The 72,089-nt window shown below is 40.9% G+C and overlaps 1 protein-coding gene and 2 long non-coding RNA genes across 4 annotated transcripts in view; 1 reads left to right on the top strand and 2 right to left on the bottom strand.

Annotated features, from left to right (window-relative positions):
- Positions 1 to 23,249, bottom strand: part of LOC144588539 (uncharacterized) — a 24,447-nt gene extending 1,198 nt beyond the window's left edge. The window contains exons 1-2 of the long non-coding RNA XR_013544146.1: positions 7,708 to 23,249; positions 1 to 2,525 (exon numbers count right to left, since the gene is read on the bottom strand). The exon at positions 1 to 2,525 is cut by the window's left edge and continues 1,198 nt beyond it. This is a non-coding gene — a long non-coding RNA (uncharacterized LOC144588539). The remainder of the gene's footprint in view (positions 2,526 to 7,707) is intronic.
- A 2,614-nt stretch (positions 23,250 to 25,863) lies between these two features.
- On the bottom strand, positions 25,864 to 36,485 carry DSEL (dermatan sulfate epimerase like). 2 transcript variants are annotated; one of them, XM_020813346.3, is made up of 2 exons: positions 35,471 to 36,485; positions 25,864 to 34,689 (listed from the first exon to the last, which is right to left on the bottom strand). In XM_020813346.3, exon 2 carries the CDS (start codon positions 33,814 to 33,816, stop codon positions 30,154 to 30,156), a length of 3,663 nt encoding a protein of 1,220 aa, XP_020669005.3. In that variant the 5' UTR covers positions 33,817 to 34,689; positions 35,471 to 36,485; the 3' UTR covers positions 25,864 to 30,153. The 2 variants fall into 2 exon arrangements, with proteins under 2 accessions (XP_020669005.3, XP_020669004.3); XM_020813345.3 differs by having other exon boundaries at positions 35,485 to 36,485.
- Positions 36,486 to 36,538: 53 nt separating this feature from the next.
- LOC144588540 (uncharacterized) lies at positions 36,539 to 50,776 on the top strand. The gene is made up of 2 exons (XR_013544147.1): positions 36,539 to 38,259; positions 39,251 to 50,776. It is a non-coding gene; the product is annotated as an uncharacterized LOC144588540 (long non-coding RNA).
- The last annotated feature ends 21,313 nt before the right edge of the window (positions 50,777 to 72,089 follow it).

Raw genomic sequence — 72,089 nt, 5'->3', positions numbered from 1 at the left:
CCAGTGTAAATGACCCCCCCCCCAAAAAAATGGAAAAGGCCCAGTGGCAGAGGGAAAATGTATGGATTGGGAAGAAAACTCCAGGATGATTCACATGTAGTCAACAGAAAATAATATGATCTTGACTGTTCCAGCTAGATATTTCTCTGATCGTTTGCTAGTGTAGTTGCCCCATCACTCCACCTAATGATAGGACCAGCCCTGAGTATTACTGGCTTTTGAAGAAGCTTGGAAATTCCATTTTATTTTCATATATTCTGCCCATTTTTTTCAAAATGTGAAATAATGTCATTAAAATCATGAACATTTACAGATGCAGTTACTTTCAGTGATTTTTCTAATGGTTTACTCTCATTTCTCTTCTGAATTTTGTTTAAACGTTCTTAGCAGGTTTTATTTTCTCTGTGCCACAATTTTATTATAATACTGCTATGATTCCTTTTCCACAGTAACCATGTTTTAATGTAATACACTCAATTAAGACTTGCATATACAGGCCTTCCTTTGCAGCCAACATTATGCTAAAACTTGCAAATATTCCATTTAAAGCTGTCATAATTATTTCATACCACTTATTTATTCATTATTCAGGCCCAGCTGGGCTGATACCATTAAAGCGCTACTACTTTTCTAATGGGAAGTTTAGTACTTAATGACCCTGATTCACTGCAAGAACACTTGTGTAAGAGCATGGAGATCCAAGAAAGCATGATTTTTTTTTACTTAATTCAAGATTAGAAGCAGCTTTGCATGCAGAATAAAGATTCACTGGACACTGCCATGCATGTGAATCCATTTACCTTCACTGAAGCTGGGTGAATATAAGGATGATGTTTGTTTCTGAAGCCAATCAATCAGTTTTGTCCTGCAGTTTCTTTCTCTCATTGACAAACAGTTGAGTGTGTATTAAACAATGGTGTGTCAAAGATTCATTTAATCTCAAAATTAAATAAGCATAACAAAGTTAAAACATGGACCATGATAAGCTAATATATGTCATATTAGACCTTTGGTCTAAATGTTGCAATCCATTGGCTATGCTGGCTAGGTTGGATGGGAGTTGTAGTCTCAAAACAGCTGGAGTTAAATGTTGTCCATATGATCTACCTAGAATAACAGAAGCTTCTCAGGTCAGGAGTTGACACAGAGGGACCTAGACGTCTTCATGTGCTGCACTGCAAAGTTATAACTCCGTGATATATTTCAATCTAAGCTCTCTCTGGCAGGATTACTATTGGTAATTTCGTGTGCAGTATTTTTCATGTCTGAGAAGATTTAGCACAGGATAGATACACAGGTTTCCTAGTTACAGTATGCAACTAATCACACACACTGTATAAGCGCGCCCTCTTCAACCCTACCATAAGAACTGGAATGGTTTGCACTACATAACTATAAGGACTTCCTCACCTTTCTTGAAGATTTCTTTCAAATTGCTCCCAAAAGCAAGTCAGGTTGTCTTCACATTCAAAGGATACCAATGAAAAGACTATGGCTGCAATCCTGTTGCCATAACTACATCAACATAGATGGCAATGACATCATCAGCCTGCAAAGTTACTGTCTAATTTAATTTAAATGTTTTTAAAGTGCCCCATTCAATTTACCAGGCTCTTTTGCCCTGGGGAAGGCTTTGGGAACATTTTCCTACCACCACCACCATCCTGAGGTTTCCAAAGGCTTCCCCAGGACAAAAGAAATCCCTAGGGAGCCTCAGAACTTGAAGGACATGGAAAATAGGAAGGTTTAAGTTAATTTAAATTGGTGGTTGTCCTGTGCTTTCCACCATAATGGGTTTGGTTCCTGTGAGAAAACAAAACAGGGATGATGCAAGCTGTTTGCAGCTTTTGCTGCAAAAACCCTCTTATAAATTAGGACAGAGTTTTTTTGGAATGAAATAGGAATGAAAGTAATTTCATCGGCAGCATGGCCATCATCATTCCTCCCAATTTTTCCAGCTCTTAATTTTATTTATTTATTTATTTATTTATTTATTTATTTATTTATTTATTTATTTATTTATTTATTTATTTATTTATTTATTTAATGATATTAACAAATGAGATTTGTTCATTCATTCATTTACATCAATTTCCACTCTATTGTTTTAAAGAATTGTATAAATATTTGATGCAGCTTTTCAGCTGGTATACTCCAAAATGCTGCCCATATCAAGTTTTGAAAAGAAAAAAAAATCCCTCCAGGGCATACATAATGCCTTTTCACTAAGAACTGTGCAGCTTTAGTCTGATCCCATCAAATGAAGAGACAGAAAGAAGAAAGGTACACTGCCCTTTCCCACTATACCTGCCTGCTGCCAACAGGATGCATGTCTCCATTACTCCTGCAAAGGATTGGCTTCAGGGAGAGTGTTCAAGAGCAGAACTGTCACAGGACATTTTGCTGGATGAAATGGAGCCTCCAGATCTTCTAACACTTCAAGTCAAGGTGTATTTAATCCTGAACACTGCATAAGTTGTTTGGGCACCCGAGGAAGGAAATTTCCAGACGTGCTTCTCTTTTTCCTTAGAGGAAACAAAAAATAATACTCAATTAAATAAGCACCAATTTGCGGCCCTTTAGCAACACCCAGAATGAGTTGCACAAAGAGAAAAAGCAGCCCCCGCTGTTTACAGCTCTCCAGCCACCCCAGAAGTCGCTATGCACTCGTGTGCCATTTTTTTTATCTTAGCGAAGCATGATTTCCCTAATGCAACAAATGCAGCCCCTGCTTTCTGTTTACTTGGGACCTTCCCAAAATAAAATCAAACAAATAAAAAAATCAGCACCATCTGTATAGACTTTTCTGCCCCTCCTTTTCTTTCTTTTCTGTTCTTAGAATCATAGAATAATTGAGTTGGAAGGGGCCTGTAAGGCTATCGAGTTGTTGTCATTGTCATCACCTTGCTGTTTTCAGCCCTTATGCTGCCAAAAGCAGGTGCTTGGAATATACATTTTTCTCCCAGGCCCACAAAGTTGTCCAAGCCTTTCCACAGAACCAAACTAAATACTACAGAAAACCTACCTTCAGATGCCGACATCCATTAATCCCACAGATTTCCTGCAGACCTGTGTGACTGTGCAAACAGGCCGGCAAACACTAGGAATGGGAATTCTTAGTTGCATAGTTCAGTGGGAACTCCCCAGGCCAAATTATGGGACTGGCAAACTAGCAGGAGATGAATCAGCTCCCTCACCTCCATAACATTCCTGCACTACTTGTTTGAATCACTAGGAAAATACCTCTCTGCACCATGGGAGTCACAAGGATTCCCTGGGACTCACAAAGGTGCATGAAAGAATGAGTTCTGACACTGTCTGCTTCTGTATGCTGTTTATGGAGGCAGCATCTGTTGGAACTGATTCCCCCATGCATCTTTTGGGTCAGAGGGAATCCTCATGACTCCCATAGTGAGAGGGATTTTTAAAAGACCACAAACAATGATGGAATGGCATGGAGTTAGGAGGGCTGCTCAACAACCTTCTACTTTGACGGCTCCCAGTCCCATAATTTGGTCTAGGCAATTCCCATCAAATGATAGGATGGGAAGTGTGTTAATTCTGACAAACTCTTGGGTTAGGGTTAGGGTTTGTTAAATCCTTTCCCCAGTACACACCCTTGAGTTCCATTCACCAATCCTATGCCAGAGCAGGAGTTTCTTGTAGGAAATAAAAAATGAAGTAGTACAAATGTCTCTTAAAATGGGCCAGAAATAAGCTCTCAAATAGCTTTACTTCCAAGGCAGAAGATCCACAGCACAAAGAAGATCCACAGCTCCAGGTATTTAATCTTTAAGGGCCTAAAATAAATTGCACATTGAGATACAAAAACATAGTATCACTACACAGATGCATCATTTCAGTGCCCCACTGCACAAACATATCGAGGTTCTTCAAATGAAGGTGGTAAGAGCTCATATCACTTTCAGGCAAGTAGCAATCCTCTCCAGCTCTCCTTGTCTTTTTCCAAACCAGAATTTAGAATTACTGCTCCTTCCTGAGATTTCCCCATCTACTGGGATGAATCAAATAGTCCATAGGGGTTACATTTCAATGTCACATCCTGGCTTTTAGTAGGTCTGCCTGAGAGGGACCTTTTCTGGGCTGGGCTGACTGTCAATTTGTTCATTCCCTGCCTCTGATTTCAAAGAGAGCCCCTACAAATTCCTTTTTCTAATGACACATTATCTTTGATATATATCTTGGCCATCAGGTAGATGCTTCCCATAATGGTAGTAGGACCGGAAAGAATGCAGTTTCCTGCCTTCTCCCATATGCCTTGAACCATCCATATCATAGACCTTTGTTAGGCAGCAAAACTCTGCTTTTTAGGGTATGTATATTAATTGTATTTTAATTGTTTTATCTTTTTTACTGTAGTTTAATTCTTCTAAGCCACCCAGAGACTTTTGGGTAGTGTGGGCTGCATATAAGTTAAATAAATAAGCATAATAATTTTAGTAAAGATTAAATGTGGTGGGGGGCTACACATGTGGGTGCATTCTATTTACATTAAAATATATGTGTGTAGTGTTAAGAAAAGAAAGTCACACAATTCTCTCTAAAATTGACTAGGCAACTAGAAATAAACAGACATGCCAGTCATAATTGTATATACAGTGGTGCCTCCCATCACAACGTTAATTCATTCCAGCGAAATCGATGTAGAACGAAAACGTTGTGATGCGATTTTAAAAAGCCCATATAAATGCATTAAAACCAGATTAATGCATTCCTAGGGGCTTCAAACTCACTGTCCAGCGAAGATCCTCAATAGTGCGGCCATTTTCACTGCCTGTGCAGCGAGGAATCCGTGCGAAAACACAGCAGGCACCCATTTTGTTTACCCGGTGGCCATTTTGAAACCACCGATCAGCTGTTAAAAAATCATCGCTTCGTGATGATCGGTTCCCGAAGCAGGGAACCGATCATCGCAAAGCGAAATTCCCCCATAGGGAACATCGTTTTGTGATCGCTTTTGAGATCACAAAAAGTTCGTCATGATGCGATTTTGTTGTCAAACGGAACGCCCGTCTTGCGGGGCACCACTGTATATGGGCATATAGAGTATCATATAAATAGTACAAGAAATAAGCTAATAAAAACCCCAGAGAAGAATAATATTTTAATTTTTTGCTTTATGTGCAAAATGCCTAAGCTTGAGATCTTCATGAAGACATGCCCTAAGAGAAAAGATGTCCTTCAGAGGACATCCTTATGTTTTGCATTTCTGTGCTGGACTGCATAGAAACAGATAAATCAAATCACTGTGGAAAGTTCAGAATTTCCCTATTCAAACAAAGAAGGTCAGAACAAAATATTTGTAAAGAATGTACATGAAATAGTTGTTGTGGGTTTTTTGGGTTCTTTGGCCATGTTCTGAACATGGCCAAAGAACCAGAAAAACCCACAACAACCATTAGATCCTGGCCGTGAAAGCCTTCGAGAATACAATGTACATGAAACATCATAGACCTTTGTTAGGCAGCAAAACTCTGCAAGTGTTCCATCAATATTCCAGCTCCTACAGAGCATGCCAACCTGTCATCAGTTTGAAGGCACTGCCCATGCTGACATTTCTTCTCCAAACTCTGTGCTTCTTGCTCATCCGCTATAATTTAGCATGACAGCTTTTGTCTCCAACCTAACTGAAAATTTAGGACAGTTTTAGCAGTCTTTCCCAGAAAACTGTCCTGTCTCTACAAATGATTGGCTGTCCAATAATATGTAAAGCAGTCAAAAACAGCTGTGACTATTTAACAGCAATGTGGATAATTTCAGGAAAAAAGGCAGGGAGGCACTTTGACCTGCCCCTATTTCGGAAATTATTCACATTTTAAGAACACAGAACTATGAAATGAGAAACATGTTTCAGATTATATATGTGATTTTATACCTGCTTATTCCACTATGGAATATTGTATTTCTCAAAGCTCAGCATGTCTTCATTGTTTAAAAATGATGAGTTTTTTAAAAAAATCTGTCTGCAAGACAGTATGGTTGTTAAAGTATCTCCAGCATCCTTAAGACACTCCATGTGCTTATGCTACATTCTGTGTTTTGGGGGCTTTGTACCAAATCATGCCAACTTCCCAACTAAACAAGAGCCCAAAACATCTTCATTTAATTTTCTTCTGTCTCATGGGGGGGGGGGCTCACGAGAATGGACTTTTGTAATAAGGTAGTCTAAGGGCCACACACATCCATGGATTGACTCTGAAAGGCCATACAACCTCCTATGACCTTTGACCCTATACTTTTCCTCACAAAAATCACGTTTGTTATATCTTCCAAATCATAAATAATGTTCCCCCTCCTTTTTTTTTTAATTTGAGAGGGAACTAAAAATATGGCAAAACTGCCTTCCCTACCCCTTAGAAGATACAAAAGGAGTTTTTCAGGCAGATATTCTTTTTTTAAAAATGCGGATGCTAGGAAGCCCTCATAGATACTGGAAGACTACATTTGGGACCCTGGATGCTGTATGTTGCTCAATCTAATAAGGAATCGTTTCTAGAACAGAGATAGCCAGAATGTTGAGATGAAGTTCAGCCTTTGCTGGCAATGTCATAATAATCCTTTCATTGGGAACCATTACAAAAAAAGAGGTCTACCAGTTGGGAGACTCAACCACCCTCACAAGTCACCATGACACTTTTAAATAACATTACACAGTGAATGGGCCAGTACTCTGTTTCTTTAAAATGGAGCAAAAGGGAAAGTACTTAACTATCAATCTTTCGATATGGTAAGCTCTCCTCACATAATCAATTGCATAACCAATCTCACAAACAGTGGGAAAATAAGGGTAATATTTGGTGATAAAATCTGAGCATCGGGCTGTAGTTCTAAATTCTAGTTTGGGAAGAGTTAGGAGAAATGGGAAAGGACACAATCTGCTATTCCTCTGATGCAGACCTTTATCAGCTTGGTCTATTGCCTTAGAGATTATATACCTGGAGGTGTTTTCTTTATGCTATGGATCTTCTGCCTTGAGTGATTAAGATATTGGAAACTTTGTTCCTGGTGCATTTTGCCTTAAAGAGACATTTGCACTCTCTTTGCTACAACTAATTTGCTTTTTTTAACTGTTTGAGCTGTGCTTCTATCACTGTTGCTGCTGCTGCTTGTTATTTTGAAAACATACATATTCAAATATTTGTAAACTTCACTGTGTTTGCAATACTCAAAGGAAATAGCCCCATAGAACCCAGTAAGTGGTGCACAACCAAATGAAAGGGGGCCTGCAGGAGTTGGGGGAACATTTAGGTGATTTTCCCCTAGTCCATATTTAGAGCAAGGGTACAGGTGGAGGAGGTTGGGAATGTTATTTTTTTTTAAAGCAGCAGCAGCAGCAGCAACAACAACAACAACAACAATAACAGGGAATTGAATCTAAAGCAGGTTCAGATGCATGCTTGTCAATATTAATTGCATTTCAACAGACTACACATAACCCCCCCTGGAAGAAATACAAAGGGTTTGAGGTGATCTGATTTGCAATTTTTAATTGACTAAATAATGCAAAGAGAATTGTGAATTACCTGGATTTCCCTCCTCACAATCTATAGTTTTTCCCTCCTCATTCAGGGTTTCTGTTTTTTGAAATCCCAATGTGACTTCACAGCAAATGAATGACAGTAAAATCACATCTCATTCGCTGCGTAGACACAGAGTTTCATTTGGGTTAAGAGGGAGGATTTCTACCTGCTGCCTCATGGATTCCCCCTCCATTTGCAACTTCACACACTGTCCCACATTGTTCCTATGGGTCTTCCACCTTTCAGGACACTGCAGAAAGAAAAAAGATCTCTTCTATAAAAATCAATTATCTTCCATTCACAGAAACCAACCTAAGAGATTTTGTACTTCATAGCTTTGGAAAAAAAAAATGTGCATTTTAATATACTTATGCTTTGTGATCTTTCAATTAGTACGTTTTTGTTTTATGGCCACTCAACTAGGACAGAACTACACACACAGTAGAAATTGGTTTGAATGATAAGCAACTTACTGGTCATTGGGCACCATTTTAAAATGCAGTAGGGCTTCGTTCGGGCAAATGAGCTGTTTCTTCTCCACACGGCTTGCTTCTCTCATGGGAAACAGGACAGTAGCAGGTGGGAGTGTGGTGTAAGTGGTGGGGACATATTTGAAAGCCCAGGAAACACACACACATCCAGCTGTCCACACATCCAGCTGTCCACTGGACAAGCAAACCCTGTGGAGAAGGATGGCTTGGTCTTAACTTGCTTTGCATGAAGCAAAAATGCAGCACCTGAAGTTGACCCCCCTGAAAAAGAAGAATGTTATCAGGTAGCCTGTGGTGAGAGACTTCTTTAGTAGAGGTGCCAGAGTATTGAAAATTTACAGGCCTGAACAGAACAGAGCAGAAGTAATAATGAGCTGCCATGTTATACAGGTGTGTAATTTGCTGAGTCACAGTGACTCTGGAGAGATGGTGCCTTGGATGAGGCAACACCTGCTGTGATTGGATAAGGGCAGAGGGTCAACTGTATATATATATGAACTGTATAGAGAACATGTACCACCACCTTTATTTGATGATGCCATGCTGTCATGCTGCCGCTTTCTACAATTGTATTTATGCTGTAAATACACATGTCGTGCTGGAGGAAGCTGAATGTGTCTGAGTGATTTATTTTGCCTTCTGGACCTGAAAAAACCTTAACTCTGCTAGATTTTCGCAGGTTCACGGTAACAATAGGTCAGTTAGCATTGTTCTTGCTGTGGGACGGGGGACGCCTAGTGGCTCCATTTTCACCATGCTAAAACAGGATGTGTGATTAGAGCAGTTTTGCTTTCTTCTGGTAATCTGCAAGTGTAGTTCCAGCCTGGGAGATGGTGTGGTTTTGTATATCTAATGGCAGGTAGCAATGAAAGATTTATCTGCCTGGAGGGATAACATTGCATATTGAAGAAATAAGGCTTTGCCTTAACATGCAGTCAACCACCAAGAAGTAATTGTCCCAGTATTTTTCAAAAACCCACACACCCGTTTGCTAAAACTAACTATTCCATGCATCTTTGAAACTTGCTTCTCTAATACATTTATCTTAAATTTGAAATACTATAAATATACATTTAAAATGAAGTACTTACAAGTGGAGGGGAAAATTGCTTTTCAGTATTTTCCCATTAATTTCTTATATCACCCAAAAATAAAAAAGTTAAAAGAAAAATAATGGGCACATTGCTGTGTGCTATACAGTGATGTAATCTGCTGTGCAGTGAGAAAGAAACAGGTAGAATTTTTCCCCCAGACAACACAAGCCTCCCTTGACTCATGACATGTAATCCTTGGCAAAGGATGATGGCCAAATGGTGAAAAATTGTAGAACTGTCCAGGTGGCCATTTTACCCTTTCAGTATCTCTGTGTTTGATCTTAGCATCCATGAATTTTACTTCTAGACATGGGCATTCCTGATATATTGCTAAGGGCAGTTGTGATTTATCTAATATGAAACTAATTGAGACATACTGGACTCTTGAAGACGTTCAATAAAATAGCAGAGTTGCAATGAAATAGTACTGATGTTCATTTATGACCTTAACTCTATCTACCCAGACATAAATCCAGTATTGATTCAAGTCATTTGAGTGGCAAAAGGATTCATTCTATACCTCATTCATCACTAACAGCTTCTAAACCACCAACCTCCTTTGTTAGAGATATTTATGAAAGAAAACCTTGGCATATCTAATATAGAAAAAAATCAGTTTGCTAACTCAGAAGCAAGGAATCTTTCCATCTTCCAGATACAGTGACCTTTCCATTGAAACAAAACAAAAATATAAACAGAAGCAAATCTGTTTTGCAAATCATCACTCAGACTGGAAAACTTCAGTGCTGTTTTAATATATAATATTTGTACTTTGTACATGTGAAAGGCCGGACTGGAGGAATCCCAAAATGGAATTAGGATTGCCGGAAGAAATATCAACAACCTCAGATATGCAGATGATACCACTCTGATGGCAGAAAGTGAGGAGGAATTAAGGAACCTTGCAATGAGGGTGAAAGAGGAGAGCGCAAAAAATGGTCTGAAGCTCAACATCAAAAAAACTAAGATCATGGCCACTGGTCCCATCACCTCCTGGCAAATAGAAGGGGAAGATATGGAGGCAGTGATAGATTTGAATTTCTTGGGCTCCATGATCACTGCAGATGGTGACAGCAGCCACAAAATTAAAAGATGCCTGCTTCTTGGGAGGAAAGCGATGACAAACCTCAAAAGCATCTTAAAAAGCAGAGACAGGAAAAAAATAAAACATCCCCTTTTAAATGAGCGAAAACGCACATTGGAAAGGGCTCTTTGATCTCCGTTTTTCTGCTTTTGAATTTTCTCTCATTGGAATGCATTGGACGGAAAGTTCAATACATTCCAATGAGAGAAAATTCAAAAACATCACAAAAAATTAAGGACGACTCAGAACAACACCAAATTAAGTTTGCATAGGGTTCAGGAGGTGGGCTAACGATTGCAAGCATTTAAAACCTGTTCCACACATTGTAAGACCCTTAAAAATGAGCGAAAACGGAAGAGCTTCAAAAGCACTGAAGCCGGCTTCAGTGCTTTTGAAGTCTTTTCCTATGTCCCTTTTCGCTCATTTTTAAGTGTCTTACAATGTTTGGAACAGGTTTTAAATGCTTGCAATCGTTAGCCCACCTCCTGAACCCTATGCAAACTTAATTTGGTGTTGTTCTGAGTCGTCCTTAATTTTTTGTGATTTTTTTGTTTTCCCTATTTAAATGCATTGAACTGTCCATTCAATTGATTTAAACGGGGAAAATAAAAAAATCACCAAAAATTAATGAAGACTCAGAACAAAACCAAATTAAGTTTGCACATGTTTCACAAGGTCCACTATGGAATCCAAGCATTTAAAACAGGTTTCAAACATTTTAAGACACTTTTAAATGAGCAAAAAGGGACATCGTTAAGTGAAATTCCCCCATAGAGAACATCGTTAAACGATGGGGGAAATTCCTCAAAAAAACCCATCGCTGTGTGAATTCATCGTTGTATGAAGCAATCGTTGTGTGAGGCACCACTGTATTTGCTCAGGACAGACTGAAAATATGATTTTAAGGTATGGATGTTATTATGCATGATTAAGACTATTTACTGAATTTAAAAATGATTGATCTCTTGATACATCTGGTTATTTATCCTACAAACAACTTGGACTATAATTTACTTAGGAAAAGCAGTGCACAAACAGATGACAACAGCAATCTTTGTGCACATTTACATGGGAGTAATAGGGGACACTTCTGAGTAAACATGTATACACTTACTCTGCAGAACTGATCACTGGCAATTAAATTGAAAATATCAAGCTGTGCAGCATAATGCCTAGTTATTAATAAAATAATAGATCCTCTGGCAAGTGTAATTCTGAGCTTCCTGAGAAAAAAGGAAGGAAAATATTTTACTGTACAGCATCACTGTGGCCTGGATAGTGATCTGGAGTTGTTTGTTTTTTGCTTCCTTGCTTGCTTACCTTTATAATGTTATTATGGTATTATATTTTGAAAAGAATTCCAAATTATTTTCCTAAGTGATCTGTTTTTGCTTGGCTCTTACAAAAGGGATAATAAAAACTAGCACTGCAGAGAGGGTCACACAAAAACAATATGGATTCAAAACCCCATGAAAGTAAATCCTTATAGCTGACAATAAAGTTTCTTCTTTCCTGAAGGAAAAGCTGCAGTATCTTTTTTGACAGTATGTTCCTCATTTTGGTAATTCCTTTAAGCAGCCATCACAGTGAGTCACATCAGAGAGTCTCCTCAGCTCTTTTTTAGCATGATGAGGTTAGCATAATACACACTATGTCCTACAGCTAGAAACTATGCTGACGTGATAAGAACATTATATTTTGGTATGCTTGATACATGAACAAAATTGTTCAGACAGCCATGTAAGAAAAAATTAATGAGTAGGAAAAGAGTCAACCTGTATATGTGTCCTTTAAAGCAATCATTCTCAGTGGGGCCCCCTATGGCCTCCTGGAGGATCCTGGCACATTTGAAGGGGGGCCCAATCAATGATGGGGACAAAATGAAAAATGATGGGGATTCATCTTTAGTGAAAGTAGACAAATGGACAAGTACCAGATTTTACCATTTCACATGCTAGCAAGGTTATGCTCAAAATCCTACAAGGTAGGTCTCAGCGGTATGTGGAACAAGAACTCCCAGAAGTACTAGCTGGATTTCGAAGGGGCATAGAAACTAGACACCAAATTGCTAACATGCGCTGGATTATGGAGAAAGCCAGAGAAGTTCCAGAAAAAAATCTGCTTCTGCTTCATTGACTACGCAAAAGCCTTTGACTGTGTGGACCACAACAAACTATGGCAAGTTCTTAAGAAATGCGAGTGCCTGACCACCGTATCTGAGAAATCTATATGTGGGACAGGGAGCAACAGTTAGAACTGGATATGGTTATTTAACTTATATGCAGAATGCATCATGCGAAAGGCAGGAATGGATGAATCCCAAGCCGGAATTAAGATTGCTGGAAGAAATATCAACAACCTCCGATATGCAGAGGAATTAAAGAACCTCTTAATGAGGGTGAAAGAGGAGAACGCAAAAAAATGGTCTGAAGCTCAACATCAAAAAAACTAAAATCATGGCCACTGGTCCCATCACCTCCTGACAAATAGAAGGGGAAGATATGGAGGCAGTGATAGATTTGAATTTCTTGGGCTCCATGATCACTGCAGATGGTGACAGCAGCCACAAAATTAAAAGATGCCTGCTTCTTGGGAGGAAAGCGATGACAAACCTCAAAAGCATCATAAAAAGCAGAGACATTACCTTGCCGACAAAGGTCCGCATAGTCAAAGCTATGGTTTTTCCAGTAGCGATATATGGAAGTCAGAGCTGGACCATAAAGAAGGCTGACTGGCGAAGAATTGATGCTTTTGAATTGTAGTGCTGGTTGAGACTTTTGAGAGTCCCCTGGACCACAAAAAGAACAAATCCATCCATTTTGAAGGAAATCAACCCTGAGTGCTCACTGGAAGGACAGATGCTGAAACTGAGGCTCCAATACTTTGGACATCTCATGAGAAGAGAGGACTTCCTGGAAAAGACCCTGATGTTGGGGAAATGTGAAGGCAAGAGAGGAGAAGGGGACGACAGAGGGCGAGATGGTTGGACAGTGTCACTGAAGCTACCAACATGAATTTGACCCAACTTCGGGAGGCAGTGGAAGACAGGAGGGCCTGGAATGCTCTGGTCCATGGGGTCATGAAGAGTTGGACATGACTTAATGACTGAACAACAACAATCACATTTTAACAAGGGAATCAATGAATATTTATTGTTAAAACACAACGTCCCACTGAACAGCTGATTGGTTGGACATTAACAAGCAGGGTGGCTTTGGGAAGGTAAACCCCAGGTTCGTTTCTTGCAGCCAGCCTGCTTATCAATGTCCTGACAATCAGTTAATTGGCAGATCATTGATAAGCAACCTGGCTACAAGAACTGAACACCAGGTTTGACTTGCTGCAGCCAGCTTGCTTATCAATATCCTGATGATAAGCTCATGGTCTGGTCATTGACAAGCAGGCTGGCTCCCTGAAGGTAAACCCTGGGTTCAATTCCTGCAGCCAATCTGCTTATTAATCTCCTGACCATCAGCTGATTGGCAGGGCATTGAAAAGCAGGTTGACTGCTGAATGGAACCCAGGTTCTGTTCCACAGCCAGTCAGCTTGTCAATGTCTCCACCAACAGCTGATTGATGGAACACTGACAAACAGGCTGACCACAGGAAGGCAAACCCTGTTTCCCTTCCTGTAGCCCAGCAGCCAACCTGTATAAAGAGACAAAAATGGGTAAATATCATCCCTTTGTATTTGTCGGAGTCTCTGACCTGGCAAACATGAAGGGATAAATATCCCACAAATCAGCAATATTTCACAAATATCGCAACTCATTTTTTATTTGTCCCTATGTCTACACACCATCTTATATGTGTGTAGACATACAGGTCCCGCTGTCTTTAAAAAGCACAAAATATTATAAAGGACACCTCCCATCCTGGACACTCTTTGCTTTAACTACTGCCATCAGGAAGATGATATAGAGCTATTAAAACAATGACAAATAGATTTAAAAACAGTTTTTATCCAAGGCGGCAACTTTTCTAAATTCAGTTAAGATTTAATTTGACTTTGTTGTAGAGTTGCATGTGAATGTATTTTGTTGCCATTGTATTATGTTGAAATTTTGTAAGGAGTTTACATGGAGTTTTAGCTGAATGAGTGTCTGGACAGCACTCTGGTGATTTTGTTGTACATGCAATGACAATAAAGTGTCATTCTATTCTATTATAGGATTTACTATACAGCCTATATTTCTTTCATATTGTGTTTATGGCTGTGGCTGAAAAAACACCTTGACAATAGCTGCTTTAAAGGGCAAAAATTTACACATATATTCTTCCCAGGCTTCCTTGGGCTCTGACTTTTTATGGACTATCACAGAATTCCATAATAACATACATCTGAAGAGGGTAAAAGTCTAAATATAAATAATAATAAAAATAAAAGTAGTCCCTAAAGGAAGCCAGCATATGATGGCATGACGAATAACTTTAAGGAAGCATTAGTGTCTGGAAAAGGGCTAGGAGTTGGTTTGAAATCACTGGGGCAAGTTAGTCATGGTAATGAAAGACATGAAGTTCTACATATTTGGGAAACAGAGGCCTGTTTTATGTCACATGACTCCCAGTGATATTAAAATAATGCTATGTGTTAAGTAGTTCTTAAGCACAGTGTTAACAATCTGCTAGTGTTTTCTAAAGTGTACTTTTGAATTTTGACCAAAGTGCACAGGACCTGTATCATCAATTTGATGGGATGAGAATTTGTAGGGATGAGTCAGAGTTATGGAAAATTAAGATCTGGTGTTGTATGATTAAGATCTCGTAGTTGCATTGTCTGTATTTCTTCTTCTTTTTCTTTCCTTCTAACTAGTCTTCCTTGGCTTCTCTGGTGTAAATGTTATTTAAAAAAAACAAATTTAGTAGTACGTACTTAGGCATAAGTTGATATGAAAAACATGATGATGATATGCTATTTATCTACTAGCAGAGCTATTATAGAATGCCGTCTGAGAAATTAATCTGGCTTTTTTTTTTTTTTTTTTTGCAAAATTGCCTATTATAGACTTTTTATTAAATTCCAAGAGACAAAATATGCGGCTGCACGAGCTAATCACAAGCAATCAGAAAAATAAAATCTACAGTGTCATCCATGAAAGAAGTTTGAATGAATTCTTTCAGATGAGGTGACCCAATGTCACTGTGCAAATGAAACAAATGTGTTGAAATGGTGTCTCCAGAAGACAGTTACACTTGCCGTAATCCTGGTGTTTGTCTTAAACAGATGAAAACAGAGTTTCTTTTATTTTCTTCTCTCAGTATTTATGCTCAGTGAAATGGGCAGAAGGGCTCCCATTCTATTCCAAGGTCTTGTGTAGGGTACCTGGTTGATTAGTTGATTGGCTGTACTTTTAGACTGCCTGATAATTCAAAATCTGGGCAAGATATGACATATTAGAAATATTAAAAACAAATAACAAAGCAGTAACTGAAGATGATAGCCATGATCCAGAGCTGTGCTTCCACTAGATTACGTGGCTTCTGCCTGAATGATCCTCTTTTGACCGCCCCCCCACAAACACTAAACCCTGCTCTGAAGAGTGGGGAAAGCCTCTGAAGTACTTAATTCTTGCTCTCTCTCTCTCTCTCTCTCTCTCTCTCTCTCTCTCTCTCTCTCTCTCTTGCTCTTTTCCTTTTCCTAATTTTAATTTCATTGCACCACAGAAGGCTTCAATTGGAGGGGCAGGGAAGAAAATTCTTCCAATATTGAATATGAATGTAACCTATGTACATTGGCCACTATCTTGCCTCCAGGTTGTGTCCAATGTGCAGTGGGTTAGTGATCACGGAATGCAGATCCTGTTTCCAGTACCAGATCTTAAGAAATATTCCACTACAGAATTCCATTGTATAAGCCTGCTTTTGCTGATATTGATCTCATTAGATTTCTGGTTCTTTTTCTTGTTTTAAAAAAGAAAAATCACAGTGGTACAGGGTATTGGCTATAAAACTGTCCCTGCGGTTCTGTGTTTTCCACTGGGTGCAGACAAGAGGCCACATCAGATTATTTCCACATGATCTCATTATTCCATTTGGAAGGTTGTTGTGATCTTCAAAACTATTCTGGATGTGGGTCACAGTAGCTGAGCTGCTTTACAGCAAAGGCACATGTGGATAATTTTGAAAACATTTAACTTTCCTGTTACAAAGTTCCATTCTCCCCTGGAGCAGACCTAATGTTTGTGTTCCCTTCCTGGTCTTCAAAATCACATCTCTCCCTCACCCTGTTTTTCCTTACACTCATAAAACTGCATTCAATGTTCTCTTGACTCCCTAGTGTTTTACTGGTGTAACCTAGTGAATCCCACTACACAAACAAGACTATGTGTTTTCCTGAAAGCCAATATACATTAGAGATTTCCTTACTTGAAGAAAATTCACACTTTGATGGGTTTGAGAGAGACATCTGACTTTCTAGGCATACAATTGTTATGTGATAAATTCTCACTTTAGACTGCTTTGCCCATTTTCTTTTTTCAACCTTTTTTCGCAGAGTTGTTTTTTTTTCCACTGTTGAAAGCTGTGTGATAAAAATATACTGTAAGGGTAGCCTATGTGCTGTAAATGGATAGGCAAATATTACAGATTTTTTAAAAAAATTCAAAATGCAACAGTATGTTGGAGAGTCACTTACATGGTTTGTTGCTTCACTGTCATATCAAAGTTTCAAGAGCTTCCAGTGTATCTTATTTTTCTTAATGATCTCACATTGCTCAGGTCAGGAATACCATGCCTCAAATCCTCAGAGGTTGCTAGAATATAATCCCCATCATTCACAGCTGAGAAAGGCAACTGTTAGGGTTAATGGTCATCTAAGGGTCTAAGGTTGGGAACCACTGGTCTACTCAAAGTTAAAAGAGGTAGATATCTGATTTAGAAAATTGGGACTATATATATTTTGGAAAAATAGACATTCTTGCATTCTCCCAATCCAATTAATACACATACATGTATTAAAACTGTCTGAAAAACAATGCTCAGTTTTACCATTTTTGAGTCCTGTTAAATCCATGGCGTGCTCTGGTCCATGGGGTCAGGAAGAGTCGGACACGACTAAATGACTAAACAACAACAAATCCATGGCGCAATGGGTGACATTTTGTTAGTGCAAAAACGCGGAAGAAAAGCAGGTTTAGCAGAGTATTAAACAGTCCAGGTAGTCCAGAATAACTCTCCCACACACCAGCAGCTTCTCCTCCACCAACGTGTATTTACAAGATATTTACAGCAGTTCAGTCTGGCAGCATAACAGGTAGCATTCATCACAAAGCAGGAAAACACGTCAACTGTTCAGTTTCACTTATATATACATATACAGATCTGATTGTGTCCAATCACATTATGTGTTGCATCATGCATGAGTCAGCACTGCTGAGTCATCATGACTCAGTTTCTATACATCTGTTCATCATGGCTGCTCATTAATATACTTTATTCTGCTCAGGCCTGTAAATTTGTCTTGACACATTTCATGTCCAAATCAATACCAAAACCCCTAGATTTGGTGATTTTTAAAAAAATGTTAAGGATTTTCTCTTCCTTTTAAAGATGTCTGTATTTTAAAAACTCACATAAGTATGTTTACGGTCCTATGACTTTTGTCTACATAACTGTTTAGAAAACTACCAACCAAAACAATGGCAATGGACAAATCTGAAACATCTGCTTGAAAAAGCAAACAAATTTGACAGTGGCAACAATGCTGAAACCAGTTGCATTCACAGATATTCACACTCAGATATCAAATGATCAGTAGTACAAGCCAAAGCAGAAAGTCCAGCCATCTTAGTGGTTCCATTTAAGACTGAGGAGAGAAAGATTATAGATCCACACAAATGTATAATAGGATTATACATTTTACATTCAACAATTAAAAAAACCAGACACATTTAAGCTCACCAACTTCAATGTATCTCCCACAGAAATAGAATTAGTTGTACCAACATCTTTCCACTAACCTCAAAAATTTCCAAAGCCATTTCAAGCTTAGCAGGATCATCAATATCCATATTGAATTGTGCTTTAGTCAAAATTACATAATTCTCAGCATAATCCCAGTAAGAAAGTATAAATAAAATACATACTTAGTTTTAACAAGCAAGCATCTCTGACAGAGAAACTAGTAATTAAGGAGAATGTTTTCTTCCCTGGGGTTATGTAGGTGATCACGGAACAAAGGAAGGCTAATTGCCTTAAAGAAAGAACAAAAGAGTTGACAATAGATGTCCGAGACAGTGGAGCCTACAGGCAATGCCCTGAGAGCTCCCTTTATTGACTTAGCATGAGTTACATAGTATGTTGTTAGAATTCAGATAGGATACTAGTTATCTAATCGTAACCAAGATTGGCTGAAATAACCCTTTGATCTTATGCTCTACCTCTAAGCGAAAGGGCAGAATAAGGGGTTACCATGCCTGCTGGCAGCTGCCACTTCCTGCCAGGAGTGTATGCATGTCACTGGAACAGAATGCAGCTATAACCTTTAAGCAGAAGTTTCCCACATTCCCCCTTTTCTTGTTTTTTTAAGCAAAGGCATATATTCTTTCATTCATTTGCGAACTGCATATAAATCTTTTTGGTGAAGGGCTGAGGGTGAAGCTTTGAAACAGGCAATTATTATGGAAAAGAAGGTTGGTGGTATACATTGAATAAAGCAGCAGCAATTTATAAGGAGTATGAGGAGTATAATTCCATGAATGAGAACACAACACAACAGCGTCACAGAGTTGGCATTCAGCTGCAAGATAATGGCTGCTAGAAAAGTTTCAGGAATTTCCGATCTGCTGCTGGTTTAGAGTTATTTTTGCATCAACACTCTGTGTCTTTATCATCCCCCAAGTAACTTTGGGCTGAGTGCCTTCAGGTCAGGCCAGGCGCTTCCAATGATGCGCAGTCATCTAGTCCCACTCCAGAGCCATTGCTGGGTTGAATTCTGGAATCGGGTTCTGCAGGTTGCAATGCCAACTCATTCTTCCCACAATATGGCCTCACACACCGAGTTGGGATCCACAAGGCACCTGTGGGAGTAAGTACAGCAGCATAGCCATGACCCCATGTTAGTTAAGGGGCTGGACCCTCCCACTGAGGGTTCGGAGTTTGCTTATAAGTCACCAATAGCCATTCCATGGGAATTTCTTTACGAAAAAATTTCTCTACTGGTGACAACTTATGCTGACCAGCAGACACAATTAAATGTTTTAATGTGAACAATGCTATTGATACTACATCTGGAACATCTTGGGTCTTGATCTTTCTGTTTTTTGTTTGTTTTGAAAGGAGAAATTTAAAAGAGCAGTGTGCTGATTCTACAATAGCCTGTTCTGTGCAATTATAAGGAATACCATGGGAAAGTCGAACGTCCCATTCATTGCAGAAAGTGGTAAAGATGTGAGAGGTATAGGCAGGGCCATTGTTTTTAAAGCTTGAGGGTGGCCCATTGCAAACGTATATAAACAATGTTATATGTCATGGTGAGAGGTCTTGCTACAAAGAGGGGTAGCCCAGATGTATCTTGAATAAATATCAATAGTTAGATGAACATAAGAAAGAGAAGCAAGGGTAGGAATCCATTTGCCAAAGCTGACTAGCATCCATTCCTTGTGGGTTAACAGCAGCAAAAGGAAAGGAAATGAGAGACATGGAACATGAAGAGCAGGAGGAGACAATGTCTCGACCTTGAGAAAGTGAAATAGATAATTGCTTATGGAGTTGTTTGGCACTCTGATGAAAAAACGAATGGCTGTCAATAGGATTGGAAAAGAGGGGACACAAGGAATGAAGAGCAGAGTCTGCAAAATGATTTCCCTCTGAGATAGCATCTTGAAATCCAGTATGATATCGGATGTGAGCTGCAAAAAAGGTTGTGATCTGGCAGCAAGGAGGTTTTTTTAAAGTCAAAAACAGGGCAAGTAAGGAGAAGTCAAGAGCAGGAGAAAGATAGGCATGTGAGAGGAGTGAGAAGGTTAAATACATATTGAGTGTCTACAATGAGATTTAAAGGCTGATCTTCAAACATATGAAAGGCAAGGATGACAGCTGCCAGTTCTGAATGTTGAGAACAGTTTTGAAAATAAGTTAAAAAAAGGTTTTCAAGGTTCCAGTTTGCTGAAAGGTAATCACACCTCTGGTAGGTGCACCATTGGTAAAAACAGTTAAAGCATCAGGGAGAGGAGCGGCAAAGAAAAGAAAAGCGAAAGGGTACTTGCTGAATGAATGTTAAGTGAGGGTCTTTAGGTGGATTAAAACATATATCACCAATATAGTCTGCAAAAGCAATTTGACAAGTCAGTGACGTAGACATTAAATTATCATGGTCAGCTTTGGAAATAGGTAACAACATAGAAGATCCCAACCTGTGAGTTGTTTGGCGTGATGGCATCCTTTGATTACAAGGTCTGTAATAGCATTAGAGTGGAGTAAACATTTCAGGGAGGAGTGTTAGGTAAACAAAGCCATTCTGCTACAGAAATGGCCTTATCAGACTTCAGGCTACACAACAACCCAGTAGGCAGTTGGGGAGTGATTAACATGACCAGCTGCAAGGGACCAAGAGAAGGAATGTGGTCAACCATGGTAAGTTGCAAGGTTGCATTAATTTGATGTATGGCACACTTCATTGCCTTGGCGATAGGTATGGATGCAGCAGGAGACTGATGTCCCTGGAGTGTGTTAAACAAAGGCTGCAATTCATGAGCAGGAAGGCATAAAAATGGACCAGCCCAATTTAAGTGCCCGAGGAACTGTTGCAACTGCTCTAATGTAAATTGAGATGGAGTTTTTAGTCCTGGTAAGAACGGAGAAGAAGTAGCTTGCAACAGTTTGTGCCCTAGGTAAAGAAACGGAGGTGTGGTTTGTATCTTTTCTGGAGCTATGGGAACGCCTTTTTTCTCTAAGCAGTTAGCTAGAGAATAACAGACAGTAGTGGGGAGGGATTGCCCAGCCACCAAAATGTCATCCATGTAATGATATACAAGCAGTTCAGGATGTTCCAAGCAAAATTGTTGTAGGGCTAGATCCACAAAATGTTGACATTAACTCATAGTTTTCGGGTATCAAATTTGGATTAGGTAAGCTGCATTGCAAAGGGTCCATAGATTGAATGTGCTTGTTATCTTCCCGAAGGTCATGTAGCAAACACCACTTCCCAGATTTCTTTTTGATGGTGAAAATGGGGGTATTCCATGGATTCATGAAATACCCCCATTTTCACCATCAAAAAGAACATATAGAGTATTCTATGGACTCATGGAATATTCTATAGGTCCTTGACCTAATTGCTCCTTAACTAAGGCCTCCACCGTGTGGAAATTTTCTTTAGACAATGGCCATTGATCAACACAGACAGGTGGTCCAGGGAGCCACATTAATGGCAAGGCTGTGTCAGATTGTGTAGAGGCTTGTATTATAGATTTGCCTGCAATTTTGCATAGACCTTTTTCATGAGATCCCGACTCCAGATGGAAAAGGGAATTGGCAGAATCTAAGAAGTGACTGTGATTTGTCTAGGAGAGTCACTCCTAGACAATCAACCTCTTTGGTTGTGATCAAATTAGGACCAACACTTTTAACAGTAGCAAGTCAGATTTCTTGAAATGGGGTAGTATTCACTGAGTTCCCCTCACTTGACCTGGGGCTGGAGTTTCCCCGTGTTGGATCAGATGGGCATTGACTGGCCCAGTGATAATCTTTCTGACACCGGGGGCATTTTTTAAAAAGGCTTTTATTATTTTGGAGGGTTGATCTACATTCCCATCTGAAATGCCCTTGCTTGCCACAGGAAAAACATTTACAATCTCCAGTGGGGTTCAAGGAGGTAGCCATGCCTGTGGCCAAAAGCTATGTCTTGTGAGTTTCTGTCCTAATATTCTGACATAATTTTAGCATGGCAGCAATGTCAGTCTCTGGTTTATTGTAAATAGCCTGAAGATCTGTCTTACAATTCATGTTAGCATTTACAAATGCCAGCTGTTTCATCAAAATATCAGCAATCTCAGTACTTTCCACCTGCAGTTCAATTGCTCTTTTCAATTTGTTAATGAAAGACATATAATCCTCTGTAGGACCCTGACACAAATTGGCAAAAGACCCTAAAGGGGTACCTTTGTCTGGGATTTTTAACCAGGCTGCTTTCACAATGTCACCCACTTGTGCCAATCCTGCTAGGGATGGCAATCTGCTGTGCCATGGTGACAAAGAGTCCCTCTCCATTTAACATATCTGCAGACACAGCAATATTGTTTTGTAAATTATCCATGTCCAAAATGGCAGCAGCATCTCTCCATTCCTGCATGAAAAGTACATATTGCACAGGACTGAGCATTGCTTTAACCAACACTTTCCAATCAGCTGGAATAAGCTTTCCATTTCCTCCTAACACATCAACCAACCTGAGAGTAAAACTGCTATGGAGACTGTTTTCAACTACACTTTTTTCGACTCTTTAAACATGGCAAGGGGAAGACTTTAATGAACATTGTGTCTCTGACTGTTATAAACCACAGGACAGAAAGACATAAGGGAGGGGTGGCAACAACATCCTCCGGGTTTCCTTGGACCATAACATCAGATAACATCTGCTGCATTGCTGAACGAGGAGGGGAAGGAGGGGGAGGAGAAAGAGAAGGGGCTGTTGGAAAAGCAGCAGGAACTGTGTAGGAAGGAGGATTGTTTCTATTTTCATGGAGATCTGGTGGCTTAGAGGGTGGCAAAATCTGAGGGGCTGTTGTTAGGTTAGCTAAAGACTGGGCTAACAAATGGTTCGCAATCTTTGAAATCGCATCCTGTCAAAGATGCCATGTGTGGAGGACTTTAACTGAAGCAACAGGGTCTTTGTGAAGTTTATTCCCAATTTTATCACAATCTGGAAGCTTAAAGCTGCCTCCTTCTGGATACCAGGGAGAAAAAGGACCTATTTCCTTCAGTAAATCCTCTACTGAATCAGATACATCATGGTGACCTTCTCTATGAAGCAAATAAATCAAGTCTTTCCTATGTTGTTTTTGAAGCAGTGTAAGAGTATTTCCCATTTTTAACTACTAATACTTACCAGGATACAAAAAGGATGTGAGGAAATATCTGGAGCCCTTGCTGGGCAAGGTGAGCTGCTTTGACTGCCTCAGATGATGTGCCTGTTCAAGTCCCTGTTGAGGTCCCTGTTCTGGCGCCAAATGTAGGTGATCATGGAACAAAGGAAGACTAATTGCCTTAGAGAAAGAACAAAGGTGTCGACAACGGATGTCCAAGCCAGCGGAGCCTACAGGCAATGCCCTGAGAGCTCCCTTTACTGACTTAGCATGAGTTACATAGTATGTTGTTAAAATTCAGATAGGATACTAGTTACTTAATCGTAACCAGGATTGGCTGAAATAACCCTTTGATCTTATGCTCTACCTCTAAGCGAAAGGGCAGAATAAGGGGTTACCCCGCCTGCTGGCAGCTGCCACTTCCTGCCAGGAATGTATGCACGTCACTGGAACAGAAGCAGTTACAACCTTTAAGCAGAAGTTTCCCACAGGGTTAGACAATAGCCTGTTGTTGTTGTTTTCTCTTTCTTCTACAGTACAACTTTCTCAAAAATATGCATCTGAGCAATCAGGCTTGTAAATTAAACAATCAGTGACCAATCAGGGAAGACAGCAAAAGAAAGGCAAAATACAGAAGTGATCCAAAGATGCAGGTGCATTTTTCACACTTGAAGAAGTAAAAAATAAAAGCTGAGCACCTTAATATATTTTACCCTAACTCATATTCAGGCACTTCTGGAAACATACCAAAATGTGTATTGATGGTATGTTAACTGACACTGGTGAAATTATTATGTCAAGAAGTCGATAAGCTATGTAGCTTCTTATTATGCTTATCAGGCAAAAATCAATGTCAGTTCTTATAAAGCATGATAGTGAGCTTCCTACATCAACTCAAGATTGTGGACCATCTAACTCTGCCTTATTTTCACAGGACGATAGAGACAATCTAGGTACAATCTAGAGAGAAGCACAATAGATTACAGCTTTGCTTTGACAAAGGATCACATTGTATTTCTCTTATGTACATGGAAAAATAAGGAAAAAAGACATAGGAAATCTTAGACATCTCTTATTCCAGCCATATCTCAGCTGAAAAACCACAAATGGATAGAGCTTAGAAAGTTACTTTTAAAAGTAGTTGCAGTTTGAGGGTTCCAAATGAATTTTGTAAATTATTTCTTCTTCCTCCTCCTCCTTCTCCAACATCACAACTGTTTTGATTGGATGTGGCAGCTGAAGAAGGATATTCTATCACACTTTAACCATTCTTCCCCCTTCCTCACCCAGTAAGCTATTTTCCTTCCCACACTTTCTCCTCATGCATTTTACTTTCAATGATGACCTGTAACATGTACTTCTTGTTTTTTATTATATGACCAGAGTATTCTAGGAGTACCTGATGTACCTCACTTGTTTAGTTCAACTTTTCTTCTGACCCAGACTGCAGTACTTTAGTGGCAGCTGTTAAGAGCCTTGTGGCACAGTGGTTAAACTGCAGTACTGCAGTGAAAACTCTGCTCACAACCTGAGTTAGATCCCAAGCTCAGGTAGCCAGCTAAAGGTTGACACAACTTTCCATCCTTTGAAACTGATAAATTGAGTACCCGGCTCACAGGGGGGAAAGGAGCAATTTTTAGCTTGCATAATTAAATTGTGAACCACCCAGAGAGAGTTTTCAATGCTCTGTGGTGGTATATAAGCAGCACAGTTTTCTTTGCTTTTAGTGGACAGTAGACTATACAGTACAAAACTATGCTAACAAAAGGATCACAATAAACCACAATACCATGCATGTGGCTGAGGAGTTGGACAATGGGATTAGACTAAACCTGCATGGCAAAGGAGTCACCAGCCCAAATGCAGCACCTAATATATGTAGTTTTCCAAATAGATGAGCACATGGCCAAAAGTACAAAGCACCTCTTAGAAAAACAAACATCTTTTTTTTTGCCCCTGGGACACTTCCATGACATTATCAGAAGCTAATCATGCCAGTTCCATGACTGCCTTGATCAGCTGAATGCATGACCAGGAAACCAGTAGCAGACCATGTGTGGATTACAAGACTCCAACTTTGCTACATAAGTATATTTGAGGAGGAGGAGGAGGAGAATCCTAAACCAGCAGTGGAATTTTTTTGGTCCTCCAGATGGTGATGAAGTCCTACTTCCATCATGACCTCTTTATTTGTCAGGTGCTTATGGCTGAAGGAGTGGACATCAGCCACATCTGGAGGGAGACAGCTTTCCCAGACCTGCCCTAAATGCAAGTTCACTCTCCACTATTGGAGTAATGTCAGATTGCTTCCAAGTTTTAGACCATCTAATTTCTCTCTGAAAACTATCAAACAAGGTGACTGTTTTGAAGATTAGATTTTGAGACAATCAGAGCCCTTTCTATTTGAAGAAAAGCACTAGCAAACAGCATCATTTTAGAATCTCCTTAGCTTCTCTAAACTCTCTGCTTTGGCAGATTTCAAACTTCGAAAGGAGGTCAGACGTTTTATTTCTTTCAGTTACCTTTGAGATTGTAAACCATCATAACCAAAACACAAATGTTTCAAATTAAAGCCTGATTCTCCAAAGACAGCCCCATCAAGCTAAAACAAGGCACTGTGTATCAGCAGAGGAATCTTTAGAGCAAAGTTTATTTTTGTCAAATGAAAAAAGAAATACGATCGGAGAAACAAAGAGAGAAAGATTGGCAGGAGCAAGAATTGCAATCCATGGTTTCACTAACATATCATTGCCTGGTAATATGCTTCACCATTTTCCTTACCATGTGATGCTCCATCTAGCCAGAGGAAGACCCTGGAGAGCATACAAAAAAGAGGGTTGCCAGTCCTCCTCCTAACCTGAGGTGTTTGATAGTCGAGTTATGGTTCGTGAAAGGGCATCAACAGCATTATCAGGCTAGAGGCACATTCTGACATAATAATGAATGGCTGAGAAAGAACTACTTTTATCTAGGTCAGAAGGAGAGATCACAGAAGGCAACAGCATGTTAGTGGAGTTTGAAACTGGTGGACAGAAGACACAATATTGAAGTATTCAGCCTAATGTCACCAAGAGAATATTAGTCTGCTGAGACAAATTCATTCTACTGTAACACTGGCTAATTGTTGTTATCCAAAGAAAATGGCAATTATTCAGCTGGCAATTATTCAACATTTAACAAACTGGCTGACATTGTGTTACTTTGTTACACAGAGGGTAGGCAAAAGGCATAGCATTCACCTGTTTCTAGCCGGCAATTAATGAGTCCCCACTAGGATTCTCGAGGGCATGCCAAGCCAGTGCATACATGTACCCTCCACCCCAAAATCACACTAGCCACTTACTAATTTTTATTTTTTAAAAGAGGAAATGTATTGTATAGCAATTTCACTATTTTGAAAAGGAAAAGCTAGAAGAAAAGAAATTGATGCCTCTAGAGGCATCATGAGCGCTTGATTTGCATGACAAATTTGACCATGAACAGTACACACACTTCTGTAGAGAAAGTTGAGCAAAACAGATCAGAATACATTTCATTTTTTAAGAAGGACAGAAGAGACAACAGGAAGGTGGGAGAGCAGTCTGCAAGTGGATGAACTGGCATCAAATTAATATTTTAGTTCCAGTTAAGGGAAAAGGGAACTAATTTTCTATTCATGAATTCACGCCAATAGATTTTGTAGAGAAAGTCTGTGTGAAATATCTTTCATGAGACACAACTGAGAAATGAAGATCTGAAGCAAGAAAAATGCAAAAGATCCTCAACTTTCTTTACAAATTTAATTTACTACACTAACGCTGGCCCCATCACATTTACTTACAAATAAGTCTTCATTCTATTATTCATTCATTCTTATTATTTATAAAACACTAAGCATGTTCATGTACAGAAAGAAAGAAAGAAAGAAAGAAAGAAAGAAAGAAAGAAAGAAAGAAAGAAAGAAAGAAAGAAAGAAAGAAAGGTCCCTGACCCCCTCAAGTTCAAAATGTATAGAACTCCAAATAAAAGAACTAGTGTTGTTGTTTAGCCATTAAGTCGTGTCCGACTCTTGGTGACCCCATGGACCAGAGCACGCCAGGCCCTCCTGTCTTCGACTGCCTCCCGGAGTTGGGTCAAATTCATGTTAGTAGCTTCAATAACACTGTCCAACCATCTTGTCCTCTGTCGCCCCCTTCTCCTCTTGCCTTCACACTTTCACAACATCAGGATCTTTTCCAGGGAGTCTAGATGTTATTTACGGGGGGCGGGGAATGCATCCCCAATGAAGTGCACTGATAAGGTTTTTTTCTAGCCTGACACTGCACTTTGATTCATTTTAAGGGTTTTATTTTAATTATGATTACAATTGAAAGCATGCCTGGTTATGTAAGCTTGTTTGCTCAGACATTTGTTTGGTTATGTAAGCTTGTTTGCCCCACAAGTTCAGTTCCCTAGAGATTTTAGGATCAAAACCAATGAGGCAGAAAGCTTTGGAATTAGAAGCAGAGCTGACTTAAGCAATAAACAGCATGTTATCCTCTAACATCCTTTATAGTTTTGCAAGCTATGAACTAGCATGCTTTTGTCTGATGGTGGATCATTAGGAGAACACAATGGGTTATGTTTTCATACTGAGTATGGAAACATAGCAGCTGCGAAAAATGTGTCTCGCAGGAATGAGACAAGCTGTGGTGAACATCACCTCATCAAAAAGAGAAACTTTTTTTAAAATTAACCCATATCCTAGGCCTTTTGCCAGTCTTGTCTTCTACTTGTCAGTTATATTTCTCTTTTGTACACATATATACACACACAAAAAAATGTAGTCTCCTTTTCTTGAGGAAAATGCCTGCCAAGAGGAGGTCTATCACTAAACTGTTGAATATGTCAGCTTCTACACTATCTTGGCTGATAACAGCATTCGAGCAGCTTTCCCTTTTTAATGTGCTAAGAGAGAGAGAGAGAGAGAGACTTAATTCAGGAGTGAGCAAAGAAGTGTGGCCTCACTCACCAACAATGCATGTAGGCATTCCATGTCTCCCAAGGGCTAGGGTGTTAAAAGTGTTTTATGACAACATGATGTGTAGTAAAATGTTAATTTCTAATGGAAATATAATTCTACCCCACGAGATTAATACTTTAACTTTCCATACAAAAGCAAACTTTTGGTAACCAGAAAATCACGTGTGGATTACACTATATGATAAAATGCAAAAACTAATCCTTCTATTAAAATTAAGAGAGCAGACCTGGAATCTGTGGGCTGTCAACCAGGGATAGGAAATGTGCCACTTTCCTGATGCTGTTGGACCGCACTTTCCTTCATCAAGAACTGATCTGGAAGAGTGCCTCACCTCCAAAATCTGCAGTGAGCCCTCCCCTTCCCCAACCTCAAGACACCTACACTTTTTGTGTGCCATTGTTATGCTGGATAGAGCTGATCGGAGTTGAGCGTCCAGTGGCATTAGAGGACCATGTTCTCCATCTTGGTTGAAGCTATCATTTTATTGATATAGCCATCAATAAATCCCTTTAAGAATGAATATATGCCAAAGAAAGAGGCATTTCACAGCACTTCACATTGACTACTCTAAAATTGAAGTTAAGGTAAAGTATTGAATAAACTATCATCACACCATTGTTCCCACTTGGCAGCTACAATTAATTCAAAATTGGAATGCTGCAATCTAAAAACCCAAACATCAAAATCCTTACTCCTGAGGAACTTCATTAGAATTGTCACATATTATGTTCTATGTATAAGCAAAGTGGTAGAGAAAAATTAACAGGGATATTACAGAGAAAACAGAGATGACTCAAGCTCCTCCGTATGCTTAGGTGGACCTTCTTCTAAACTAGTAGCCATCTATTCAACTAATGAAACAGGAATCAATTTGTCTGTGGGTCTCAAAGTAATTCAGTAGCAGCAGCATGATGCCTCCCTTCCACACTGCATCTTCTTTTTCAGGATATTTTTGATATCTATTAAGTAGAGCCAGAAGCTTCTATTTAGGTACATTTGGGTAGCCTCCAAACACAACACCAGTCTTTGTAACCAAAAAACACGGACAAAAAAGACTATGATGTTTATAAACAAGCAACAACCATCTTAGATCTATGATTTTTCATTTGTAACTTCTATTCATTAATTCTTTATTCACATAGTTTTTATAATAATCATATTCTGAAGTGAACCTTACTGTCCTGAATTCCTCACTCTTAATGAAGAAAAAGACCCAATAAGAAATGAGTTTCTTTGTTTCTTTGCTTTGCCTGCCAAGAAAATGCCAAAATCTTGCCAATGTGTGTATGTATGAATGCACAAATATGTGTCCATGTAGGGATCTGTCTCTTGCCACCCCAGAGATGTTCATCAATCATACATCTAGACACCATGTTAAAGGCTGGTTTGGTTACACTTACAGCTTCTCAGCGCCACTGGAGTATTTGAAAGCGGTTGAAACATGCCAGCATAACCAGCCCAGGGGAGATAATTGCTGCCATATGTGAAGTCTGTTTCATGATACAGACAGTTGTTCACAGAAAACTAGGCTCAGCCCTGCCTCCTCCTAACTGAGTTCACATTAGCCACCAAACAACCAGCAGACGGCAGCCACTCTTGGCAATTCCAATCCTGGCTTCAGTTCACACTGATAGCCTACAAATGAAAGATCCTTTATCCTATTACCAATCCCTCGAGTTCTCCTAGTGCCCATCTGGAAAAGAAGGTAAAGATTCACACAGCTTTATTTGCAAAAGCAGCAAAAAGTAATTAAAAGGCTTTTGTTGGGAGAAGGGGAAGAAAAATCCTTACTAGACCAAATATCTCATTTCATTTAAAATAATCTCTCTGCAAGTGAAACAGACTGTACAGACATTCTACAAGAATAAATCAGATTCTTTGATTCTTATCTAGAAATGCCTGGGGATCCTTAGTGCAAACTACTGCTGACCCGCAGCATTTAAATCAGTAAACTTTGGATATCCTAAGCGGTCCATTAGAATCAAACAGATGTCCTCGATCTGCTCAATTTCCTCCTGAGGCATACTGTGTTGCCAAGCATGTATGCTCATAGGGGAGATCTCTCCTTCATAAGGGAGATAGAAAAGATTAGTGGATGTGGCAAATAATATTTGGTTTAAGCTAGCAGGAGAGAGGGGGATGCCGAGAAAGGCAAAGGTATCTTCAGCCACCTTCTGGGGAAAGTTGACCAGGTCTTCAAACTTGAGCAGCTGATAATTTGCTGGCTGCAAATCCCCGTTGAGTCTCAGGGCGGCGGCCGTGTTTGCCAGCCACAAATGGGACATCACAGAGATGGCGTTTGAATTTGAATGAGTGAGTTCCTCCTTCAGTGATTCATATTCGAAAGCATAGCCTGAGCTTGAAGCACACTTCTCTTTCCTGCCACCTTCTGCTTTAAAGAGTCTCGCTAAGCGCTGTGGAACTTTCCTCAAAGAGTACAGGCTAGGCTGGCTTTTGTACAAAAGGGAGTAGATCCATGCCCGAGGGTCCCGTACTACATAGAGCGCTCTCAGGGAAGGGCCTATGATTTCTTGAAAGAAAGGCAGCTTTAATGTCCAGCTCCCACTACTCAGACTAAGCACTGGGCGTGCGTTGGGATAAAAGGTGAGGTGTTTTCTCAGCTCCCTAATGTATTCCGCATCCTTGTCTACACTCCCTCTCAAGCGGTTTCTTTGTTCTGCTATGGATTCTCTCTTCCTGGTCCGCTTCTTTTTGTCTTTGCTGGTGACAGAATGCTGAACTAATTTACTTCTGCTGGTGTCGTGTAAAAGGATATTTTGTAAATGGAGTTTAGTGTCTTTGATTAGAGAATGCAGCCAGCCCTGGAGGAGGCGGAAATGGCCACTCCGAACATCTGATGCTGTCCATTCGCAGGCGTCGACAAAGGAGTCAATTTCAAACTCCATTTCAGGGATATCAAGGTAGCCTGTAGGGATTCTGATATAGATGAAGTCACTGCTGTTGAAGAACAGCTGCTTCAGAATTTCTGCACCTGAACCGGGAAGAGAGGTAATGACAACATCTGGCAGACTCACAGGGTGTCCCTGGTCCTTTGTTGGGTTGCGATCTGTGCTGGTCATATCACTACTCCATTTTGCACAGATTGGTTGAGTACAAGAGCTCCACACATCTATGAGTTCAACAAACCACAATACAATTACCAGGATGAGGATCCAACGCAAAAGCTTGCCAAAGGAAAGATAAAATCGCCACTGGAAGGCCAATATGGCCAAGCCAATCCCCAAAATAAGGGCTGCTATTATATTCACTTTAAATCCAAAGGGGAAAATACCCTGGTGGGTCAGTGCTGGCTTTTCTATTGGTTCAGTACCCAGGCCAAATCTCGTGACTCTTCCTTTGGTGGCTACCTTGGCATAGCCACCAAAACCTAGATAGCTGTACCTTGTCCTCAAATTTAAATAGTCTGTTGACACAGAGAAAACAGTTTCTGTATTGTTGACATTTAGAGAAATCTGATACCCTGACGGGGCATCATCAATAAACCTACAACTACAAATATTGACATAAGGCCCATAGAACAGGTAGGCAATTCTCGCAATAGTACTCTTTGCAGTGAAAGTGACATTCACAAATTGTGTCCATCTCTTTTTGAACTCTGCCGCTTGCTCTGCCTCCTGTATCCTGGCAACTGGGCTATTCCCATGATGGTCAAACCAAAACATTTTATAGTGAGCATCCCATACATCCATCATGGCTCCGTTATATTTGTTCATAAACCGATATGGAACATATTTAAAATCAATGTCAAGGTTATGAAAAAAGGCACTGATCGAGTTGATGGGAGAGTCCTTCTCCTTTTCCACATGGTCAACCACTAGCAAGGTTTGAGAGTTCAGCAGAAGCAATGAACGATACACACTTTTCAGCTTCATTGCTGATGAGTATGCATATGCTGCTTCACCACTCACAAACATCATGTCCTCCTGCTGAGAGGATGTTATAATCTCACCAGCTGCATCTCCAGCTTCCTCACCAGTCCACTTAAGCCACTGTGTGCATTCCCCAAGCTGACCCTCCCAAGGTTGATTGCACTGACTTGTGGGAGATGGTGCAAACACCAGGACATTATTCAAGTGGCTAAGCTTGGGTCCGTAAAGGGCCTCAGAAACAAAAACTTGCCCATTGGGAGCAAAGGTAAAAGAGTTTTGATCAGGATGTTCATGCCCTGGATTGAAGCTACGCCACCCATCAATCCAGGAATAGGGCTGAAAGTGGACTATGTCATAGACAGCCCGGCCACCTAGCTTACCAGATTTAAAACTAACAAAAGTGTTTGCCTGGGTATTAGGTAACCCTGCTCCATATGTGACAACCCCCCAGTTAGGGAACACATGCATTTTCACACTGCCATAGTCTGGAGGTGGGCAGGGTGCTAGTCCTGGGTCATACCATATGAACTCTGTGTGAAGGGTGCTCCATCTCTGGGCAGTGGATGGCACCATTGGGCCATCTTTTGGCCGGTGCTTTCTAATTTGTTGGGCAAGCCAATTGCCTATTCCACTCTTCAAGACAAACTTATCCAGAAAAACTAGCTGGCTTTCAGGGCCATAAAACCAATTATAATTGGAATCAGCTATGCCTACTGTCCTCTGAAAGCCTGGCAACAGGGTTGCATAATAAAACCAAAAGTGCATTTTGAGCCAGTGGTTTTCAAGATTGTTAATCCCAAAGTGGCGCTGTGCCAGGAATATATACTGCGTTATTGATTTGGCTGTGTAACTCCCATAAGCCACCCCTTCATCTAAAGAGCCATCAACAATGTGGTTCAGAAGAAACATGGTTTTTTCCATCATATCCACCACTGTATGCTTCCAGGCATTTGCTTGGGACTCAGCACCCTCGCCTGCTACCAGAGCCCCAATCAGCAAAGCTAGCATGTTAGTAGCTTGGTGATTATGCAGAAGTTGCTTGCCCCAAGAACGGACTTTGGAATACCCATACATTTCCTCGCTCACTGCCCAGATCTTAGCATAGTACTTTTGTCTTCTGACCTTATCCAAGGATGCAAATAAAAAATCAAAAGCTGTGGCAAAGCCAGTTAAGGAATGCCCAAGAGGAACTTCATCACCTGGGGCATTCTCAACCAGCCAGTCTTTGTATCCAGCCATTCGGTCCATGTATTCAACTGCAAAATCAAAAGCAGCTTTATCTTCTGGGCACAAGAGACAGTAGAAAGCTAAGGGAGGCAAATTGTTTCCGTAGATCTCGTTCCACTTTGCAGCAAAATCCGAATGCTTATGTGGAGGTAGGTAGTAGGACGGATTGGACAGCATCGCCGACACAGCACTTCGGATTGCTCTAAAGAGGTGGAGGTGGCTGGTGCGAGCTCTCTGCCTCAACACCGGGATCTCTTCGGCACTAAAATACAAGTTCGGGTGGAGAATGGTTTTTTTCAGCTTCTGATTAGCTTTGAAATCTTCCAGTCTTTGTTTCTCATACTGATCCACATCCTCTGTAAATGTCACCCAGTCAGAGTAATTGCTTACAGACTCTTCAAAAGTAGAGACTGCCAATATCACTAATGCTAAAAATATGGAATGTCCTGTAAACATTTGAGCCATGATCCATTAGGCAGTTTCCTTCCTTTGGGCACACACCTCTGAAAAAAACACAGTGTTCCAATTTCAAACCTGGATCAAGGAACTCAGAGGAAAATAGACTTGAAGGCTTTTTAGGTAAATAGGGAGTGGGGAGCCTTTATGCTATAAATACATGTTTCTCAGCCGGCATGGTCTTGTAGCTACAGCACCAATATGTTTTTGAATTGCCCTCCATGGACACCATACAGCCACAATGAGAGCAGAGAGATCTAAAGAGACGATCATATCTCGTCAGCTTCCACCTACATCCCGTGTATGAGTAAGTTCAATATCAAAGGGATGTCTGTTCATGCCACAAAGTGCAGTGAAGAACATTATATCCACCATGTTACTTCATTAATCATAGAATCATTCTTTAACACAGAATTATTCCAGCTACAGAGACAGAAAACCTGGTAACAAGGTATATGCATAAAAATGAGCAAATGAATGTTTTGTGTAGAAGAGAAAAAAAGCTCAAAGTCATGTTGCTTTCTGTCCTGGTTTTTCGTGCTGTACTGAGAAAAAGGTCTGTCCTTTATTTTGGGGAGAGACATTTCTACAAAATATTTCCATTAGTCAATTTTGGCAGAATTACGGTAATCTGAAAAACTGGCTGAACTTCAGTTGGGGAAGCTTTGTTTGGTATGATGATCATGTAGGAGGCTAGTAGCTTTAATGTCTTCTTTCATTATCTTCATATCCCCATCAGTCTGAGAAACTAATCCCCGTTTCAGAGTTTCAATTAGCTCTATCTCCTCATCACACAACCAAATTAAAAACACAAAACAGATTATTTTTTTCCCCGCATAGTAGCTGCTTCTGGATTCTGTTCACTTCAGATGTTGATTTAGTCTGTAAAGAAATACCAAAAGGAAACAGACGTCAATCTAAATATACAAGGAAAGTATGAATGTAATGAATCACAGACAAAAAAAAAAAAAAAAAAACAGCCTACAAAAATACTCAACTGTTTTGAGGGCTTTAAAAATTTATACATTAAAAAAAATCTTCCTTTCTAGTTGTAGAACAATGGGAAGATCCGAGAAATTAGGGTTATTATGAAACAAACCACTACATGATTTTAGTTAAGAGCCACCCAAAAGGAGGTTGACTTTTAATGAGTACAATAATTTTGTTTGCCATCTCTACACGCCATATGCTGAACCAACGAAGTTCAAAACCCACCCTGAATAGGAACAGATCCTGCTACATTTTGGGGCTCCATAAGCTACCCCTCCTCGTGGACGCCCTCTTTTACAATGTATTTTGGCTCTCCCGTCATAAGTTAAAGTTTTGTGTTAAAGCACAGTTCAATGCGTTCCTTGAATCTGAGAGCTTTCTATGATATCGGGTCTTTCCAACCCCCCGCCCGTCTTCCCCGCATCGATGACTTCCAACAGGCCCTACTCGCGAGTCACCAGAGGGCGCTCTGAGCTAATTAGTCTCTCTCTCGCAACGCCGTCTCCGGCCCCAGCAACTTCGCCCAAGTTTTCTGCGCCAACAGCTACAAAATATTTAAAAGTCGTTACCAACAGGTCGGTCAGCAAAGAAAATGAAACAAAAGGAAATCTATCCCTGCTTCCTTCTGAAACGTGTCTTTGGAAGGGGGGGGAAGTCACACCCACCAACTTACCGAAAGGGACCTACCTAATTGGCAGGAGGGGGGGCATCCATCGCCCGTCAGTGCAGATGCCAGCGGACTGGGGAGAGAAACCGAAATGTAAAAAAAGAAAAGGAAGAAAATCCGATCATTCCTTTAGAGGGAACCGCTCCCCGTCTCTCTTTCGCGGGGACTTTCCATTCGCTCCTTCGCCTGCCGGCTCCTTGGAAGGGGCAAGAATCCAAGTGGGATCTCAAGGGCCCTTCCCGACGGGACGTTTCCTCGCGGTGCCTCCTTGACAGGAGGATCCATAGGGCTCCTTCCAGCCCCGCAGTTCTAAGAGGATGATGGTGGTGGTGGTGGTGATGATGAAGGAGTTGTCCTCAAGCCTTGACAGGCTTCTTCTCCTCCTCCTCCAGTCCCTGGGCTCCCGTCGTCTCCTCCCCGACGCCTCGCCGATGCCATCCGGATCGCCGCCTCCCGCAGCCCGAGGCGGCCGGACTTTCTAAAGCTGGCTCACGAGGAGTCCCCGTTCCCCCGTCCCCCAACCCCGCTTCGGTGGCGGGTCGAGGATGACCCCCCCCCCCAAGGGAAAGGGAGCCGAGGAGAACGCGCCTCGCCGCGATCGATGCCTTCCCACGGACGGGTCGCCCTCGCCAGGCACGCGGCGGGTTTAAGCTCCCCGAGTTTGCGGCCGAGCCAACTCCGGCCAAGAACTTGCCCTCGGCGATCCGGAGACTGAGGCGGGGACTTCGGGATCCGCCGGGAGTCGGCGCGCCTCCTCCTCCTCCTCCTCCTCCTCCGGCAGCGGCGGCGACTTGCCCATGCCTCCTTCCCTCCGCCGCCTGCCCGTGTCCCTTCCTTCCCTCCTCGCCTCGGCCGTGGCCGGCTCGACAGCGGACGACGGCCGGCAGAGAAGGCAGCCCGAGCCCGGCGGGAGCGACCGCTTCCCCTCAGCCAGGCGAAGCTAAGGCGGGCCCGGCTGCCTTGGCGAGCGCCGGCCGCGGCTCTTTTCCAGCTCCACTTTTCTAAACGCCTGCTGTGCACCCGCCCGCTACTGCGCATGTGCGGAGCCTTGTTGGCGAGGCGGGAGCGCTCTCCGTGAGGGAAGCAGCAAAAAGCGGCGGCTGGCGGCTTTTTTGGGGGGGGGGGGGGTTGCGCTTGCCACCCTGCAGCCTGAGAAGGCTAGGATGGTGGCTAGCTTGGCTACAGGAATAATTATTAAAATAAAAATTATAAGAAGTATTAAAAGGGGAGGGAGGGAGATGTGCAGAGCCTGGAAAGGAGGAGGAGAAAGGGTGGGTTTGAGTCCAGCGTTTGACGGAAGGCGGATCACAAAACACAGGACAGGAAGATAATGAGGATATTTGGGGGGGGGGAGGGCGAGGGGGGAGAGCAAAAATAATAGAGGTAGATATTTATAACTAAGATCTTAAATTTTTACACACGTCTTAGGAAAAAAAAGGTCTAAGTAAATAATAGGAGCTGCAGAAAAGAAGAGAAGCAGCTACGTATGGTGCCAATAGGAGCATCATCATCATCAAGGAAGCCACAACCCTGAGTCTTCAAGAGCTGAGCAGGTCTGTTGAGGAGGGAATACATATTTGGGAAATCACGCCTACATAGGGTTGCCAAATGATGGAGGCGACTTGATGGCAGCCGGTAAGAGCAGCAGCAGCAGCAGCAAAATAAGGAGCAGGCGAAGGCTGTTTTCTTAGACCACAGGTCCTAGAGTACTTGAAGTATTCTGGAAGTTTTGGTTTAAGGAAAAGCTCTTTTCTCTGTCTTTGAGTAACAGGAGCCATCCTGATCCTAGTATGGCTGGACAGCTCAGGTATTTGACTGCAGAGCCAGAGGCTGGGAGTTCAGTTCTCCACTGTGCCTCCCAGGAGAAGAGCCAGCCTGTGTGGCCTTGGGCAGGCTGCACAGTCCCGGAGTGCCCCCAGATGAAGGGATTGGTAAACCACGCCTGAGTATTCTCTGCCTGGAAGACCCTGAAAAGAGTCGCCATTGACTTGATGTCACATGATTAGTAGTAAGTGTGGTTAAAATGCAGAAAGAAGGGAGTGTGAATAAAAGGGCTGTTCTCACAAATGGAGAGATATTCAGGGTGCTCTATGTTGAGGTGGACAGCAGCCCATGTAGGGGCATTAAAACTAGAAGGGACAGTGAAGAGTTCTAGGGTGATTGCTATAGAAGTAGGGCCTTTTTTTGTGGTGGCTTCAACCCTATGGCATCAACTGCTGGTAGAACTGCACCTGGACCCCTCCCTCCCATCCTTTAAAAGATCTTTTTTGGTAACCCTTTTTGGTAACCTTTACCTTACCTTACCAAAAAAGCCTTTTTGGGTAACCCTGTGTGATCTGTTCCTTGCTGCTTTATATGTTTATATTCCCTCATTTTAAAATTCATATTTCCACCACTTGATGTGTTGATTGTTACTTTGTGTTTCATTTAAATTTGAATCTATTGTTTTAGCGGATCGTAAACCATCCAAAGTAGTGGATCTGCACTAGTGGGGGTGGTACACAAGTTTCATAAATAAATTACACAGTAGTGCCTCGCTTAACGATTACCTTGTTAAATGATGAATCTGCTTGACGATGAGGTTTTTGCGATCGCAAAATGATGTTTTAATGGGTAAAATTCGCTTAACGATGATCGATTTTTCACTTAACAATGGTTTTGAAACAGCTGATTGGTGGCTCTCAAAATGGCCACCCACTGTGCAAAATGGCTCCCCGCTGTTTTTAGGATGGATTTTTTGCAAGAGAGGCACCGGAAAATGGCCGCCCTATGGAGGATCTTCACTGGACAATTAGGTATTTAGCCCATTGGAACTCATTGAGCGGTTTTCAATGCGTTTCAATGGTTTTTTTTTCCCCGCTTGATGATGTATTATTTATTCAGGGGGCTAGAATTCTAGTGGTAATCATCTAAGGGTTGTGTAACTCACCATAGTTGTTTGTGTCTTATTGATGAGGTATCAGGATGCATCTTTACTATGTAGTCAAGTGTGTGACCAGGCAGGTGACTAAGACACACTTTGTAAATTTGCCACAGCAATTAACTTAAACCTGATGCAAACACCAATAGAATTCCAGCCAACAACATTAGAACATTCTATCCTTCCTTCAAAGACATCAAGGGTGACACATTGTTCTTCCCAGCCCTCATCCTCATCCCAAAGGTGTGAGGCACACTAGTTTTAGAGAGAGCAGTTAATCCAAAATTGCTCAGTGACTAATACCCTGAATGGGAACTCAACAGATTTTTTTTTTGTGTGGCAGTCCAAGCTTTATACTGCCTTGGCTCCTAACAATTGTGCTATCCTAATCTGTAATGAAGGTAATTCTGTATCCAGAGCAGCAAGTAAGAAGTGCACATTTTTTACATGAGAAAACAAACAATTGGGAAAGGCCTCTCTCTGGTTCAATGTATGTATCTCGCACAGACTAACAGACCTGTCAGTTTTGTGTAAGGGTGTCATCAGTATGCATAGAGATTCCACTCTAAATCACTGTGTGAGAGAGGAACTAGGTGACCTGATGGTGACCTGCATTTCTGCTTGAAATAATGGTTGAATTTTGACCTTCACATAATTGCATCATGAGAGAGAGATACAGCCATAAGGCAAGTTTGGTAACAATGAATGGGAATGGGACTTGCATACTCTCCTTGAAATGCTTCCTAGCTCATCCTTTGTGCAACCATCCATCTGAAAAGCACTAGAATTCTGATTATATCATTGTGTCATCCCATTAGAAAACATTATGGTGATGCAAATTTCTAATGTTATTCTTTGGAACAAAGTCGCAGTTGCCTTCAACTGACCAGAACACAGACAGAATTCTAGCTCCTGTCTTCTGGAGATGCCAGCCACAGAGACTGGCAAAACATTAGGAAGAAAAACCTCCAGAACATGGATAACAGCCTGAAAAACCCACAGCAACCATTGGATCCCAGCTATTGCCTTCAACTTTCTTGCAGAGAACAACCTACGAAGAACACTCTAGCAAGAGTGGCTATGGAGCTGCACAGATCTTAAAATCTTGTTGTTATTCTTAATGTGCATTTTTCCTCATGCCTCTCAACTCTCAAGACAAGGATGCAGTTTTGTAAAGTGCACTTCTGTCTCTCAAAATATCATGGATGATCAATCCTTTCAGAAGTGTGCTAGTTCATAAATAATTACAGCAGCCTGAGAAAATACATCTGAAATCATTAAATTGTGAATAGGAACATTCTGACGTTTTATGTATTGTTGTTATGATTTAATGAGAGACAGTGTGGTGTTGTGGATATAGTAACATGATGACTTAGGCGACTTGGATTCAGATCCTTGCTTTGCAGAGGAAACTCATGAGTGGCAAGAGTGCTTAAATATCTCACATAGGCTCACCATAAGTTGGATGCAAATTAGTCATCATTATTTAATAATCAATCAATGTCTGAAATCCTGCTGTACTTGGCACCATGTAAATGTATGCCTATGGAAGTTTGATGGAGTCTGTTGTGCCTAATTGTGCAGCTAGTTGAACAGCTGCTTGCTGGACATGACCTCTGCCTTGTCATGAATTTTGCAATGACTTGCACAGTGTTGAGTTATGCAGGTGTAGCTATGCAACAGGATTCTGGCCACTCTAATTAGATCATTATAAATCACTGAACATCTAGACCAGTGGTTCCAAACCTTGGGCCCTCAGATGTTCTAGCCATGATAGCTAGTTTAGTGAAGGCTTCTGGAAGTTTTAGTCCAAGAACATCTGGGCATCCAAGGTTGGGAACTACTGGTCTAGACTCTTTCATTTAAAAATGTAGCATGCTATTTACATAGATAATCAGTACTTTTAGAAACTAGTAGAGTAATGTTTGCTCTCCATGTTACTTGGGTGATTTATGAAGAACCTTGGAGAGCTGTCAGCATATTATACTATGCTGTGCAAATGGTAGATATTTCATGTGGTGGAGCAATGACCTTTCTGCTTTAGTTCTATCAGTAGAGAGAAAGCATGCCTTTGCTGAAGTATCTTCTATAAAAATGAAGTTTTATTTCACTTGGTTGAAATAAAAGTCTTCTAACCACATTTACAATTGACTGTATTTGTATAAAGTGCTTCACAATACTCAAACTTGCTTCAAAATCTGAATTACAGTACAGTAATACATTTATTAAGCCAACCCAAAAGGCACAGAAATGGATGCAAGCTTTTGACCTCTCCAGCTCTTTTCACCAGGTAGGGTGTGGTGGTGGTGAAGAAGAAGAAGAAGAAGAAGAAGAAGAAGAAGAAGAAGAAGAAGAAGAAGAAGAAGAAGAAGAAGAAGAAGAAGAAGAAGAAGAAGAAGAAGAAGAAGAAGAAGAAGAAGAAGGGGGGCAAGGGGAGAAAATAAATAGCTGGTGTGATGTTGGAGTCATGTTGACTTCATGGTATATTAATAGAATGAGAGGGAAACCGTCTGCAGATATTCATATCATTCCCTAGAAAATTATATAGTGGTTGGTTTTGTCTAGCATAACACCTAAGAATGTGGACTCAATAATAGCAGAAAACTTTGATCCTCTGGCTGAATACAGAAGATCCAGCTGTAAAATCTGAACCATCTCCATCTTAGATGAAAACAGAGAGAGCTAGGTAGTCTTTATGTTAGCAGGACTGGAGATGATTATAGAAGCTGAACTAGGTACAAAAAAAGTAAACAGAAATAAACTGGGTTCCTTTTCCTAACAGTTATATGATGTTTAAAGGCAACCATCATCTTTATGATGACTACGGTATGGAGGATGCTGAGAAGGGCCCATTGACTACAATTTAAATTGGTATAAGCCAGTACTTTGTACATTGTAGGGTACAATGTACAAAAGGTACAATTATTATTTCCATTTTGTTGCTGAGGAGACAGGGGGGTCAGGAAGGTCCTTTTTTTTTAACGTCAACTGCTGAGGCTCCAATACTTTGGCTATCTCATGAGAAGAGAAAACTTCCTGGAAAAGCCCCTGATGTTGGGAAAGAGTGAAGACAAGAGGAGAAGGGGACGACAGAGGACAAGATGGCTGGACAGTGTCACCGAAGCTACCAACATGAATTTGAGCAAACTCCGGGGGGCAGTAGAAGACAGGAGGGCCTGGCATTCTCTGGTCCATGGGGTCACAAAGAGTCAGACAGGACTTAATGAGTAAACAACAACAAAAAGTAGGTCCATATCAGAAGCGATCTTTTAGCCGCTCACCAGCTAACTGGTGGAGGAATTCAGTTCTGGAAGAACTGAAACTGCCAGGATTTCCAGTGACATGTAGCATTTTTATGGTGGATAGTTAGCCCACTGGTTCTTAACCTTGGGTTACTCAGGAGCTTTGGAGTGCAACTCCCAGAAGCCTTCACCACCAGCTGTACTGACTGGGGTTTCTGGGAGTTGCAGTTCAAAAGCATCCGAGTAACAAAGGTTAAGAACCACTGAGTTAGCCTATAGAAAAAAAAATCCTAATTATTGACCATGTATATATAAAAGCATCCTGGTTGTGGACCCTTGTTACATGCAAACTCTGTAGGATGTTCAGAAAGACGTTTTCCTGGTATATAGGTATAATAATGAAAGAGACAAAATATACCAACTTTTGGTGTTTTCTTTTTTTTCATTTAAAGAAAAACTAATTGTGTAACTTAATTTCATTATAACAAACTTCTGATGCTTGAATATTGGCTATGAAATTGTAGGCTGATTATAATATAGCCAAGAAGAAGACGGTGATGACAGCTTGCAGCCAAGAACTGCTTTATTTTTGTACTAGTGCCAGTCTAGCATAAGAATCTCCTGAAATGGAGACTGTCAAGAAAAAGAGAAAAAAGGAGTGACTAAGTGTTCATATCAGTTGCTAATCTGAGAAACAGCTGGTATCTGTGGTATTAGCTTTCAAAAATATGTGTAATATGTTGAAATAAGCCAAAAGCCACATTTTAAAAGCTGCACATTGTTTAAAATATATTTCACATTGCTTTCCCACTCATAAGCCCCACTTTCATATTGGTATTTGAACTACAAAGATTTAGTATGAGCTACACTGCACACACGGAATCTGGACATCTGCAATCTTGTCCCGTTAGTCTTAATGTGGGTAAAAGTGTGTAAAGTGGTTACTCAAATGCTAGTATGAACAGAGATCTCCACTGGGGATATTCAAGTATCCAGCGTGATCAATGTGTGCAGCATATTATCTTTATTATCAGCATTACTTACATATACTGTATACCCTACCTTCTCCCTACTAAGTATTGCCCAAGGCAACTTAAGATCATAAAATATAACAGAAACAACATTTTAAAAAAACAGATTCAGCCATAAAATCAAATAGAAAGAAATAAGACTGTAAAAACCAATACAATCAATCAATTTATAGACAGTTACAGTACTTTCAGTAAAAGAAACACTCTCATGGGCTCACTTGAAAAGATGCATCTTCACACCTTTTCTGAAAGCAGAAACGTTTTGCAACTCTGAGGGGAGTGAAACCCCTAGTCTTCGATCCGTGCACCCCGAAGCTCTTCCTGCTTTGCCGGTCAAGTAGAACTCTGCAGCTGTAGATCTTTCACAGAGGCCTCTCCAGAACATCTTCATATCTATACTGCTTCATAAAAAGACATGCAGTCCCTTAGACAGCCAGGTTCCAAGCTGTTTAGCACTTTGAAAGTTAAACAAGCACCTTGAATTGGGTGGCATTCAGTGCAGGTTTTTCAGTATTGAGGTCAAATGCTTTCGAATTGTACCAACTGAAGATGCTGTTTAAGGATAGCTCACATAGAGCTTGTGTAGTCGCCAATGTGCAATACTGTATACGATATAGGTGACTATGGAGCCAAAGAGAATATAGGTTACTATAGGTCACCTATATTCTCTTTGGCTCCATAAGCCAAAGATATAGGTGACTATTGGACTCCAAAGAGAACACCGTGAAGTAATGTTGTTCTTTCAGAATCAATGCAATATAATTCTCTCTGTCTCATACTGGTTATATTTCTGGCTGCCTCATCTGAAGTTCCTGATAGGTGTCCTGAAGGGCAATCCAAGTACAACACCTTACGGTAGTCTGTTTAGGAGCATACAAGGGCATGATTCACTGTGGCCCAATTATCCCTGCTTAGTAGCAGTGGCATGGAACTGATACTTAGTAGCTGGAACTGGTGAGAGGTACTCTTGAGCTACTGTGGCCACCTAAGTATCCTGTGATGGTGCTGGATCAAGAAGTACCTCCAAGATACATATATATTTGTTCAAGGGAGAACACTCCTATTTAAAACACTCTGTATACCCAGTATTCACACACAAAGGCCACTTGCCCAAAGAACCTCCATCATTTGGGGATTCAATTTTGGTGTATTGGCTCTTGTCCAGCCTTTGATCTTGACCTATTTAAGCATCTGCACTCTCCCCTGATTCAGACAACAAGGAGAAACACACCGTAGTGTCCTCTGCATACTGAAGGTACCCCACCCTGAACCCTGAAAGAGATCACCCAGATAATTCATACGTAAGTTAAAAAGTATAGAAGATAGGATAGATCTACAACATGAATGCATGACATCAAGCTAAGAATAAGTACTAAATATCCCAGCAGGCAGTTTCAAGATTCAGAGATTCATGAGAGACAAAGTGTAGTTTTTCAAGCAGCGATATGTAATTGGAAAAGCTTTTGAAGTATCTGACGAGGTGAATCAATGTCACAGAAAGTGACTGTCAAAACTTAGAATGGCCATTATGGCTTGTGATGTGCTTTGACATATTTAAATATGAAATAATGGGCAGCATCCAGCAGTGCCTTGGGAGAATTGAAATTAGCTGCAGTGCTCATACCCAGGCCCAACAACTCTTTCCTGACAATCTCTTGATGCCAAGAGAGCAGGGGAATCTATAGTCTGCTATACTATGATATTCATTTGCATTACTTTGAATGCCTCTCAATGTTATTAAGTATGCTTTTATTGTTTCAAATTAAATTTTGAATGCCAATTTATTAGCTATTTATTTGCACTTCAAGCAAAGCCCCGAACATTGTCACAAGACACATACAATTTGTTAGGCTATATGGGGAAAGTGGCTTTTTACTCTTATAATTAGCAAAATAAAATACATATGCTATGTATATGCATTTGCATAAATCAAAAGAGTTTTCATTGCTTTCCTTGGCTTAGAGATAAACCATCATGACCATGTACTCAAAGGTTAATATTACAAGGAGCTGCACATTAACAATTTGAAGTGGAAGGTTCTTAATTGGTAGGCAAGAGAAGTTCACATTTAATATTTTAACCTCACTGGGAGGAAAAGTAATAATAGCCTCTGTCACTGAGAAATATTCTTAAGGGCCAGTGCAAGGTGTACAGAACACTTAGAGGTAGCAATTAAACTTGTAATACAGGGAGCAAAACAATTATGTTCTACATATCTTTCCTCAAATTATTGTATTAAGGAGACACTGTGTGGAAATAGAGGTTATCAGCAAGAAATGCATCTATCCATTTCAATGAGTCACGTTTCTCCTAATCATATCCATTCTAGCAGTATGGAGATCCATATTTAGCAGCTTTAGACGCATTAGAGGATGTGAACCTGCAGATTACAGCCCATTTGGGTACACTTAGACTGACAGTCACAGGGAGCGTCTGCTCCTAGTTCCCTTTCATAGCAAATGAGAAAAAATAGCTAGCAAAAATCCCTAGCATCCGGTAAAATAGTAACTTCAGATCTTCTGAGGGGGAAAATACCATACTTTAGAAAAAATGTCAATTTTTAGGATCTCTCTTATTCATTGGGGTCCCTGTGCAGATTCTCAGGTTCAAGCAGGTCACTAGAGTTTTGGGAATGTTAAACATTCAGCTCATAATGAGAGATGGGCATCCACTGGGGTCAATAGTGGAGGAGGTCTCATGGGCTCAAAGCAGGTATCCAGCAAAAGCTGTAGATCCTGAAATATTTAGAAATATAACCATGTACATTAGTATTCAGCAATTATATGAAGATAGTCAATGCATTTCATATGTATAGCAAAGCCCAGAATTTAGTGCTCCTCAATAAATCATGGGAAGACAGCCATTGTCTGAAATATGTAACGGCACAAACTTTCCCTACTTTTGGCAAAGGTACCATAAAGCAATAAAACAAAACTCAGGCTTCTTCCTGAAGGAATTTCAAAGGAATATCAATTAGAAAGGAATTTCAAAGGAACATCCTGAGAAAGGAATTTCAAAAGAACTTCCTGGGGAAAAAAAGTTAAAAGGAATACCAATTTAAATTACTCATTTTATGGCCCTTTGTGTGTTTCCTATATAGTTATGTATTATTTTTGGTTCTACAGATTGTCTCAACACATTGCTTTTGAGTATATGGCTATCTCTGCAGGCCTGTATGAATAAACACTTTCCTAAACCCTCAATACGCCTCATTACAAATTCTCATGGGAAAAGGTATCCACCCAACCAAGTATCATTCCTAGCATTGGTGAGGTTACTTCTGTCCTTTCCTTTTTCCTCCTAGGAGCACAATTCCCTTGTCTTTTCCAGGAACAGAACAGACACTTACTGCACTACGAAAAGAGAGAGCAATACACAGATCTGCATATTCTAATATAGGTGCATACATGTGGATTTCAAAACAGCGACTGTAATGTCGCTGTTTTGAAATAAACACAATCTTTCTATAAAGTGGAGTTTGCAAATTGTCTGCCCCTTCAGTCTGCTGTGAAGTTTCTGGCAGTCAATAGGCAATCTTGGCCCCTTTTCTTTATTGCCCAGTATTTTCTTGCCAGCAATAAAAGAGTTCTTTTAAAAAAAATTCAGAATGCATGCACTTATGTCTCATCAGAATAGAAAATAAACTCTTTTATTAGACACAGCCATTGCCAGTGGTGGTGTTCCCACTGTGCCAGCAGAGCTTTGCAAGAGGAGACTGGCATAGTTATTTATATTTCACAGCTGACCAGACCTGTGCAGCCACTAACTATAGGAGAGATTCTTCAGTAAGTTATGTAACCATGTTTAGAGACCTATCTTCATGCACTATCCCTAACTAGGTTTCTTAATTTGAAAAACGGTGTGGTTCCTCCTGCCCTTTGCCTAGCTACCACTTTCTAGAACAGTTACCAGGTATTCTTAGATTCCTGACTATGGCACCACACTGCCAGTAAATGGAGAGGAATGCTAGCAAACTGAACTTTATCCTGCTGAATTTGGCCCTGATGATTTTAGAAGCTGCTACAGCATTAATATTAATGTTAGATTGGTCTCTTCCAAGCTCAGGTGTAAAGTCTGCTTTTTGACCAGAGCTTTAAACCAAATTCTGAGCTGCAGACTTCAGCCTTCCCAATCTTTTGAGCTTGAACATCCATCCATGAGCCTGAACCAGCAAAGCAAATGGTGAGGAATGATGGGAGCTGCAGTCCAGTGTTTTCCCTTTTCCCATCCCTGCATTAAACTATAAGTCTGGACTATCGTGGGTTAATCAGAAATGTGAGAATCCCCCCACTGTGCTATTGATCTTTCCTTTCCCTAAATGCCTGGAATGAATGAGGAGCAGAAAAGGTTTCTGGAGACCATGCAGTATTGAATATCTTTCTGCAGAGCTAGCCAAAGTCTGGAAATTAAATAGTCTACATTTATTTCTGAGAAATTGTATTTTGAATAGTGCATAATGTGGCTGCCAGAATTCTAGCTGGTACAGTCAGATGGGATCATATTGCACTGATTCTTTAAAAAAATAGATTGCTATTTCCTTCAAGGCCTGAACAGCTCTTTTTTTGGGGGGGAGGGGGTGCCTCCAATACTTGAAGGAACATTTTTGTCTCTTAATTTGTTTGTTTTACTTTTAATCTCAGTCTATTTATCCAGAAGCTGTCTGGGTGACATACGAAACCTTAATAATATAAAATAGGAACCATAAAGAGTAAACTGCATAAGCACATAAAAAGACAAACATTCGATGAAACTAAGAGCAGATATCAAAAGACTGCAGCATACAGAACCCAAGTAAAAGGAGCAAAGTAACAAACCAGAATGTTCTAAAAGCAGTAAGAATGTTTTTTTAAATGCCTTGGATAATTAAAAAAAATCTTCACTCAGCTCAGAGAAGCCTATAAAATGGCAAGGCCATCACTTGGAATCTCCCACCTCCCCTTCTTAGACAGGAATATTTGGACCAGGACTTCTGATGGAAGCTTTAGACAGGCAGATAATATCTTTGAACTCTAATGCTGTTTTCATTTCAGTGCCTAATTAAAACATCCTTGCTGGTTGCTCTGCCATTTTTATGGTTTTGAGATGCTTTTTTCTGTTGTTATTTGATTTTATTAAACTAAAAAATACAAAAAAAGCAACAACCCATAACTATTTTAAAAAGGGGTTTGTCTTGCTGTGACATTATAATTCAGTAAATAAACTCCACTCTTCTCTTCCCTTGGAAGTCAAATTCTGTTTGAATTTCCATTAAGAAGGATCGGAAACCAGGTGTCCACACAGATTGCTTTTTCTGGTTTAACTTGGCATTTGTAATAAAACAATGGAAATTTTTTAATTTTGTAACTGGATCTTTCCACAACTAGCTTGGAGCCTGATTTCTCATGTCACACCATCTGTTGGCATTATTTTCCACCCTTCCATTTTCACTGTTTTCTTAATGTTAATATTTTATTTATTAGATTTTAAAAGAAACAGTTACTCAGAATTGTTCACCACATATCAGTGTATTGTGGAAACAAACACTTGAGTAGGGTAATTCAGAGACTGGGTAACCATGAACCCTCATAAAAATGAACCAGTTTGTGGTTCATTTTTGCAGTTCATGCCTGGGGAGGGGGCTACATGCCGACTCTGCATCGGGCCCATGCTCAGAGGCAGTGGCATGCTTCTGGCAAGGAAGCTGGGGCACCTGCCTCTATCAGCTGGGTGGGCTGATCTCCTCAGCCCTGTGAAACTATGGAGATTCTATAAAATACCATCATTTTGTAATAGGCTGTATATTTTTAATTGTATTTTCGTGTTATACTAATATATATGATAATAATATTTGAATATATCTGCTGGTCAGTGACGCTAGTAAAGATCAATTAATCAGTCAATCAGTCAATCAATCAGCTGGGTGGGAGTTGCATTCTCAGAAGCAGTTTCTGGTTGCTGGCAGGAAAGCCAGGCCTGCTGCCTCTGAATAGGGCATCCGTGGCAGCGGCAGGAGCAGGAGGGTGGAGGTAACAGGAGCAGTGGGAAGGGGGCATCCTCTTTTGCCAAATTAAATGAAACGTCAAAGGGGAGAAAGTTCAAGGTTTCATTTTGCTTGAGCAAAATGGGATTCCAAACTGGGTCGTGAAATGAACCATGAACCACCTGGTTCATTGGGTTTTTTCGTTCGTGGTTCATCTTGTGCCCATCTCTAGTTGTGTCTAGTATAGTTGTGTGCACAACGTCTTGCACAGCTGTACAATAATGCAACTGCACCACTTGGGACTTTAGTTCTACAAGTTCAATTTAGTCTTCATTATTAATTCAATTTACAAGGTAAGCTTAATGCATCTATACTGAGAAATATTCCTGTGTTTAATCAAGATTTAATGCTTTTACACCTTATGCTTAGTATACGGGGAACTTGACACAGAGACTAGTTCTTTTTGGAAACAAAAGAAATATGGTGGTTAATGTGTGTCCTTCCATGGAAGAACATCAATCTTTCACGAATCAAATGTTTTCTGGTATTTTTTCATGTGTTATATGGCACAGAGTGGTCTGTGTGTAATTGCGATGTTCCATTGACATTTGACAATGCCTATTTACATATCAATAAGTTGCTAGATGTTCAAGTTCTACTCCAGTCAGTCAGTCGAAAATAGTTTACGGTACCCTTCAGCTCCCAATTGCTAGACCTTTTCCCTAAGGAAGGAGATTATTAATTCCACTGAATAAGTTCTGGACCTCTGAGCTGAACTTGGATAGCAAATCAATATTCCAAAGCACCCTTTGAGACTAAGTCTGTGCTCTGATGGCATATGATGCAGCAACTTTGTTCAAGCTAAGCAGGTCTGATCATTGGCAAACCTCACACACACTAATTGGGCTTTGCCTTTCAAAGCTTGTGAAATTTATGAGCACAAAAGAAGGAGGACGGTATGAGGAAGCTATTGTCTCTCTGCTTACCAGCATCCTTTCCCTGGCAATATGTTGAAGTGGATTTTTTGCACCTATTCATCACAGTTTTGAGTCTTTACCAACACTGACCTGTGTGTGTTTACTGAAAAGAGTAAAGCTCCTTGAATATATTTTTGTATTTTTATTTTTTAGTATTTTGATGCCAACCAAGTTTCTCTTTCCTGTGCAGGATACATCATTGTATTTTCATATGCTTTGACAGAAATCTTTTGTTTGTGTGTGTGTGTATTTAAAAGTGGCACTTTCAAGTGGTGGAAGACGTCTGTCATACCACATGCTTTTGCTCACCTCTGCATCTTGGGTTTAGCAGTGTAGTTTTTAAAATGAGTGGTCTCTGGAGGATGAACACCAATTTATTTTGCAAGTCTGATTGCTGAGGCACATGTCTCTGGGAAAATCTACCACTGGAAGGAAAATGTGTTAATTGAAGGGAATATGCATTTCCTGTAGTTTGACAGTCAGGTAATTGTCACTTTGTTCAAAGAGCTTTCTTTTAGGAATGCAGCCTTCTTGTTCTTAAAAGAAAGAAACATTGAGCCTGGAGCATTGCATTATCTGGACTCAGATAACTTCACTGTTCCACATCATTATCTTCTAATATAATATGGGAGACAGTCACAGAGCTAAAACTAAGGAGTACTGGGGCTGGTTCAAAGGTCATAAAGGGATCTTCTTGGTAATTCAGTGTATTCTAGGAGAGTCAGCCTCTGAGTGTACGTCTCTTTCTTCCATAGTAACAATCATTGTAATAATACATAATGCATGTCATCTTGAACTCAGTAATGAAAGAAAGGTGGGATATAAATGCAAGAATATTTTGTTTGCTAGTGTATGCCAGCCAGTCCTTTGCAAAAATGAAGTAGTTTGCTTCTTTTCAATATAGATATTTCCAAATAGAACCTCTGCCCAGAAAAAAACAACAGAAAACAATTGATGTATTTTCTTCTTAGCAACAGTGACGTAGAAATATTTCTGCAAGACTTGATTTCTTAAATATCACTTCTTCAGGCCTCTGAGCCAGCCTTAAGACAAATGTGCTCAAAATAAAAATGTGTTCCAGACAGTATCTATTAAACTAAAAATCTGTGAAACTAAGACGGCTCATATGTTAACTTCACTTCTCTGTCACTTTACTTTATTGAACCATTCCCTCTGAACAAAAGATATATGAAGATAAAACAACTGAGTGCTCTGAGGCCTAAATGCTTACCAAGGTGGCAAACATGTGTCTATGGCACCTATGCTGTATGTGCTGCATTAGATGCCAGACATAGGCCTGTGTGATTAGTTGACCCTATATATATATATGAAAGGGAAAGCTATGCTGGGACCCTCAAAGAAACTAAGATTTGCTTGTAATAATAAGCTTCACAATTTATGTGTATTCAAGCTCTCTATAGCAGAATCAACACATTTTGCACCAGATGTGGTTTTATCTGAATGCAAAAAAAGAAAAAGGAAAAAAAGCTGGAGAAAGAGATTTCTGTGATGCCTTCCTAACTCAAATCCTCAAGAATTCAGCTTATGGAAATGTTTTATTAAACATATTAATTCCAGATAATACCATGTGTTGATTCTGGGGAAGAGCCAGATGACTAACATTGGGACAGCACTAATGGAAAGCTTTGTGATGTGCTGAACATATGCTTCTCTACAAGCAGCATAACACTGCTTAAACAGAGATGTGAAAACCTATTTTTCTTCTTTGTGTATAAATGATGCAGTGCACACTATGCTACTGTTTTGATCAGCACTTTGATAGAGGACAGTTCAGCAGGTGAAGCTTTATACTGTTAAATGGGTACAGTGATGGGGAGAATGTCATTTCGTGGGACTGCCCCATACTTTCTCAATACATGGTAGAGAAATGGTAATCCTCCTATGGAGGACAACATCTCTTTGTCAGTTTTGAGAGCTCTTGAAAGTTGCAGTGGTCAAAAGAGCATTAATTTGGCAACTTAATCCCTCAGTTTCTTGTAACTTGATCAAGAATAATGAGAACAAAGAGAGGATCCTTATTGAGAAGCTTGAGACTTAAAGAGCTTCTGTCATACTAGTTAGAATCAACATTAAAACACATTTAGTGTGCCAATGGGATGGCCATCCTTCAACACCTTGTCCAGTGTGCACTGTTCTTCAAAATGAATTGCCATCTTCAGAAGCAAAACAACACTCATTCCTGTCTGCTTTCCAGTTATACTTTCCCTCCTGAGCTGTGGTGATGGAAGTGAAATTAGCACATGCTGCCTCTACACTAGGGCTAAATGAATAAAAAACTCACATCTGCACACTTTTGAATGGTTTCTGTCTCTCTGCAAAGGCAGTAATCATAGATTTGTGATGACAACCACCTGTCTTGAGGGGAAGTGTTACTAGTTATAGATTTGCATGTTTAGCCAAGGTGTTTACTTGCCTGCTTTTCTTTGCATCACAAAATCTAATTCAAGTGATGGTTTGGCTGAGAGATGAGTAGTAGCAGTCTCAATGTATGATGGATCTCAGTGGCACGTCTGCAGCATACAAGAGACTAAAGTACGCTGGGTGTGAAGTGAATGGAGTGATACCTTTAAAGTGCGTCCCTGACACATTCTCTTTTGCTTTTATCCACACAAAGCCACAAGGCTCAAAGTGATGCCAGCAAGCCCTCTTTGGCTAGTAATGTTAAAAAGAAAGAAAAACCCCTGAACACCCAATGTCTTATTTAAGCTCCAGACAGACTATCTCAACACAGTGAGATATCCTGTTGGGGATTCTTCAGCCCTTGCAAGAGACTTCATCTCCAGTGTGAGACTGAGACAACAAGCCCTCCTTTTCAAAGATCACTACTATCTCCCACCCTTTGTGAAGCTAAACACACATACAACATGCAGAAAAGGAACGGCTGGTTGCTCACAAAGGCACAAATTTATTTATTTTTATTTAGTTAGTTATTGGATTTCTATCCCTCCCATCTAGACCAAAGGTCTACAACCCATTCCATGCTACTCCGTTCTAACTAGGCAGTGGTTATTTCTGTTTTAGATTTTGCAACTATGTCTGAAAAATCAGTCTTGCACATATACACATTATTTCAGAGACTGGCTATTTCCAGAGCACAGAGTGCTGTCCTCTGAAGATGCCAGCCACAGACACTGGTGAAACGTTAGGAAGAACAACCTTCAGAACACGGCCAAAGAGCCTGAAAAACCCACAACAACCACTGGCTATTTCTTCTTACACAGAGCTGAAGGGGGGGCACTTTATTTAACAAAGAAATATGAACTGTTCCAAGACTTACAAACACATTAAAGTCTGGGCCATGAGAAGCCTAGAATTGTCAAACCTCAGGGCACCAGCTTGCTTCATTTTTCTAGATCTCCAGAATGACAGCAGCACTGGAGAAGGAGGAGAAAATTGGGGGGGGGGGGAGTTGTGTGGAGTGGCACTTGTTTCCTCCGATTTCCAGCAGATGCAAGGGCTTACGGGCTTCGTGTGAAGGTGGAGTACTGTATTGTACTTGCTTACACCAAAGAGGTATGGGTGAAGGAAGGGGACTGAGAGATTCAGTTGCTGGGTACACACAGAGTATGGAGTACTAATGCTATAATTTGTGGGGCTTCTTATTGCACAACACCTGGCAGCAGTAAAGCAGGACCTGGAAAAAAAGGGCTTGGGCAGGGAGTTAAACTTCTACATGCCCAATCAGCATTGTATGGCTTAGATGTTCCCCACACATGCCACATGCTCTAAGGAAGGCCCCATCAGACTGGTGACATTCGTTATGGCTGCTAGGCACATTTTACTGCTACCTGCTAAGAAGCATCCCCATCATCATCCACAGCTACGAACTGCTATAATATCTGGTTACCATTTCGTTGGAATTTTGGGCTTATTCACCTGGATTCCCCTTATGTCTATTTCACAATTAGCTAGCACATATACAGGTCATATACATCTTAACCCTGGCATGCACCTTGACATCACAAACTCATCAGTCTCAGTTTTTTAACCAGGAATCTTGAATGTGAATGGAGTGCTGCTGACTTGCCAGATCTATAGAGTTAAACCCTGGTTCCTAAAAGACTGATGCAGAAGAAGACAACTTTTGTCATAGGTAAAGGTTCCCCTTGACATTTAGTCTAGTCATGTCTGACTGTAGGGCACGGTACTCATCCCCATTTCCAAGCCATAGAGCCAGCGTTTGTCCGAAGACAATTTCCATGGTCACGTGGCCAGCGCGACTAGATATGGAATGCCCTTACCTTCCTACCGAGGTGGTACCTATTTATCTACTTGCATTTTTACATGCTTTAGAATTGCTAGGTTGGCAGGAGCTGGGACAAGTGATGGGAGCTCACTCCGTCCCGTGGATTTGATCTTGCGACTGCTGGTCTTCTGATCTTGCAGCACAGAGGGTTCTACGGTTTAACCCATAGTGCCACCACATCTCTTCTGTCATAGTGTGATGCAATCCGCTCAAGAGAGAAAGGGAATTCTATATATATTTATAACACAACTAGCACCTCACTATTGAGTGGCAACTTGCAACTGGGATTTATGTATTTCCTTTACACAAACATCCATGGACAATAGGATTAGAATTCCTGAATATTAAATATTCTGTAGACTTTAGCTGGTTTGCAGAATTCCCACTGGCAGAAATGCATTGTTTGCCTTTATTATTTTTATGATTGAGAAATTATATATCCCACTTCTCTGCAGCCACTGAAACCCTCATATCGTGTTCAACATATGAATTGCTGGAGATATGAAGAATCTGGAGGATATGAACAGCTTTTAAGTACACTGAGAAAACAAAAATGTAAAACCCAAGATCTTTTTAAAATAAGCAACAATGTGTGTTGGAAGAGTACACTAAAAAGGGATTAACTTGTTCATCGAGGAAAGCACACGCATCATAACTTAAAAATCAGTAAACAGATGAGAAATCAAGTGGCAAACCTGTGAAGCAGCCATACAAAGAGCAGAGCAGAATCATTTAATGCTCTTTTCATCATATCATTGGTGGGAGGAGGCACACGTGTACTAGAAGGAGGAGGAAATTTCTGGTTTGCTGGAGGTGCAACTATAAAGTCATGCATTCTCTAGGCAAAGCGGGGGTGTGTGTCATTTAAGCATTTATTTTCTGATTTTTAAACATTTTTGTGCTTCTCATTCTGTACTTGTGGAAGTGCTAAGTGGCTTTTCCTCTCCTGCGCACTGTTGCCTATTATAAAGACTAATGAGCACTCCAATTAGCATAGTTATTTATTTTAATTGTCGCGGTTTCTCTTTCTTTTTTCTTTTCCGCTTAGGCTTCACCTCATGGCATGATACCTGTCAAGCAAGTAAATGTATTGATTTAATTATATTTCATTTAATAGTAATTTCATTACTATTGCCCTTGGCAAGACAGCAATACAAGAAGCAAAGCACAGTTTCATTTACTTCCCATCTTTCAAAATGGACAGCAAATGGAGAAGCTATATACTAGTGAGGTAAATATATTCACTGTTAATCAGAATTAACCAGGCAAATTGATACTAAGCAGGTACATTATTATTTGAACTATTTTAAGGAGAAGAGGTTAGCAGCTTAGTCTCTTAATCAGTAATCACTATAAAAGCCATTATTCATTGGTAACATAGAATCACAGAATAATGGAATTGGAAGGGGCCTATAAGGCCATCGAGCCCAATCTCTTGCTCAATGCAGGAATGCAAATCAAAGTAGACAGATGGCTGTCCAGTTTTCTCTTGAATGCCTCCAATGTTGGATCACTCATCACCTCTTGAGATAATCAGTTCCATTGTTGTTCTGCTCTTACAATTAAGATGTTTTTCCTGATATTCAGCCTGAATCTGGCTTCCTGTCGCTTGAGCCCATTTTGGGGGGTGGAGGTGGGGAGAAAGACAAAAACGTGTTATCCACCTTTAAATAGGGCTGTGCATTTCGATTAGAAAAGAAGGAATGGTATCGAGGAATGCACTCACTAGAACAACAATAATAACTACATGTCATCAAGTTGATTCTGACGTATGGGAACCTTTACCAAGATTTTCTAGGTAGTGAATAATCTGATTGCTCCAAGCTGCAGCCAGACAGCTTTTCAGTTTGTAGGCAAACAGAATATATGTGTGTTGTTTCCTTTGTCTTGGAAGGCAAGTCAGAGTGGGGAGTGGGTTGTGTTCATGCAGCAGCATTGATTCCCCAAGTTACCAAAAAATTATAAATGTCTATTAGAGGTCAGGTCAGGTGTAGGTGAGAAGAAAGGGGTCTGTTCATGTAGCTGCAACAAGTTTGCCTTGAGTAACACCAGGTACAAGATCCTAACCCAGACAAGGCGAATGGCAATTAGAAGAAAGAAATCCCAAAAGACAGGAGTAAGAGGAAAGAAAGCCTAAGGCCTAATTTGGGAAAGCACAAACAAGAATGCAAGCACCCCATGCAGCCTTATCTGCACTCAGTCCCAAATAAAAGTGATACTAAACAAGCCAATGCATCAGCTACTGAAACTGGTTAGCACCTAAGCAAACTGGAGAGAAATATGGAAAGCAGGATAATATGATATCTTCCTCACACACTTAATCATTGGAGAATGCAGTAGAGATCCTTCCTCTTCACTGGGAAGACAGCCGGTCAGCGAAGCCCAACGTCTTCCCCTTTCTTTCTTTCATTTCATGCCACTTCAACATCTGCCTTACATTGTTTTCCAACTTGCAGTCTTTCCTTGTCTGGTTTTCTTTGCATGTCTTTTTAAAACAAATAACTGCATTGTGGGATGATCTCAGTCTTCATAGGAAATGGGTCAGAGTTGTTCACTTTGATTCCGGGTACAAAATAGCCCCAATTCAAGCTTTAATTCAGCAGAAGCCAGTGCACTGGCCTAATTTTAATATTTAGTTTACTGTGTTTTCAGTTGTATTGGATTTTGAATCATTTCCCAAGCTTTCTTGGGTCTCTGTGTGGAGAGAACAGCAGGAATAAAACAAATAAGTATAACCACAATGAGTTATTCCTTGGTCAAATACTTTGCAGTTAACCATCATAAACATGATTAATTGTCTCGTGGGCCCTACAAATTGTAAGAATGAATGAATGCTAAGTACAAGAGAACTCGGAATTTTATTTTCTTCAAAAAAAGGAAAAAAGTCAGTAATCTGTGATGCAATTGGGAGTGGTTGACCCCATCATTGCAAGGGAGAAGTGTTCAATCCGTGATTTTCTCCCTGTTAAAAAATTTAGACAGCCTTTGTAAATATACTTTCTCTTGTTTGAAGTCACCTTTCATTATTGACATCTTTTCATTCCAAAAGTTGTACCTGGTGTAGCTTCTGTTCAGCAATGGTTTGGTTTGGTTTTTGTTTATGGCTGAGTGATTGCAGTTTGCATCTAGTGCCACATTTCAGTCCTTATGTGTATTTGTAAGCAGTTCATGGAGGAGGACCATTTTGTTTCTAACTTCCATTAGAATTGTGAATAGGTATAAAGTGGCTTTAGCACCCTCTTCTCTAATAGTGTTGTCTATAAGGAGGCTGTTAGAAAATAAGGCATTCACTACTGAGTTAGTTCAAGCTACACAAAAAGCTTTATGTGTCTTGTTGTCCATGGGACAGTGTTTTGTTGTTCTCGTCGTTGCTGTTTTATAAACAAAACATGAGATAGCATGAAAGTCTTATATGTTTGGTGTTGCAACTTCTCAAAAGACTCAGGTCTGGAACAGAATGGACGTTTCCTTATGAGAGCCAATGTGATGCTTTTGATAGAGTATTGGGCGAAGACTCAGAAGATATGGGTTCAAATCCCCACAAGGCCTTGCAAACTCACCTGAGAGGTGCTGATAATGATGAATGACTCCTTGAACATCTTGCTTCCTTAAAAAGCCCTGCTAGGTTCTCCATAAATCAGAAATGACTTGACAGAACAGATATAACATAGATGCACCTATGGTACATACAAAATATGTAAGTTTTAAAATACAGTGGTGCCCCGCTTGACGATGATAATCTGTTCCATTAAAATCACTGTTAAGTGATATCGTCATCAAGTGAAAGTAAAAAAACCATTGGAATGCATTAAAAACCAGTTAATACGTTCCAATGGGCGAAATACCTCATCGTAAAGCGAAGATCCTCCACAGGGGAAGCCATTTTCAATCGCTGTCTTCCAGAAATAGGTCCGGAAAACAGCAGGAGGCTATTTTGAAAACCCGACAATCAGCTGTTTTTGATCGTCATGAAGTGAAAAAATCAGTTCCCGAAGCAGGGACCGATTCAACGTAAAGTGAAAAAAACCCATTGAATCATCGTTTTGCGATTGCTATAGCGATCACAAAAAACTAATTGTAAAGCAATTTCATCATCTAACGGGGCTGTCGTGAAGCGGGGCACCACGTTTTTGGGGTTTTCTTTTTAATGAAAACTTTTGGTCTTGGTTCATGTAAGGCACAAAACCCATTTAATGGCAAGGTTCTTTGTGAATTCTGTACAAAGAGTTTTTTCTTTGACTTTTCTGATGGTTTGCTAGTATGTTTCACATTTAAAGCCTCTGAGCCACATGTGTTACTACTATTTAATTTTTATGCTTATATGTTTTATCTATAATTGTGTTTACCTTTGTTTTCTTTATACTTGTAGCTCGTGAAGAAAGAGCGACCGGCTCTGAAAGGTGTTAGCTATTTACAAGCAATTATTAAATCTACTTGGTTCAACATTGTACTCTTATTCCTTTTCTTTTGGTTGCTGCATACCTCAAAGCCAGCATGTGGGAGGACATATTTCATCCTTTGAATCTGCCAAATAAGAACATGGTTATTTTAAAAGAAGTGGAGGGGTGGTCCATTCAAACTGTTGAAAGAGGAATGAGTATGTGTCATGGATTGCACAGGAGAGGAGGTGGGGGCATTTTAAAAAGCATGGGAGGGTAAAGAATAGAGCTGCTGGAAAACAAGAACAAGAAATGAAGGCTCATTGGCCAGAATCCTATTGGGAATTTCCACTTCCACAAGGGAAGTTATGTAAGTCTTAGCAACAAATTGCTTCTCATTAACAAGGTAGCAGTTGTGTTCCTGGGTGCATGTCTGATCTTGCGGGTCCAGGAATGTATCCAACACATTGTTAATGAGAAGCAATTTGTTACTAATTTATACAATTTCCCTTATGTGGGTGTAAAACCCCAACAAGATTCTGGCAATTGAGTATGACTAAGTTTCAGGAAAGAATGCATAAGGTTATGTTCCTTTATACACACATTCCTAGGGGTTAAATTCTGCAGAACACTTACTTCTAAGTAATTATGAATAAAACTGGGTTGCAAAGGTATGGATTTTTGTCTCTTGTATCCTTAATATTTTTGAATGACCTGCAGATTGTGTTGAGCTCTGAATCTTTTGACATACAGAGTAATAGCATTTGGATAATGCTAGCTAGAGAAGGAAAGCGATAGATTTTTATCATCATTTCTTCATATTAGGAACTGTCACCTTTTCCCCAGACCATTCTCACCCCAGAACACAAAAGTATCAGCAGCTACTTGGTCGCTTGTTGAATGAAAGAGGCTGGAGTTACAGAACCTTTCCTGCTCAGAGGAATCTAATTAAAGTTTCTTCAATCACTTGTTTCATTCAGACAGAACCCGGGGAAAAAGTGAAAATGAAATTCTGATGAAATGAAAAGAATAATTGGAAAAGATTCATGAAGTGTTAAACATATTTCAGAATGCTGTAATAGAGTAAGATAATAGGAAAATCACACTGAGCTGTCATTGATCTACCATACCTATGTAGATCTATAACAATATATTGCTCAGAGTTCTTTTTGTACATGCTGGCTCTTTTGAAGTTTAATTATAATTAAAATGACTTCTTTTAATTTGGAAGAGCAAAAAGGGCAAATGGAGTCAAAAAGTCTCTTTCTCTTAAAATTTACATGAGTGCACAGAAGGAAGAGGTTGTTCAGGAAAATAATTTCTTTTTTTAAGAGTTTTGATCTTGAATTAATTGGAAGTAAATTGTGCCTAAGTTCCATGATGGAATTTAACTCAGTCATGACTTGTCTATGACTAGACTTCTAAATATGAAAATATTTCATTTCAATAAACTGGAAAAAAATGCAAGAACCCTAAAATAGGTTGTATGTGTTTGTTTGTTCATATATTTCAAAATTATTTTTAAACCACAACTAGGCTGGATAACTGAGTAGTTTGGAACAGAAATTTGTTTCCTCATGAGCACACACACTCAGTGGGCAAGCTAAATGATCCTACAGTGCCACCAGACCAAGAGATTAGTAAGCCATATCTGAGGACTTAATATCTAGAAACTTTCGGAAAGGTTGCTCTTAGTCAACCTTTCCAAGAAGGTTCAAGAATTGACTTGATAACTATTTGATTAACAATTCTATTATAGGCAGACCATCTTAAGATAGCATACAAGGTCATTGTCATTGTCATCGTCTTCTGATACATAACATAATGCAATTCAATCAAATGATGACTAAAAATAAAAACAAGAGCCACCCAATAAGGAAATCAGCCACTGAGAATAAGTGGGTCTTCATCAGTCTGAAGTCCTGCAGAAAAGGGTCCTAATGAACCTCTGAATTGCCTGCCAAAGGTGCAGAGCAACTTTTGAATGGGCAAAGCACAGCACAAGTAATCTGCTTGGTGGCCAAGATCATTCCATTATGAAACCACTTCTAAAGGTAAGATTTGAATAGGTGTATTTCTCCTTAGTCTGCTTATGTTGTAAAAGCTATGACTTCCTTCACTGAGCTTTGAGTTTTCAAAAGCTGAGCAGAGCTGCTGACAAGAGGAATTTTGGGGGTCATTCATGCATAGGGTTGCCCTAGTCTTCACAAATTTCTCTTGGCAATGCAGTCTCAGGGCATGATTAGAAGTCTTTATCCCAAACACTAGGTAGCTTAAGAACAGTCCATGACCTACGTGTTCCCTCTGAAATCCTTCATCCTCTTTTCATTGTAAATTGACAAATATGAGAAAAGGGAGAAGAGGAAAAAAGAGAAGAAGACTCATACTGAGCTCTTCAAAGCAAAACTACAACCTGATGGAAGTTAAGTCATCTCATAACATAAAGTGTAACTGGAACAAATTAAAAGATTACTTTAAAAATTGATTACAAAATAATTAAAAATAATTAAAAATTACAGGGGAGGTGTGAAGAAGCTCATTTACAACAGATCCTCAGGAAGAACAGCACCAACATAAAGATAAAGAATACATATCTGGCTGTGGGTGATCACGGAACAAAGGAAGGCTAATGATGTGGGTGATCACAGAACAAAGGAAGGCTATTAGCCTTAGAGAAGGTACAAAGGAGTCGATAAGCAGATGTCGGAGCCAGCCTTAAGGCAACACTCTGAGAACACTTTTTACAGTGGAGTCTCGCGTTATGGTCAGCTTCACTTACGAACTTTTTGAGATCCGTACTTCGGCCGCAAAGTTTCACTTTGACTTGCGGCCGGAGAATTGACCTACGGACAAGAAGAGGGAGGCATGTAAAGTGCCAAATTCAAATTTGGCACTTTCCCCACCTCCCCCTTCCAGTCCGTAGGCCGCGGTTTTGCCTCTGCATGCCTTCCAGGGCTTCTCCGCCGCCATGGGAGGCATCTTGGAGGTCCACCACCACCACCGATAGTGCCTCTGAAGCACTATCAGCAGTGGGGGGACTTCTGAGAAGCCTCCCATGGCAGTGGAGAAGCCCTGGAAGGCATCCGGAGGTCCCCTGCCACTGGGAGCTGAGCCACGCTGGGCGATCCCGGCCATGCTCGGACTCCCAGGAGTCCGAGCATGGCCGGGATCACCCGGGTCAGCTACCAGCACCAGTGGCACTGGTGGACCTCCCGATGCCTTCCAGGGCTTCTCCGCCTCCATGGGAGGCTTCTCGGAGGTCCCCATCACCACCGATAGTCCTTCGGATGCACTATCGGCGGTGGGGGGGGACCTCCGAGAAGCCTCCCATGGCAGTGGGGAAGGACTCCAGAGGTCCCCCCCACCGACGCACGCTTTCCCAGGGTGGACCGGGCCTACCAGGGAGGGCTTCCCCTGGTAGGCCTGGCCTACTGCCCAGGAAAGCCTGGGGAATATACCGGGCCTACCGGGGGAAGCCCTCCCCTGGTAGGCCTGGTCTACCAGGCTTTCCCGGGCAGTAGACTGGGCCTACCACGGGAAGCCCTCCAATGGTGGGCCCGTCTACCAGGCTTTCCCGGGCAGTAGACCGGGCCTACCGGATACAGATTAAATTGTTTTCAATGCATTCCTATGGGGAATGGATTTTCGACCTATGGACTTTTCGACCTACGGACCCCGTTCTAATACAGATTAATTCCGTAGGTCGAGGGTCCACTGTATTGACTTAGCATGAGTTACATAGTATGTTGTGAGAATTCATATAGGATACTAGTTACCTACTTGCAAACCTGGATTGGCTGAGGAAACTCTTTGATCTAATGCTCTACCTCTAAGCGAAAGGGCAGAATGAGGGGTTACCCCATCTGCTGGCAGCTGCTGCGTTCTGCCAGGAGTGTGTGCGCATCACTGGAGCAGAATGTAGCTAACAATCTTTAAGCAGAAGTTTCCCACAGCTGGGAATCTGAAGGACAATGAAAGGGGGGACTCCAACTCTTTCCATTCCCTGTCAAGAACCAATAGGTCACCAGATCACAGCCTGGACACCAATTAGGGCAAGGATCCAAACTTGTTGATGATTAGTCTCAATTACGATTTTGGGGTTTAAGACTCTCTATTTGTAAACAGTATATATATATCTGACCAATGTATTTTTGGGGCCTTCTCAGTCTTTATGAGAAGAGCCTCAGCTGTCTGTTTTGGCATACTTTGTTTTCTCAGTCAAATGTTTTTTATCACAGTTGGTTCTTCTGTGTCCGATCTTTTGCCAGAGATTAGCTCAAATTTCCTAAAAGCCTCAAAATCAAGGCTAACACATCCCAGGTATCACTCTGGAAACACAACACCAATACTTAGGTTATATTTCACAGCTTGAAGAAAATCCTGTTACTGAACATACAATGAAAGCTGGGAGAAATTTGATCTCAGCTCTTGCAGAAACAAGAAGAACTAGCTGAATAGACACTATAACGGAGCTTGACATGGCAAAAAGCTATCAGATAGCTTAGAGACTACTGAAAAGACTGAATAAGGATCCAAACGATGCATATATTTGCATAAATATAAACCTCAACCAAATAGCATGCCAATTGCTCCAGGAAGGGAAGATGAAACAAAGCATAATGACAATAAGACATATTCAGAGTGACTCCAATGAACTTTGCATTGTCTTCATACTGGTGGAACTAGAGGAAGTCATATGAAGATGTAGGAATGGCAAGGCAGCAGGACTCAATTATATCTATATTGAGCAAATTAAACATTTTGGACAAAACACAAAGGAATGTCTCTTTCAACTCTTTAATAACTGCTGGAGGAGCAAACAAATTCCAAAAATATGGTGGAAGATGAAAGTAATTATTATACTGAAACCAGGGAAAGACCATCAGATTCCAAAAGACACAGACCAAACTTTCTACTATGCTTCTTATACAGAGTGTTTGAATAAATAATATTAAATCATTTAGTCCCTAAAATGGAACCTCTTCTAATTCCAAAACAGGCAGGCTTTAGACCCAGGAAGAGCTGTCAGCTCAGATTTTAAATCTAACCCAGCATATAGAAGATGGTTTTGAAATGCATAAAATAGCTGGAGCAGCATTTGTTGACCTTACAGCAGCTGCTGCAGAAAAAGCTCTACATCAGCTGCTGCAGAAAAAGCTCTACATCCTTACTAAAGATTATGGTTTAACAGAAATTTTCTACTTCAGAATGGAAGATTCTTTGTTGAATTTCAAGGGAGGCACAGTTGCAGGATAAATCAAAGGAACAGTCTCCCACTGAGTAGCATCCTGGTATTACTTTTCAACATTTACACAAATGATCAAGCAATTTTCCCATACTCCAAGAGTTTCATCTGTGTTTGCCTATCTTGCCTTGACAGTCCATGGAGAAACCTTTGAAGACCAGCTAACCTCTGCAGTAGATATATCCTTATTTTATAAAAACAACTAGCTGAAACCAAACCATTTAAAAACAGAGGCCTATGCCTTCCATTTAAAGAATAGAGGAAGCTCCAAGTTAGCTAGAAAGGCTAAGATTTTGAAACACTACCCTACTCCAAAGTAATTTGGCTGTCACTCTGGATCAAGTCCTGATCTATTAAACATTTTTTCCTAAACACCAATATAAAATTAGTGCCAGAAATCATATACTTAAGAAACTGACCAAACTAGAATGCACACCCACAGACAATAAGAGTAACAGTTTTGTCCTTCTGCTATTATATAGAAGAAAATGCTAGTGCTATATGGTAAAAATCATCATATGTCAGTCAAGTAGAGGTAGCGCTTAATGAATTATGCAGGATTATTACTGGTTACTTGAAACCTACTCCCACTGGAAGAGTTTGCTATTTGACTGACATTGCCCCTCCAGAAGTACATCAAGAGATTCTAGGAAATAATGAATGAAATGAGGTAATACCAGCACCAAACCCATCCACTTCATGGAAAATAGCCACCTAGAAGACAACTACAGTCAAGGAAAAAGTTTTCTCTGTACGTATCAAATTCTAAATATTAAACTAGAGGCTAGGCTAAATCTATTGAGAGCAAAAATAACACACCTTGCCAAACAGATGAATGCTGAAGAATGTCCTCCACCAAGACAAGGTTCTGGCTGGACCTTCTGGAAGTCACTTAATAGACGCTGAAGCAAGGTAGGAAGACCAAAGAATAGTCAAGTAAAATGGGGCTACTTGGATACAGGACAAATTTTCTGTGACTGTGAAGAAATTCAATCAATGCAGCACTTATATGAATGCAATTTATGCCCCACCAAATGTACAAAAGAAGATATGGTAAATGACACATATAAAAAGGAGATATGATAACGCTATTAAAGTAACCTGCTTCTGGTCAAAAAATAGTCTTATTTTAACATGCTATATTGTTTGAACATTGAATGTTTCATATATATACATAATGTTAAATTGTGCAATACTCCAACATGAATAAAGACTCATCTTGCTGTAACCTGTAGTTTATGTATTTATTATATCTGTTCAAGGTTTTAACTGCCCCTTGAGTGCCACTAAATAGAAAAGTATGGCACATGTTTTATAAATGTAATGAAATGGAAGCCCACAAAGTCAGTCTGTACCATATACCATAGCTTGGCAGGTAGGGAAGCAAGGAGCTTTTATGGTTGCAATGATAACCATGCAACACCCTGTTACAGTATCTTTCCTTAAAATTAGTCTCACCAAGCCCTGCCAGCTCAGTCACTAATTCCTACTGTGGTGAGTATTAAATCCAGCAACTTCACATGTACATGATGGGTGCAATCATCCTATGTTCTACTTTACAGCAGATAAAAGTTTCCAATATCAGATCCTGTTGGTGTCCATTTGCAGATGTGCGTGTGTTTTGTGGGAGAAATGGATCTGGGTGAGTTTTTAAAAAACATATGATCTGTTCTTCACAGTTTTCTAGTTCATGCGCAGTGGTTACACATTGTAACAAATATGTTTGTACTATATTTAAAGTACATTTTTAAAGCATATGTGTTTTATTTAATGTGTCTGCAGCCAACCAGTAATATGTTGGCTATATCATGGAGAGTATGTCCAGTTAAGGCAGTACAGACTGGGGAAATTCTGCACATAATTTCTATTCAAGCAGATTTCTCATACAATTTTAGTATCAGCTCTCTTTTTTTGTAGCAAAACCACTGTGATTTTGTTAGGAATTGGTGCAGTCATGCTTATGGTTGTGGATACTGCCACCAGCCTGCCTACATTGGTATAGCCTGTATGCTTCGAATGTCTGAAAAGGTCCTATGCAATGCACTTACACTTTATATATATATTAAAAATAATATTCATTGATACATCAATATTTTATTTATTTATTTATTTATTTATTTATTCATTTATTTAATTATTTAATTATTTAATTATTTAATTAATTTATACCCCGCCGATCTGGTCTGCTCGACCACTCTAGGCGGCTTCCAGTATAGGATAAAACAATAAAACACAATAACATTACATAATCATTTGATACAGTTACAATAAAATAGAGTGAGAATAAAATAAGAAGGAATAGAAAAGAAATCAGGTATTCACTGGATGGAAGACCTGGATGTACAACCATATTTTTAATTGGGTTTTAAAGATTCCCAGCATAGGGGCCGCACGAATCTCTGAAGGGAGGTTGTTCCAGAGGCGAGGAGCCACCGCTGAGAAGGCCCGGTTTCGTGTCTTTTCTTTCCGGGCCTCTCTCAGTGTCAGGCTCCTCAGCCTCACCTCCTGACTCGCACGGATGATCCGGGTAGACCTTGGTGGCATCAGGCGTTCCACCAAATATCGAGGTCCTAAACCGTTTAGGGCCTTGTAAGTAAGCATTAAGACTTTGAAGTTGACACGGAAACGAATGGGCAGCCAATGCAATGCAGCCAGAGATGGAGAAATACATTGGTATTTTCTCACTCCAGTGAGGAGTCTGGCCACCGCATTCTGCACCACCTGAAGTTTCCACATCAGCCTCAAAGGCAGTCCCACGTAAAGCATGTTACAGTGGTCTAATCTTGAGATTACGAGCGCATGCACCAAGGTAGTGAGTGCCCCAGTGTCGAGACAGGGCCGCAGCCGGGTGATCCGCCAGAGGTGGAAAAAGGCGGTGTGGACTACCGACACCACCTGCATTTCCATGGTGAGTGTTGGGTCCAGATGTATGCCTAGGCTGCGGACCCCACTCTTCACGGCCAGGTTCACCCCCTAAATGTGAGAGAGTTACCCAAGCCACCAACCACGGGGCCACCCACCCTCAGAACCTCCATCTTGTCCAGATTCAGCCTCAGCCCCTTTTCCTGCATCCATTTCAGTACGCCTCCCAGGCAGCGCTGTAGGGACAGGACGGCATCACCTGCAGTTGGTGAAAAGGAGATGTAGAGCTGGGTGTCATCGGCATATTGATGACACGAAGCCCCACACCCCCTGATGACCCCTCCCAGCGGCCTCATATAGATGTTAACCAGCATTGGGGAGATAATCGACCCCTGTGGAACCCCACAATTGAGATTCCACTCTCCCCAAGCTGCACTCTCTGGGGACGGTTCCCCAAGAAGGAATGGAGCCAGGCGAGTGCCAAGCCACCAATTCCCAACTCGGAGAGCCTCCCCAGGAGGATACTGTGGTCGACGGTATCAAAGGCCGCCGAGATGTCGACGAGGACCAACAGAGACATTTTACCCCTGTCAGCCTCCCTCAACAGGTCATCATATAGGGCGACCAATGCTGACTCTGTACCGTGGCGCGGCCTGAAGCCCGACTGAAACGGATCCAGGGCATCTGTTTCATCCAAGTGAGCCTGAAGCTGATCAGCCAGCACCCTCTCGATCACTTTGCTCATGAAAGAAACATTGGCGATGGGCCTATAATTGCCAATTTCGTCTGCCGCCATATTAAGTTTCTTTCTTATGGGCCTAAGGAGTGTCTCCTTGAGGGCAGATGGAAATCTTCCCTCAAGGAAAGACCCATTTATTATTGCTGTGGCCCATTCTGTTGTTATCGGCCTGGCTGCTTTGATTAGCCAGGCTGGGCAAGGGTAAAGGGAGGAGTTGGTGGCCCGGCAGCGATCAAACACCTTGTCCACAGAAACAAGTCTCCCTCTAAGGTGCATGATTGCATACCTCTAAGGTGCATGGCATGCTTAACTCCACACATCCCTTCACAGAGCTTTCGTTCTCCCCCATGCACCCACAGCTATTGTTTCCACACCCTTTTGTTCCTGTCACAATGGAACCCGATATCAGGGGGGTGGACTTGCATATGGGGGGGGTGAAAATTAGAGAGAACATTTATTGGGAAGGGATTTATGTTTAGGAAAGTGTCCCTCTGTTGCATCGACCTCCTGAAGAAATGCATTGCACACAATGGACTTGGGATATTGATGCAGCAGTACTGACGATTACTCCACCCCAGTGACTGTAGGCATCCTTCAGTGTGGTGTTCACCCTTGTGCCCCTTTCTTGACCATCAAAATTCAGAGCACACGAAGGCAAACAATCCCCTCTTTTACACTGCTGCCACCAGGTGATCACTAAATCACCATTACTTCAGGAAGATGAAGATTCAGGTCCACACTTCAAGGTCTTTTAAATATAACTTTTGTTTATTGATTACAGAAATTGAAATTGATTCATGAATATCTTCTTTAGGTAAATTTATTATTAACCACCTCGTTCTACTTGCTAATACACTCCTAACTTTAATCACACCTCAGAATTCCCCAAACTCCACACTCTCACACACTCCACTCCAACTCTCTGACTGACTCTCCTGACTCTCTGGCTCCGCCTCTTATAAGATCTCTCTCGGCTCCGTCTCTCAGCAACATGAATATGCATGAACAATTAACATCCTAAAACATGAACCATTGACAAATTAAAGGGGAACGCTACATTCAGTCCCAAGAGACTATGGTAACATGTTCTGAATAGAGGTCTTGGAACAGTGTCTAGTGTGGCTGAGAAGGCCAATTCGAGAGTATCTTCCACACTGAACACAAATACAATCTGTCCCCTGTCCAGCTTCCTGATTTTGCTGGTTTCAGAACTGTCTCTTGCCTCGACCTTCTGAACAAATGTCTCTTCAAAACGGGAGAGACCTTGCTGCACCACCTGCCTCCAGGCTAAATGCTCAGATTTCCCATCTGTTCAGGTCCATTCAGATCCTGCTTGCAGATATCCTTGTATCGCACCTGTAGTCTCCCTCTGGGATGCTTTCCCTGCACTAATTCTCCACACAAGAGATCTTTTGGAATCTGACCGTCAGCCATTCTCACACATGCCTGAGCCAACACAGAAGTCGGCGTTTCAGTACTGTATACATCCCAAAAATTTCAGTTAGTTCCAGGACTACACTATTTGGAACATCAGGTGATGCCAAAAATGCATTGGAGACGACGCATATGGAATGTGTTTAACTTCTTCTCCTGCTATGCACAAAGGGTCCAGGACTCACTGCAGTACAGGAATGTACTCTATAGACCTGGATCTTGGTATATGCCATCAGCTTTTCGTTAAGCCATATTCTCTTTGGGAGTCTAGAGAACATGGTAGCTGCTTTGCCAGTGAGTTTATTCAGCTCGAGGAACCAGCCCTGTTTCACTCCACTTCGGATATCACAGGTATCTGATTTTGAGCCATCAAAAACTACAGTACCCTTTATTTCCTCATGAAAGGACCTGATGATGTTAATGAGTTGAGGTGGACATCCAGTCTTGGCAAGTCTTCCCCTGCTAACCAAATCAAAGGCCTTTGTAAGCTCTATGAAGGCCACAAAGAGTGACTGTCATTGTTCCCAACATTTCTCCTGCAACGGTCTGAGGGAAAATACCATGTCGATGATGGATCTATTAGCTCGAAATCCACACTGTGATTATGGATAGACTCTGTCTGCAAGCATCTGGAGCCTCTTCAGCATGACACGGGCAAGCAGTTCCCCTATGTCACATTCCCGGAGGTTACAACAGCCGAAGTCCGATAAACCAGTCCAGGGTCAAGAATACCAAGAATGCAAAGCCAATGTCCATAAATCAACTCACAGAATGAAGTCCAGTGTCAAAGTCCAGAGTCCGATACACAGCGTAGTCCAGGGTCAGAGTCCAAAGTCCAATACCAGCATAGTCCAGGGGCAGAGTCCAGAGTTCAGAGTCAGGAACACGGTTCAAGAAGCGTGGATGCAAGCCAAGGTTTTGACTCTTTGCTTCCACAGAATTTCTGGCTTCACTGGGAGCTGTTTTATAGTAAAACAGCTCCTTGAGCTGCTGGAAAGCTTTCTATCCTGTTAATACTCAGGACTAGATGAAGGTAGGTTTCTGTGGACAGCTTTCGAGCGATCCTCTGATCTCATTGTCCTAAGTCTTTCCCAAAGCCTGGCCCGAAGCTTGTCTGCTGTGGAAGGAGAATCTGGAGGCAGTTCAGGTGTTTCTGATCTCTCAGCATTCTCTTCAGCCTCAGTTAACCCTTCTGGTTCCAGGTCTTCGGATGCACTCATGACACCATACAACACTGAGAAGAGAGATGCCATGGTAGTTACTGCAATCACTGCTGTCGTCTTTGTTCTTGTACAATATGACAATGTTTGCATCCTTCATGTCCTGTGGTACTCCAGCAAAGACAATAGATTTCATGCAGCTCAGTGGTGATAATCTCTTTACAGCACTTCAGCACTTCAACGGGGATGTTATCCTTCCCAGGTGCCTTGCCAGAGGCGAGGGACTCCAAGGCTACTTTTATTTCTGCTAAAGTTGGTTCGCTGTCCAACTCTTCCAAGGCAGACAGGCACTTGATTTTATTTAATGCCTCTTTGGTTACTATGTTTCCTCTAGAATATAGCTTAGAGCAGTGGTCCCCAATATTGGGTGTCCAGATGTTCTTGGACTTCAACTCCCAAAAATCCTCGCCAGCAGAGGTGGTGGTGAAGACTTCTGGGAGTTGTAGTCCAAGAACATCTGGAGGCCCAAGTTTGGCGACCACTGGCTTAGAGTATTGCTGCATCCAGTGTTCCATCTGCTGTGCTCGGTCTTGGATGATCACGCCTGTAGCAGACTTCAAGGGAACAGATTTCTTCTGTATTGGACCGAAAGCCTGCTTGATACCATCATACATTCCCTTGATATTACCTGTGTCCGCTGCTATCTGTATCTGAGAGTAGAGCTGAAGCCAATAATCATTAGAACATATCCTGGCTATCTGCTGACCTTTGCTACAAACAACTCAAAAAGCCTGCAGGTTGTACTCACTAGGACAGGCTTTGTATGCTGCTAGAGCTCTCCTCTTTTCCTCGATGGCTGGCAACAGCTCTTTCGAATGGGCTTCAAACCAGTCTGCCGTCTTTTTGGTCTTCTTGCCAAATGTGAACACAGTGATGTTATAAACAGCATTCTTGAAATGTTCCCATCGTTGAGGTGCATTTGCATCAGCCGGGCCTGAGTTTCCTCAAATGCTTGAGCAAATTCCTCCACTTTTCTCTGATTGCGAATCTTGCTGATGTCAATAGGTGGTCTTCCTTCCTTTTTTGTATGATACATTTACTTGCAGTTTTACTCTCCTACAAAAAAAGTGATCGGTATCACAACTAGCATCCTGATAACTGTGTGTGATCATAGTACTAGTGAAGAACAGATTGAGCTGATGCTAATGCTTCAATCTTGGATGTCTCCAAGAGACTCTGTGTTGAAGCTTCGTATTAAAGAACATGTTGATGACACAAAGACCATAATAACAGCAAAACTCCAGCAAGCGTTGGCCATTTTCGTTCATCTTCCCAATGCCAAACCAGCCTAGACAAGTAGGCCACGAACTGTGGTCAGCACCAACTCTAGCGTTAAAATCTCTGAGAATGAACAGCGGCTTTTTGTCAGGGATTTTCTTGATAGTAGCTGCCAGATTGTCACAGAATTTGTCGTTGACTTCTGCTGCAGACGACAGTGTTGGTGCTATGCACTAATCAAGGTGACCAGTCCTGCTGATGAGCGGAGCTGCAGAGACAGGATTCTTTCACTCCGCGCAGTAGGTGGAACAATGGCTCTCAGCAGAGTATTTCTAACCGCAAACTAATCACTCCCCCCCCCAAGTGACATTGGCATATCAATGTTTCAATAAATCTTCCCACATGAGGGGGAAAATACTTGCCAGTAATGTAATGGTGGCGGCCGCCTAGTGATATACTTTTATCAATGCATTGATGTATCAGGCACAAAAAAATAAAATAAAATAAAGTAATGTGCGTGCTGCAGTAAAGGCAAGCCCCCTTCCTGTGTTCAATTCTGAAAACAAGCAGGGCAGGTCATGCACACAGGCAATCCTAGTAAGGAATGTACCTGTACAACAAAGGTACAAAATAACCCAATCCTCCTGATGATGGGGAAATGTTCCGCAGTTATACTGCTAGCCGGGAAAATGCTTCAGTCTTGACTCTGCATCATGTGACCAGGAGAAAATATGCCAACACGACTGGTGAATAACTACAGAACATTTTCCTTGTGTGATCAGGGCCTGTCAGTTTTTAATCTCTTTATTTCCTCTTCTGCTCAAGTCCATAAAAATCCTTCACCAAACTAAAATCAAGAATCAGCAATAGTGTATGGGTTTTTTTTTAAAAGAAAATCTTACAGCAATATGAATTCCACGGTTGTGGACAATAAACTAGTAGATATTAATGTTGGTAATTGTCTCCTTGTTATTTTCTTCACTGTTCATTCTCCCTTCTTTCAGAACGCATGCAAACAAACAGCTTTTTCATGGTTATATTAGAGTTCAAAGGGAAAAAAAATAACCTCAAGTCAAAAAACTGGATGAAGAAAAATTTCCCATAAAGCCTATCTTGTGTTTTGAAAAGCACA

This window comes from Pogona vitticeps, chromosome 4 (assembly GCF_051106095.1).
Source record: "Pogona vitticeps strain Pit_001003342236 chromosome 4, PviZW2.1, whole genome shotgun sequence".
Lineage (NCBI taxonomy): Eukaryota > Metazoa > Chordata > Lepidosauria > Squamata > Agamidae > Pogona > Pogona vitticeps.
This window is presented reverse-complemented; position numbering and strand designations above follow the sequence as displayed.

Bases quoted from the DNA above. Each gene is read 5' to 3' on its own strand.
- DSEL (XM_020813346.3), bottom strand. From the start codon at position 33,816: ATGGCTCAAATGTTTACAGGACATTCCATATTTTTAGCATTAGTGATA.